This window comes from Dendrobates tinctorius, unplaced genomic scaffold, assembly GCF_039654945.1.
Source record: "Dendrobates tinctorius isolate UK_male_01 unplaced genomic scaffold, ASM3965494v1 ptg000104l, whole genome shotgun sequence".
NCBI classification, from domain to species: Eukaryota; Metazoa; Chordata; class Amphibia; order Anura; family Dendrobatidae; genus Dendrobates; species Dendrobates tinctorius.
The window spans coordinates 5861902-5933990 of record NW_027361772.1 but is presented as its reverse complement, the minus strand read 5'-3'; the positions used below and the strand labels follow the sequence as shown (position 1 = coordinate 5933990).

The following is a 72089-nucleotide window of genomic DNA, read 5'->3' as shown; positions in this document are numbered from 1 at the left end:
CAGATCCTGCTTGATGCAAGAACCCCCCCATACCCCATATGAGGTTTTTGAATTTCTGGAGAGGTGGCAGCTCTCACCACGAAATTTAATGCGCATAAGACCATCCACACAGATGCTTGCTCAAGCAGGGTCTGAACAGCCCCTAATACGTGGGCCAACACCTCAACCCCTTCCTCCCCCTACCCAACCTTCTATTCCGCAGCCCCAAATGTCTTCCTCAAGCCAACCCCACCAATATGGCCACTTGTACCCACCCAGTGTTGGAGGCTGGTCCCAACCTGGTTGGGGACGATCTGGCTATCTTGGTGGGTATGAGCCACGGGCCTACCAGACCCAACAAGAAGCCCCTCACCATCATCATTACTCTGGCCAGTATCCCCAACAGTCCCAGGAGGCTGGACAATTCCAGCATCATGGGCAACAGTATGGCCCCACACAGGGCGATGTTGGCCACAATGTCCAGCAGCACCCACAGGCTATTCTTCCACGTTCCCCTTCCCCAACCTATGAGAATTTATGATTCTGATGGGTGGAGATGTCCAGTGAGATGTAACTGGTGCTCCTAATATAAATGAAAAAACAGGTGTTCTCCTTCACCAACATTTAGAACATAATTTAACATTCACATTTTTAAACAATGTTTTCCAAACATATGAAACAATCCATCATGACAGGCAATGCTACCTCACGCCTTTCAGACAGATATTACATGTGTGTAGAAAAGAGAATATTTAAATGCGCTATACTGTAAAATGAAAGGATGAAAATACACTACTCACTTGCTAACGCCTAGGAAAGGCGTGCTCGCCTTAGTTAAGTAGTCACCTTTTTTGTTCGCAATCTCTAGTAAAAAAAATTCAAGGCGACCAGCATTCAGAATATCACTCTCTCTCTATGTCTTAACAAGTGAGTTTTGTATTTTCATCCTTTCCAGTATAGCATGCTTAAATATTGTCTGTTCTACAGACAGGTAATATCTGTGTGAAAGCTGTGAGGTAGCCTTGCCTGTCATGGTGGAATCTTTCTATGATTGGATAACATTATGAGGAAATGTGTGTTATCTTGTTGCCTTTATTTTGGTGATGGAGCTCACCTTTTGTTGGCAAATCTAGTTTAACTCCTTAACGACCGCCGATACGCCTTTTAACGGCGGTAATTAAGGGTACTAAAACCACAGCACCGTTAATTCACGGCGCTGTGATTTAAGTGAATAGCGCCCCCCAGTGTCGGATTTTCTCCGGGGTCTCGGCTGCCAGGGGTAGCCGAGACCCCAGAGAACATGAATCGGTCGGTTTTTACCGACCCCCGCTTTTGCGATCGCTGTTATTAACCCTATAACGGCGACCGCAAAAAAAAAAAAAAAAGCCGCGATTTTACATTTAATTTCTCTCTCCTCTGATGTGATCGCACATCAGTGGAGAGAGAAATAGGGTCCCCGATCCCCCCCCCGGTACCTCTCCGTGGCCCTCCGTCCCCTCCTGGTGGTCCCACGTCCCGCTGGCATCCTCCAATGGGCGCCGCCATCTTGAAAATGGCGGGCGCATGCGCAGTGCGCCCGCCGGGAACCTGCCGGCTCCGGCTGGCAGATTCCATTCATTATTTTGATCACTATGATAAACGATCATAGTGATCAAAATAAAAAAATAGTACATAACCCCCCCGTTTATCACTCCCTTATATAGGCCAATATAATGAAATAAAGAAAATATTTTTTTTTTTCAGTTTTCGGTTAGGGTTGTGCTAGGGCTAGGGTTAGGGCTCGGGTCACGACTAGCGTTAGAATTAGGGTTAGGGCGAACTAGAATTAGGGTTAGAATTAGGATTAGGGTTGGGGTTAGGGTTGGAGCAAGAATTGAGGGGTTTCCACTATTTGCCAACTTTGGGGGTCTAAAAATTGGGGTCTAAAAAAATCACTTTTGTGGAAATAAAAAAAGACTTTTTATTTTCACGGCTCTGCGTTTATAAACTTTTGTGAAGCGCTTGGGGGTTCAAAGTGCTCACCACACATCTAGATAAGTTCATTAGGGGGTCTAATTTCCAAAATGGGGTCACTTGTGGGGGGTTTCCACTGTTTAGGCCCATCAGGGGCTCTGCAAGCGCAACATGATGCCGCAGACCATTCCATCAAAGTCTGCATTCCAAAATGGCACTCCTTCCCTTCCGAGCTCTCCCATGCGCCTAAACAGTGGTTCCCCCCCACATATGGGGTATCGGCGTACTCAGGACAAATCGCATAACAACTGTGCGGGTATGATTTCTCCTGTTACCCTTGTAAAAAATAAAAATTTAGGGGCGAAAAGATCATCTTTGTGGAAAAAAATAGATTTCTTATTTTCACGGCTCTACGTTATAAACTTCTGTGAAGCCCTTGGGGGTTCAAAGTGCTCACCACACATCTAGATAAGTTCCTTAATGGGTCTAGTTTCCAAAATGGGGTCACTTGTTGGAGGTTTCCACTGTTTAGGCACATTAAGGGCTCTCCGAACGCAACATGGCATCCGATCTCAATTCCAGCCAATTCTGCGTTGAAAAAGTCAAATGGCGCTCCATCCCTTGCGAGCTCTGCCGTGTGCTGAAATAGTGGTTTACCCCCACATATAGGGTATCGGCGTATTCAGGAGAAATTGTACAACAAATTTTGTGGTTGATTTTCTCTTTTAACACTTGTGAAAATAAAAAAAATTGGTTCTGAAGTAAATTTTTTGCAAAAAAAAGTTAAATATTAATTTTTTCCTTCCACATTGCTTTAGTTCCTGTGAAGCACTTAAAGGGTTAATAAACTTCTTGAATGTGGTTTTGAGCACCTTGAGGGGTCTAGTGTTTAGAATGGTGCCACTTTTGGGTATTTTCTGTCATGTACACCCCTCAAAATGACTTTAAATATGATGTGGTCCCTAAAAAAAATGGTTTTGTAAATTTTGTTGTAAAAATGAGAAATCGCTGGTCAACTTTTAACCCTTATAACTTCCTAACAAAAAAAAAAAATTTTGCTTCCAAAATTGTGCTGATGTAAAGTAGACATGTGGGAAATGTTATCTATTAAGAAATTTGTGTGACACATCTCTGTGATTTGAGGGCATAAAAATTTAAAGTTTTAAAATTGCAAAATTTTCGCCATATTTCCATTTTTTTCATAAATAAACACAAGACTTATCGAAGAAATTTGACCACTAATATGAAGTACAATATGTCACGAAAAAACAGTCTTAGAATCAGCGGGATCCATTAAAGCGTTCCAGAGTTATAACCTCATAAAGGGACAGTGGTCAGAATTGTAAAAATTGGCCTGGTCATTAAGCTGCAAACTGGCTCTGTCGCTAAGGGGTTAATCTAGTCATGCAGCAATGTTGTTATTGCCTAATGTTTGTTGCTGTTTTGTTATGTAATGTTAATTTTACAACAAGTTAAAGAAGGCACAAAGGGTCATTTTGGCCATTGCCAAATTTGTCTTATGACAATATTATGTTTGCCTTTAAGCAAAAAAAAAAAAAAAAAAAAGGCAAAACTAAATATTTGTCTACTCTAGTTAACGTCTGTGTGATTTTTCACAATCCCTCACAACATACTAACAGACACCAACCAATGCAATGAAACACTCATAGAATCATAAAGGCTTGAGTAATATACAGTCATATGTTAAAGTTTGGGCACCCCTATTAATGTTAACCTTTTTTCTTTATAAGAATTTTGGTTTTTGCAACAGCTATTTCAGTTATATATATCTAATAACTGATGGACTCAGCTATATTTCTGGATTCAAATGAGGTTTATTGTACTAACAGAAAATGTGCAATCTGCATTTAAACAAAATTTGACCGGTGCAAAAGTATGGGCACCCTTATCATTTTCTTGAGTTGAACACTCCTAACTACTTTTTACTGACTTCCTGAAGCACTAAATTGGTTTTGTAACCTCATTGAGCTTTGAACTTCATAGTCAGGTGTATCAAATCATGAGAAAAGGTATTTAAGGTGGCCACTTGCAAGTAGTTCTCCTATTTGATACTCCTATAAAGAGTGGCATCATGGGCTCCTCAAAACAGCTCTCAAATGATCTGAAAACAAAGATTATTCAACATAGCTTTTCAGGGGAAGGATACAAAAAGTTGTCTCAGAGATTTAACCTGTCAGTTTCCACTGTGAGGAACATAGTAAGGAAATGGAAGAACACAGGTACAGTTCTTGTTAAGCCCAGAAGTGGCAGGCCAAGAAAAATATCAGAAAGGCAGAGAAGAAGAATGGTGAGAACAGTCAAGGACAATCCACAGACCACCTCCAAAGACCTGCAGCATCATCTTGCTGCAGATGGTGTCACTGTGCATCGGTCAACAATACAGCGCACTTTGCACAAGGAGAAGCTGTATGGAAGAGTGATGCGAAAGAAGCCGTTTCTGCAAGCACGCCACAAACAGAGTCGCCTGAGGTATGCAAAAGCACATTTGGACAAGCCAGTTACATTTTGGAAGAAGGTCCTGTGGACTGATGAAACAAAGATTGAGTTGTTTGGTCATACAAAAAGGCGTTATGCATGGAGGCTAAAAAACACAGCATTCCAAGAAAAACACTTGCTACCCACAGTAAAATTTGGTGGAGGTTCCATCATGCTTTGGGGCTGTGTGGCCAATGCTGGCACCGGGAATCTTGTTAAAGTTGAAGGTCGCATGGATTCAAATCAGTATCAGCAGATTCTTGACAATAATGTGCAAGAATCAGTGACGAAGTTGAAGTTACGCAGGGGATGGATATTTCAGCAAGACAATGATCCAAAACACTGCTCCAAATCTACTCAGGCATTCATGCAGAGGAACAATTGCAATGTTCTGGAATGGCCATCCCAGTCCCCAGACCTGAATATCATTGAACATCTGTGGGATGATTTGAAGCGGGCTGTCCATGCTCGGCGACCATCAAACTTAACTGAACTGGAATTGTTTTGTAAACAGGAATGGTCACAAATACCTTCATCCAGGATCCAGGAACTCATTAATAGCTACAGGAAGTGACTAGAGGCTGTTATTTTTGCAAAAGGAGGATCTACGAAATATTAATGTCACTTTTATGTTGAGGTGCCCATACTTTTGCAACGGTCAAATTTTGTTTAAATGCAGATTGCACATTTTCTGTTAGTACAATAAACCTCATTTGAATCCAGAAATATAACTGAGTCCATCAGTTATTAGATATATGAAACTGAAATAGCTATTGCATAAACCAAAATTGTTATAAAGAAAAAAGGTTAACATTAATAGGGGTGCCCAAACTTTAACATATGACTGTATATTTAGACACACTTAAAGAAACAAATTATAACAGACACAGCATGCTCTTGCCAAGAAGTTGCCCCCTCAGGTGAGATAAAGTAGTGAAAATATCACGCACTTTTAGGCCAGAGAGCAGTCTACGTTGAGGGTTGATAGGTGGTCTCACCCTGCGCACATTGTCCGGCCTTCGCACAACACCATCAGAGGAGGAACAATCTTGTATCCTGGTGAAGTTATGCAGAACAACACAGGCTTTCACAACTTCATTCACATTTTGCTCACTAAACTGAATGGCAGACTGGAGTACCCGCCATTTGGCACAAAGAATCCCAAAGGAACACTCCACCAGTCTCCCGTCCTTCCATAGGCCCCAATGTCAACAATTATAAACTTGTATTGAGGGTCTACCAGAGCCAACAATACAACAGAAAAGTATTGTTTATAATTGAAGAATTGGGAGCCTGAGTTCGGCAGCTTACGCACCCTGATACGTTTGCCATCCAGGGCCCCAATACAATTTGGAAACTGGCATTCCTCCTCAAAGTCCCTTGATATCCTTAACCAGTCTTCCATCCTGGGCTCGGGCATGACCACTTGATGGAGTCTTGTCCAGATTTGTGCACATGTAGACCTCACTATGCCTGAAATGGTTGACTTTCCAATGAGAAACTCATGGTGGAGGGCGGCATAAGACAGGCCAGTGGACAGGAAGCTGTAGAACAACAGAAATAGTAAAGTTTAGAATGGCTAAAGTTAAAAAAATATCAGTTACATGCCGACCAAACTTGGTAGGAAATGAGAGAGAAGAACACATATTTGGTGGCACAATGACTAAGTGATATGCAGGACATATTAGATGTAACATTCTGCTGTGTCAGGGGAAACATATTTGGAGTAAGATGAGGGCATTAAACTTTGTCCAAGAAGGCCAAAAAAACATAATTTAGCACACACATTAGGAACATAGAGAATGTGGTTGTGTAGTACATACCGTATTGTGAGTAGAAGTCGCTCCTCTGCAGATATGGCTTTGCGCATCCTTGTGTCCTGAAAGGTGATCCCAGGGCGCACTGTCTACAAGAGTCGATCAAATGTGGAAATGCTCATGCGACAGTACTGGTAAAATTTATCCGGATGCTCCCGCAGAGAAGAATAGAGGCGGTGAAAATGACCTCGTGAGTCGTTGCCTCAAAAGTGGATGGACCCACATGCGTCTCCTCCTCTGCGGATCCACTATCACAGGATATGGTTGCCCAAAGCGCCGTGACGAAAGCCAGGTAAAGAGAACCTGCTCAGTTGTATTGAATCACAGACCCTCTGCCATGCTGCACAAAGAACACCAACACACCTCGTGAAAAATGTACAGAATGTAGGCATCCACCTGTTTGAGTGTCTAAATAGGGTGCAGGCTAATGATTTAAATTGTTTGCAGGCCTCAAAACCGTTAAATGTCCATTTTGCAAGGCTGTGAGAAAATCTCGCCATACGGATGCCACACGGATTACATACGGATGCAGACATGCGCAAAATACGCAACCTCACCTTGCTTACGGATGACCTACGGAGCACTATTTAGTGGTCATTCATCCGTATTACGCAAGTAAACTACGGACCGTATTATGCGCAGGTTAGTGTGACTCCGGCCTTACACCGGTTGAAGATAGTCTTTTATGTGCTGCCCTCATTATCGCACACCATCCTCTTGGGCCTTCCCTGGTTGAGAACCCACGAGCCTATCTTGGACTGGCGCTCTGGTGATATCCTGCGTTGGAGACAATCGTGTCAAGACAAATGTCTGCTTTCCGTCCAGCTAAAGAACTCCTCGCCTCCCACTTCAGTCTCTACAGATTTACCTTCGGCCTATTGGGCTTTCTCAGACGTCTTTGACAAGAAGGAGGCTGAGGTCCTGCCCCCGCATCGGCCCTATGATTGCCCAATCGACCTTGTTCCTGGTTCTAGTCCACCCCGTGGTCGGATCTATCCACTATCCCCCTCCGAGACTCAGGCCATGACCGATTATATATTCAAGAAAACCTGGCCAGAGGCTTTATTCGCAAGTCATCTTCGCCTGCAGGAGCGGGTTTCTTTTTCGTCAAGAAGGATGGATCCCTCCGTCCCTGCATTGACTACAGGGGTCTCAATGATATCGCTATCAAAAACAAATATCTGCTACCTCTCATTCTGGAGCTGTTCGACCATCTACAGGGAGCACGGGTCTTCACGAAGTTGGATCTCCGAGGGGCCTATAATCTAATCTGCATTCGTTCCGGAGACGAGTGGAAAACCGCTTTCAATACCCGAGACGGCCACTATGAATATTTGGTCATGCCCTTTGGCCTGTGCAATGCTCCCGCAGTGTTCCAGGACTTCGTCAACGACGTGTTTCGGGATCTTCTCTACTCCTGTGTAGTGGTGTATTTGGACGACATCCTTGTGTTTTCCTCAGACCTGGCTACTAGTGTTGAGCATTCCGATACCGCAAGTATCGGGTATCGGCCGATACTTGCTGTATCGGAATTCCGATACCGACTTCCGATATTTTTTCAATATCGGAATTCGGCATCGGAATCGGAAGTTCAGTTGATTGACGGCCTGACGTCATCATGATGCGCGGTGTGTGCGCATCATGATGCGCCGTCATTTCGGGCCTTCCGGGGGTCTCTGCCGGCCTGCCGGGGGGCTGTGCCGGCCTGCCGGGGGGCTGTGCCGGCCTGCCGGGGGGCTGTGTGGACTGCCCGGGGGGCTGTGTGGACTGCCCGGGGTCTGTACCGGCCTGCCGGGGGGCTGTGCCGGCCTGCCGGGGGGCTGTGTGGACTGCCCGGGGGGCTGTGTGGACTGCCCGGGGGGCTGTGTGGACTGCCCGGGGGGCTGTACCGGCCTGCCGGGGGGCTGTGCCGGCCTGCCGGTGGTCTGTGCACCCTGTGGGGGTCTGTACCGGCCTGCCGGGGGGCTGTGCCGGCCTGCCGGGGGGCTGTGCTGATGTCCGGGGGTCTGTGCAAGCATCGTCCGATGGGACTACAAGTCCCATCGGGCGATGCCTGCTACCATGACAGTGATTGACACATTAGCCAATGATGGGACAGTAGTAGTCCCATCATCCGGCTAATGTGTTAAATGTTAAAAAAAAAAAAAAAAAAAATACTACATGCATGCTACATACATACTACATGCATGCTACATATATACTACATACATACTACATACATGCTACATACATACTGCATGCTACATACTACATACATACATACTACATACATACTACATACATACTACATACATGCTACATACATACTGCATGCTACATACATACTACATACATACTACATGCATGCTACATACATACTACATATATACTACATACATACTACATATATACTACATACATACTACATACATACTGCATGCTACATACATACTACATGCATACTACATGCATACTACATATATACTACATACATACTACATACATGCTGCATGCTACATACATACTACATACATACTACATGCATACTACATATATACTACATACATACTACATACATGCTGCATGCTACATACATACTACATACATACTACATACATGCTACATACATACTACATACATACTACATACATACTACATACATACTACATACATACTACATACATACTACATACATACTGCATGCTACATACATGCTACATACATGCTACATACATGCTACATACATGCTACATACATGCTACATACATGCTACATGCATGCTACATGCATGCTACATGCATGCTACATGCATGCTACATACATACCACATACATACCACATACATACTACATGCTACATGCATGCTACATACATACCACATACATACTACATGCTACATACATACCACATATATACTACATACATACAATACATTCATACAATACATACATAGACATACAGTACATATAACATAGAGTAACATACTTACCAATACTTGTCACATTGTTCCCCGAAGCCATTGTCTATTCCGGGATAAATATTAACATAACAAACCACAAAAATACTCACCCACGATCCGAAGCAGTCCACGAGTGTGTCCCACGACGATCTTGGGTAGAGAACTGCAGCATCAGATGATGCTGCCGTTCTCTACGGGCTGTAGGAATCCAATGACGGAAGGTAGGTATCCTTCCGCACTGTATTCCTCCGCCACTTAAAAAAAAAAAGTCCCTAGTCTCACTTTATGCCATTGCTGTGTGGGAATTTCCCACACAGCAATGGCATAAAGTGAGACTAGGGACTTTTTTTTTTTAAGTGGCGGAGGAATACAGTGCGGAAGGATACCTACCTTCCGTCATTGGATTCCTACAGCCCGTAGAGAACGGCAGCATCATCTGATGCTGCTGTTCTCTACCCAAGATCGTCGTGGGACACACTCGTGGACTGCTTCGGATCGTGGGTGAGTATTTTTGTGGTTTGTTATGTTAATATTTATCCCGGAATAGACAATGGCTTCGGGGAACAATGTGACAAGTATTGGTAAGTATGTTACTCTATGTTATATGTACTGTATGTCTATGTATGTATTGTATGAATGTATTGTATGTATGTAGTATATATGTGGTATGTATGTAGCATGTAGTATGTATGTAGTATGTATGTAGTATATATGTAGTATGTAGTATGAATGTAGTATATATGTAGTATGTATGTAGCATGTAGTATGTAGCATGCATGTAGTATATATGTAGTATGTATGTAGTATGTATGTAGCATGCATGTAGTATATATGTAGTATGTAGCATGTAGTATGTATGTAGCATGCATGTAGTATATATGTAGTATGTAGCATGTAGTATGTATGTAGCATGCATGTAGTATGTAGCATGTAGTATGTATGTAGCATGCATGTAGTATATATGTAGTATGTATGTAGTATGTATGTAGCATGCATGTAGTATGTATGTAGCATGTAGTATGTAGCATGCATGTAGTATATATGTAGTATGTAGCATGTAGTATGTATGTAGCATGCATGTAGTATATATGTGTTATGTATGTAGCATGTAGCATGCATGTAGCATGCATGTAGTATGTATGTAGTATATATGTGGTATGTATGTAGCATGCAGTATGTATGTAGCATGCATGTAGTATATATGTAGTATGTATGTTGCATGTAGTATTTATGTAGTATGAATGTAGCATGTATGTAGTATGTAGTATGAATGTAGCATGTATGTAGTATGCATGTTGTATGTATGTAGCATGTAATTTTTTTTTTTTTTTTTTTTTTTACATTTAACACATTAGCCGGATGATGGGACTACTACTGTCCCATCATTGGCTAATGTGTCAATCACTGTCATGGTAGCAGGCATCGCCCGATGGGACTTGTAGTCCCATCGGACGATGCCTGCACAGACCCCCGGAGCCTGCACAGACCACCGGCAGGCCGGCACAGCCCCCCGGCAGGCCGGCACAGCCCCCCGGAGCCTGCACAGCCCCCCGGCAGGCCGGCACAGCCCCCCGGCAGGCCGGCACAGCCCCCCGGAGCCTGCACAGACCACCGGCAGGCCGGCACAGACCACCGGCAGGCCGGCACAGACCACCGGAGCCTGCACAGACCCCCTGGCAGGCCGGCACAGCCCCCCGAAAGGCCCGTACAGACCCCAGAGAGGCTGTACAAGGGCAGGAAAGGGTTTTTCTTATTCCGATACCGGAAGTCCCATAGACTTGAATGGGACTTCCGGTATCGGAATCGGCGATACCGATACTTTTTTTAAAGATCGGCCGATACCATCCGATACGATACTTTGAAGTATCGGACGGTATCGCTCAACTCTACTGGCTACCCACAGAAAGGACATCCGCCAAGTCTTACTGCGCTTGAGAGAGCATCATCTCTATGCCAAACTTGAGAAGTGCGCCTTCGAGCAGTCCTCCCTGCTGTTCTTGGGTTATGTCATTTTTGACTCTGGCCTACGTATGGACCCTGGAAAAGTGTCCGCCGTGCTCAAGTGGCCGTGTCCCCAGGGAATCAAGGCTATCCAACGATTTCTTGGTTTTGCTAATTATTACCGGCAGTTTATCTCACACTTTTCTACTTTGACCGCTCCTATCTCCGCCTTAACCCGTAAGGGAGCTAACCCGCACATCTGGTCCCCGGAAGCCGAAAATGCCTTTCAAACCTTGAGAAAAGCTTTTGCTACAGCGCCCGTCCTCCATCGTCCTGAAGTTAACAAACCCTTTATCCTCGAGGTAGATGCATCTGCCATCGGAGCCGGGGTGGTTCTTTCCCAGAGATCTTCCTCCGGTCGACTGGTCACTTGCAGTTTCTTCTCCAAGATGTTCTCCACTGCAGAGAGAAACTACGCAATTGGTGACAGGGAGCTGCTCGCCATCAAATTGGCCTTGGAAGAGTGGCGGTATCTTCTGGAGGGAGCTGTGCATCCATTTAAAATCTACATTGACCACAAGAACTTGGCATACATCCAGTCAGCACAGAGACTTAATCCCAGGCAAGCCAGGTGGTCGCTATTCTTTGCTCGGTTCAATTTTGAGCTTCATTTCCGTCCCGGTGACAAGAATCTCAAAGCAGATGCTTTATCCAGGTCCTTTCTGGTCTCCGATAATGAGGAAGAGCCATCACACATTGTAGACCCCAGTAAAGTCAAAGTGGTCGCTCCCATCAGCTTGATTTCGTTACCGCCGGGTAAGACCTTTGTGCAAGAAAGCGAGAGGAAGCGAGTGTTACGCTGGGGTCATGCATCCAAGCTAGCCGGCCATGTGGGCCTCAAGAAAATGCTCCTACTCATCTCTCGTTTCTATTGGTGGCCATCTCTTCCTCAAGATGTCCGAAGTTTTATCGCCTCCTACCCATTGTCTGCCAGAAACAAAGTCCCTCGGCACCTACCCTCTGGTCTCTTGCACCCGCTTCCAGTTCCTTCGGCCCCCTGGCAGCATGTCGCAATGGACTTTATTATTGATCTACCTCGGTCTTCTGGCCACACCGTCATCTTCGTCGTGGTGGATCGATTTTCCAAGATGGCCCATTTTATTGCTCTGCCAGGTTTACCCTCTGCTCCTAAATTGGCGAGGATCTTCGTCACACATGTTTTCTGGATTCACGGCTTCCCCAAGCACATCGTTTCCGACAGAGGGGTTCAGTTCACCTCGCGGTTTTGGAGAGCCCTGTGCAGAATGATGGAAGTAACGTTGGACTTCTCTTCCTACCATCCCCAGACGAACGGTCAGGCAGAACGTACAAGTCAGATCCTTGTGACTTATCTCCGGCATTTTACCAACACCCACCAGAACGACTGGTCCAGCCTGCTCCCGTGGGCCGAATTCACCTACCATAACCACACCAGTGAATCCTCCTCCAAGTCACCCTTCTTTATTGTCTACGGGCAACATCCTGGTGTTCCTCTGCCGATACCTCCTGTCTCGGGTGTGCCGGCGGCCGATCTTCTGACCGAGTTCTCCAGGGTCTGGCAGGAGACAAAAGCCACGCTTGAACGAGCTCAAGGCAGGATCAAGAGACATGCCGATAAAAAACGCCTGGATTCTCCACTGTACCAACTGTACCACTGTACCGGTACCACTGTACCGGAGATAAAGTATGGCTGTCTTCAAAATTTGTCCGTCTGAAGCAACCCTCGTATAAAAAAGGTCCTCGGTACATAGGTCCGTTTGAGGTCTTAGCTCGTATCAATGATGTGGCCTTCAAGTTAAAACTTCCCGCCTCCCTACAAATTCCTAATTCCTTCCATGCTTCCCTCTTAAAACCTGTGATACTTAACCGCTTTCATCCTTCCACTGGTTGCTCGCCTCCGCCTGTGTCCGCACAGGATGTCTTTTAAGTTAAAAACATTCTCCCCATGAAAAGATCTAGAGGTGACTCTCTTCCTAATCGATTGGAAGGGTTTCGGTCCTGAGGAGAGATCTTAGGAGCCCCGGGAAAACATCCAGGCTCATCGTATTTTAGCCAAATTCCTTTCCGGTCTTAAGAAGAGGGGGCGTAAGGGGGGGTACTGTCACGCCTACCTCCCGTTCCATGGCTCCCGCACTCCCCGCGGCTTCTGCTCTGGCCACCTCTGCCACAGCTTCTCCTGTCACAGCGCCAGCGGCTCCTGCAGCCTCCCGTGTCTCTGCGCTGCCCAGGGCTTCCCAGCACTCCCGGCCCGCCCCCACTGCAGGCGCCTGTCAATCAGCCTCCTCCCTTCCTGTCCTGCGGCCGGTCTCTGCCCAGTCAGGTACACAAGCGCACATCTAGGCACGCCTCTCCCAGACTGAACCGCCCTATCCCTTGGCCTCCATGATGCTGGTGCACCGACCCAGAAGTCCTGCAGCGTGCTGTTATGAATAGGTCACCGAGGAAAAAAAACAACACAAGCTAAGTCTCAGAAAACCAGAGAGGTTGGTAACTATGCAGACTGCAGATCCCTGATTCTAACCACGCAACTAGCAGCAGTCGTGGAGCATTCCTACGTTGGTCCTAGACGCCTCGTCACAACCAGAGCTAAATAAGCCTAAAGCAGGAAAAAAGGAAAACTGCCCCAGAGCAGACCCCAAAGGAAAGACAGCTCCCCACATGTATTGACAGTGAAACAAGATGAAAACACATACAAAGGCAGGAAAATAGGCTGAGCAAACGATGGGGCCAAACTAACTAGAAAGGACAGGAAAGGAAAGACACTGTCTGCAATCTGCCAAACACCCTACCAAAAATAATGTCCAACACATCTGATAGCAAAATTAACCCTGAAGTCACTAGACTTCTCCCACTATATCAGCACTCTGGCCTCTTTTTGCTCTGTCTCAGAATATTTCAATCTAATAAGAGGACAAAAAAAAGCAAATTGGCAAATACAGATAAATAAGAGTGGAAATTCAGCACAGCCCAGCCGGGCTGGCTGACCACACAAAAAACTGAATTGACCAACAAGAGCAAGTGTGAACATTAGCAAAAACAAACTTAACTTGAGAAGACTGGAAAAGAGCTGAGTCCAAGACCTGAGAAGCAGACTGAATCACCAGCACCAGGATAGGGCGTCGGCTGTCTTATATCCAGTCTGATACTCCAGAGATCCAATCGTTATCCTCCTCACCAGGTGGCAGATCACTACGAATTAAACCAACCTCACTACCTCCTGTCACCACCAGAGGGAGAACGGAAGAACTCTCAACTGGTGGAGCAGAAAATGAGCTCATAACAGCGTGCCCTATATCAGGCAGTCTCACCCTATGCTCTGAGCCCGATTATCAATTGTGGTTCACGCTTGATCTCGGGTCCACGTTCTCCTGCGTTTCCTCTGTTCCTGCACTTTGCCCCCTCCTGGCCTCCGCTGGTCCTCCACCTGTGACCTCTCTGTGTTCCCTTCTAGGTCCAGACCGTTCCAGCGTCCTCCCCAGAGCCCGTTCCTGCCACCTCCCTTGCCGTCAACCTCCGTCCCCGTGGCTACAGCAGTCTCCCCTGTGGTCGTCGCCTTCTCCCCTCTGCCCGCCAGCACGTTCCCCGCCTGTTTGCCTCCGGCTGTTCCCAGGTATCAGCTTCCGCAGCGATAGTCTCCCCTGGGCCTGCCCCTAATGCTCCCTGTATAGGGGGTGGTACACCTGGCCAGCTCGCCTGAGGGAGGTTCGTCGTCGCGGTCCTGAGGGTTCAACTCCCAGAGCACTCCAGTCTCACATGACCAAAATGATGCAGGAGACTACGGCTCCATGGCCAGAGCTCCTACCCATTGTACTATACCACATTCGTACTACCCCTATTGCAAGACATGGCCTGTCCCCAAATGAGATAGTTTGGTACTAGGCCCCCAATTGCAAATTTCCAGCCTCAGCAGTTATCAGAAGAAACTGACCGTGCTGTTCAATATGTTATTCAGCTTAGTAAAAATCTTGCTAACACCCATGTTCTAGTTTCTTCTTTTCTTCCAGATTCAGCAGAAATCGACAACTGTCATAACCTGAAGCCTGGTGATTTGGTAGTCGTGAAAAGGCATGTCAGAAAGCACGGACTAGAACCCTTGTATGACGGTCCCTATCAAGCCCTTCTCATCACCCCTACATCAGTGAAACTAGAAGGAAGACTGACTTGGATTCACGCATCGCACTGCAAGCTGGTTAAACAAGTCAATAGCAAGTAAGGGAGCATAATGTTTTGGTCTTTCGCATTTTCCATATTATTGGTAACTGCATGGGACAGCATAGATTCCCCAACGTCCTTGAATAATAAGTTTATACAACATCATGAAAAATTACTGAGAGATTTGTTGGACAATTCACAGTCTCTGGCAGACTGTCGGATCTGCACGTATTCACCAGTGTCAGCCACAAGCATCCCCTTTTTGGCTATCCCTGTTCCACCTGAGGAGTTATTTGCTTGGACTAACTGTTCTGACACACTCACTAATAATGCCACAGATAAGTTATGGAATTTAACTGTTGGTATACCTATTGTGGGATGGGTGGGATACCCCTGGTGACAAGGTAACCTTTCAGGAAGCAAAACCCAACTTCAATATTTGGCCTACAAAGGAGGGGCTTGGGTCCCTAAGAATAAGACTAGTCTAACCAATCTAGGGCAAATTCCAACGTATGGTTTACAAGTCAGTTTCAATGTAACTTCACACTCTGATGCCTTCAAACCAATGGTGTTAGAAAGAAGGTTACATAATACGTCATGGGAATTTTCTAATTTGTTTCCACAGGGTTCTAACGAAACCTGTGCCAGTATTCCTGGCAATATATCTTGTAATGAGTCCTCTGAATATGTACCAGGAACCCCCACTTGCAGAAATCCCGATGTAGGTTTTTGTAGTCCTTTAGGACAATCTCCAGCTTGGTGTATGCTTCAGAATGCATCTGCATTCATAGATAGAGCTGAATGTTGCAGTACCAATGGGATTTACCTGATGACATGTTCTGGGTATGTGGACACAGTGCTTATAAATGGTTGCCAGTAGGGGTAAGAGGTAATTGTACAATTCACCCCGCCCTTCAGGGAGACCACATATAGTACAGATGAATGTGGCCAATAAAGTTGTTCTATTTTCATTTACCCTATGATTACACAAACGCGGGATAAATTGGTTAGGGCCACAGACTATCTAGATGATCAAATTTGGGATATACTGGACATACTTAATACTGTTGCTGTCCAAAATCAACTTATTATAGTCACTAATCAACATACTATAGTGCTGGACTACTTAACAGAAGCACAAGGCGGTATGTGTCAGGTCATTGGACCCGCTTGCTGTCATTATATAGATCCTAACAGTACTATGAAGTTAGGCTACTTTCACACTAGCGTCGGCCGACGTACGTCGCAATGCGTCGTTTTGGCGAAAAAAAAACACATCCTGCAAAGTTGCCCGCAGGATGCGTTTTTTCTCCATAGACTTGCATTAGCGTCGCATTGCGACGTATGGCCACACGTCGCATCCATCGTGCGACGGATGCGTTGTGTTTTGGCGGCCGCGACACACACAAAAACGTTACATGTAACTTTTTGTGCGTCGTGTCCGCCATTTTTGATCGCGCATGCGCGGCCGAAACTCCGCCCCCTCCTCCCTGGACATTAAAATGGGGCAGCGGATGCGTTGAAAAACTGCATCCGCTGCCCTCGTTGTGCAAAACTTTCACAACGTGCGATGGTACGTCGGGACAACGCAGTGCGACATCCGTCGGCCGACGCTAGTGTGAAAGTAGCCTAAGAGGAACAAATTAAGATTTCCCACAGAAATCTCAGACTTTTACTTACAGACATATTGGCTAAATAACATTTTAACATATAGAAACCTTTCTAATTTTAGAAAAGTGCATTTTTTTGGCATTGAAAACTTTTGCTTGCTTCATTTAATGCATTGTACAACTCTAATATGCTATAAATCAGATTTTTTTTATATGCCTATTGGTTGGTACTTCCAAAAGCAATGCAAAATTCCAAAAAAAACCAAGGACGTTTTTACCAAAAAAAAAATATTCAAATATTTTATTTCAATTTGTATAAAGCATTAGTGCAAGAAGGGTATAAATAGGGACAACAGTACAATTAAAAGTCGCATAAAAATTAATGATATAGTGTAAACATGGTACAAATGGGCATGAAAAAGGGATGTTCCAAATACTAAAAAAGTCAGATGCCAGTTAAAGATATAGAGAGCAACATAATCTATACATGTGCTAATGGAAGTACAGTGAGGTCCATATATATATTTGGACAGAGACATTTTTCTAATTTTGGTTCTAGACATTACCACAATGAATTTTAAGCAAAACAATTCAGATGCAGTTGAAGTTCAGACTTTCTGCTTTCATTTGAGGATATCCACATTAAAATTGGATGAAGGGTTTAGGAGTATCAGCTCCTTAACATGTGCCACCCTGTTTCTAAAGGGACCAAAAGTAATTGGACAATTGACTCCAAGGCCATTTCATGGACAGGTGTGGGCAATCCCTTTGTTATGTCATTCTCAATTAAGCAGATAAAAGGCCTGGAGTGGATTTGAGGTGTAGTGCTTGCATTTGAAAGTTTTTGCTGTGAAGGAAACATGCGGTCAAAGGAGCTCTCCATGCAGGTGAAACAGGCCATCCTTAAGCTGCAAAAACAGAAAAAACCCATCCGAGAAATTGCTACAACATTAGGAGTGGCAAAATCTAGTTTGGTAACATAGTAACAGTTTTGAAGGCTGAAGGAAGACCTTATGTCCATCTAGTTCAGCCTATTGTTAGTGCAGCTGTTCTGCATTGTTGATCCTGGGGAAGGCAAAAAACTCAGAGTAGAAGCCAATTTTCTCCATAGGGAAAAAAATTCCTTCCGCTAAGCTGGGTCAACCATCTACCTATAATATTCTGTTATTCGTAACCTTCTATACCGTTACTCACAAGAAAAGCATCCATTCCTTTCTTAAATTCATTCAGTGAGTTGGCCATCACCACTTCCTCAGGAAGAGAATGCCAGAGCCTCACTGCTCTTACCGTGAAGAACCCTCTTCTATGCTGGTGCAGAAATGATCTTTCCTCCAAACGAAGAGAATGCCCCCTTGTTCTTGTCACAGTCCTTGGTACAAACAGTTCATTGGAGATCTCTCTGTGTTGCCCTTTGATATACTTGTACATATATATTAGGTCTCCCCTAAGTCTCCTCTTTTCTAGAGTAAATAGGCCTAATTTTGATAACCTTTCTGGGTATTGTAGTGAACCAACTCCATTTATCATTTTAGTAGCCTGCCTTTGAACCCTTTCAAGTTCAGTAATGTCTTTCTTGAGCACCGGTGTCCAAAATTGCCCACAATACTCCAAGTGTGGTCTGACGAGTGATTTGTACAGAGGGAGAATTATGTTTTCATCTCGTGTCCCCAGACCTCTTCTAATGCATCCCATGACCCTATTTGCTTTGGTGGCAGCTGCCTGACACTGGGCACTCCAATTTAGCTTCTTATTGACTAAGATGCCTAAGTCTTTTTCCATGTCTGATTTCACCAGCAGTTTCCCATTTAGTAAGTAATTTTAGCATCTGTTTCTCCTTCCCATGTGCATAACCTTACACTAATCTGTGTTAAACCTCATTTGCCATTTTTCAGCCCAATTCTCCAATTTACTCAAATCTGTCTGTAGTTGCAAACTGTCCTCCTTTGTGTTAACTACCTTACATAGTTTTATATCATCTGCAAATACTGATATTTTACTGTGTAAGCCATCCACTAGATCATTAATAAATATATTAAATAGTAGGGGGCCCAATACAGAACCCTGTGGTACCCCACTAGTAACCCTGGCCCAATCTGAGTATGCCCCATTAATAACCACTCTTTGCTTTCTATCACTAAGCCAGCTACCTACCCATCTACACACATTTTCCCCTAGCCCAAGCTTTCTCATCTTACTTACCAATCTTTTATGTGGGACAGTGTCAAATGCTTTAGAGAAGTCGAGATAAATGACATCCAATGATTCTCCTTGGTCCATTTGAGAGCTTACATCCTCATAGAAGCTGATCAGGTTAGCTTGACAGGAACGATCCTTCATAAATCCATGTTGATATGGAGTTAAACATTTATTAACATTGAGATATTCCATAATGGTATCCCTTAGAAACCCTTCAAAAATTTTACCCACAACAGATGTTAAGCTTACCGGCCTATAGTTTCCAGGTTCCCTTTTACACCCCTTTTTGAATATTGGTACCACATTTGCTTGCCGCCAATCAAAAGGAACAGACCCTGTTTCTATAGAGTCTTTAAATATAAGGAATAGAGGCCCATCACATTACTTAACTCCCTTAATACCCGAGGGTGAATGCCATCAGGGCCTGGTGATTTGTCAATTTTAATCTTACTAAGGCCGGTTTCACATTTGCGTTTAGGGCCACAGCGCACGGTCGCCTCTAAGCCCCGCTCCCTGCCGCGCCTCCTCCAGTAGCTCTGCCTCCGGGCGCATAACGCTACATGCGTCCCCTATCTTTATCACTGACGCAGGCCGTGCGCAGTATGCGTATTAGCGGCGCCTGCGTCCTTTTGACGGTGCGCCGACCAGCGCCAAACGGAACCTGTTGTAATTTGGTTGCGCTCGCCGCACCGTCAAAAGGACGCAGGCGCCGCCAAACGAATACTGTGCACGGCCTGCGTCCTCCGTGATAAAGATAGGGGACGCATGATGCATGTAGCGTCATGCACCCGGAGGCAGAACTACCGGCGGAGGCGCGGCAGGGGGCGGAGCTTAGCGGCGTCCGTGCGCAGGCCGACGTTGCAGCCTTAAATGCAAATGTGAAACTAGCCTAAGGCGGTTCTGCACTTCTTCCTGGGTTAGGCAGGTAATACTTAATGGGGACTTTACATTATCACTCTGCATTTCCCCTGGTGGCAAATCCTTTTCCTGTGTAAACACTGTTGAGAAAAAAGTATTTAAAACATTTGCTGTTCCCACATCGCTCTCTATGATTTCACCCTCATTGTTCTTTAAAGGGCCGACACCATCAATTTTAATCTTTTTACTGTTTATATAATGAAAGAATAGTTTGGGGTTTGTTTTACTTTCCTTAGCAATGAGTCTCTCAGTTTCCACTTTTACTAAATGTGTTTTTTTTTTTTTTTTTTCACATTTTATTTTTTTCTCTAACTTTTTAATGCTTCTTCATTGCCTTCTTGTTTTAGCTTCTTAAATGCCTTGTTCTTGTTATTTATTGCCCTTTTTACATCCTTCTTTAGCCACATTGGTGTTCTCCTGTTCCTAGCCCTTTTATTTCTGTACAGTATGGCTAGCTCGCAGTGGGTGTGTAAAACTGATTTAAATATTTCCCATTTATTTTCCGTGCTCCTATTTTTGAGGACATTGTCCCAATCAATTCGGCGAAGGTCCTCTCTAAGCTGATCAAACTTTGCTTTCCTGAAATTCAGCGTTTTCGTAACCCCCTTACTGAAGGACAAGTGGAATTGTATTATATTGTGGTCACTGTTCCCTAGGTGCCCATCGACTCGGACTTCTGTTATTCTATCTGGCCTGGTGCTTAAAATTAAGTCCAGAAGGGCTGTCCCTCTAGTTGTGCCCTGCACAAGTTGTGACAGATAATTATCCTTGGTCACTGACAGAAATTGGTTTCCTTTCTGAGATACGCAGGTTTCAGTTTCCCAGTCTATGTCGGGGTAGTTGAAGTCCCCCATAATAATCACCGCATTGTGTACATACTGAGAAAGAAAGAAAGCACTGGTGAACTCATCAATGCAAAAAGACCTGGGCGCCCACGGAAGACAACAGTGGTGGATGATCGCAGAATAATCTCCATGGTGAAGAGAAACCCCTTCAGAACAGCCAACCAAGTGAACAACACTCTCCAGGAGGTAGGCGTATCAATATCCAAATCTACCATAAAGAGAAGACTGCATGAAAGTAAATACAGAGGGTTCACTGCACGGTGCAAGCCACTCATAAGCATCAAGAATCAAAAGGCTAGACTGAACTTTACTAAATAACATCTAAAAAAGCCAGCACAGTTCTGGAAGAACATTCTTTGGACAGATGAAACCAAGATCAACCTCTACCAGAATGATGGAAAGAGAAAAGTATGGTGACGGCGTGGTACAGCTCATGATCCAAAGCATACCACATCATCTGTAAAACACGGCGGAGGCAGTGTGATGGCTTGGGCATGCATGGCTGCCAGTGGCACTGGGTCACTAGTGTTTATTGACGATGTGACACAGGACAGAAGCAGCCGAATGAATTCTGAGGTATTCAGAGCCATACTGTGTGCTCAGATCCAGCCAAATGCAGCCAAACTGATTGTCCATCTGTAGTATGAAACGACGACCAATGACCCAAAACATAAAGCCAAAGCAACCCAGGAGTTTATTAAAGCAAAGAAGTGGAATATTCTTGAATAGCCAAGTCAGTCACCTGAGCTCTACCCAATTGAGCATGCATTTCACTTGTTAAAGACTAAACTTCAGACAGAAAGGCCCACAAACAAACCGCAACTGAAAACCACCGCAGTGAAGGCCTGGCAGAGCATCAAAAAGGAGGAAACAGCGTCTGGTGACGGCCATGAGTTCAAGACTTCAGGCAATCATTGCCAACAAAGGGTTTTCAACCAAGTACTAGAAATGAACATTTTATTTACAATTATTTAATCTATCCAATTACTTTTGCTCCCTTTAAAAACAGGGTGGCACATGGTAAGGAGCTGAAACTCCTAAACCCTTCTTCCAATTTTAATGTGGATACCCTCAAATGAAAGCTGAAAGTCTTAACTTCAACTGCATCTGAATTGTTTTGTTTAAAATTCATTGTGGTAATGTCTAGAACCAAAATTAGAAAAATGTTGTCTGTCCAAATATATATGGACCTAACTGTACCTGTCCTGAAGATTTCAAATCCTTTTTTGCAGAATGGATATGACGATGGGCATGGAATAACCTAAACACAGACTTTCGGGCGACTGGCAGTTAACGGATTGGTCTTCCCTCACTACTCTATCTGGCGAGAGGGTAGTGGATTAAATTAGTGGCAAGGACCGTCTGCCGGGAAACTCCAAACACTCTTGATGTGTTAGGGCCCTGCCTCGTAGACCACAGATGATGTGGTAGTGACACAATTCTAGGTGGGAGATCAGAGTGACAATTCCACTCTGTCGCCATCAAAAGCCATATCTGAAAGAAAAAGGGAAATCATTAATAAAAAAAAAAATCAAGACCTTAAGCAGAAACCAGCCTGGGCAGTCCGGACCCATGTCCGCCTACAACTGACACTAAGTTAAAACGGATTAGCTTCATGCCATTTGGTGGTGTACCCTCCTAGCATAAGCAGCATACAACCATAGTTTTTTTGAGTGCCCCAAAGAAGCATTGACCACCCCGCACACCAACCAGAGGGCGATACAGGGTAACCCCCCCCCCCTCTCCAATCATAAGCCTCTATCTCATACTAATCAGTGGACCCCACAGGATATACCCAACAAAGCCCAAATGCCCCCTCCCTCCCCAGCATAAACCCCCATCGGCCGGCCGCCCTCCCCCTCCCCAGCATAAACCCCCATCGGCCGGCCGCCCTCCCCCTCCCCAGCATAAACCCCCATCGGCCGGCCGCCCTCCCCCTCCCCAGCATAAACCCCCATCGGCCGGCCGCCCTCCCCCTCCCCAGCATAAACCCCCATCGGCCGTCCACCCCCCTTAAACATAAGCCCCTATCAGACGCCACTTCCAGCATAAAACCCTTACGGGACATCCACCCCCACCCCCAGCATAAAATCTCATCGGACGTCCACCCCCCTTAGGACTGTTTCACACTTCCGGTTTTTGTGTCAGTTAAAATCCGCCCAAAAGGCAGAAAAGCGGATCCGTTCGTAACTGATGCCACCGGATCCATTTTTTTGACGGATCCGCCGAATGAAGAAAAAACGGCGGATCCTTTTTTTTTTTGCAAAAACGGTGGATTTTGACTGATGGTCAAAAACGGAAGTGTGAAACAGGCCTTAAGCATAAACCCCATTGGACGTCCACCCCTCCCCAGCATAAACCCTCATCGAACGTCCACCCGACCCCTCTCCAGCATAAGCCCCATCAGACATCCACCCCCTCCCAGCATAAGCCCCATCGGATGTTCAGCACCCCACCAAATGACACCTCTCCCCCAAACAAAAAGCCCTACCAGTCGAGCGCCTACCCCAAAATCAATCCCCCCCTTTCAAGTCACAACAGATGCAGATAGTCCTGCCCTGAGCATAGGCCCCGTTGCCCAAGTATCAAGTCCCCAAGACACCACAATTGTGCATTAAATCTACCCCTCCACCCTGAGAGCCCAACCAGACCAGGGGGAGTAATTGCACACTTGTAGGATCTGGTTAGGCTTCAAGGGGGGAGATTAATGAACGTTTTGGGGTCTGGTAGGGCCCCGGGGGAGGGTTAATGCACGCTTGCGGGGTCTGGTAGGGTTAATGCACGCTTTTGGGGTCTGGCAGGGCACTGCATTAGACCCCCCCCAAGAGCCCACAAAAGCATGCATTAACCCCCTCCCCATGAGCCCAACCAGATACACAAGAATGCATTAACCCCCCCCCCCATGCTTGTGGGGTTTGGTCACTCTGGTGGGCTTCTGGGGGGGGGGGGTAATGCATGCGTGTGGGGTCTGGTTGGCTTCTGGGGTGGGTTAATGCAGGGTCCAACCAGACCCCGCAAGCGTGCATTACCCCCCCCCCCCCCCCCCAGGAGCCCAACCAGACAACAGAAACACGGGGGTTAATGCACGCTTGTGGAGTCCAGTTGGGCTTACAGAGAGAGGGGGGTAATGCATGCTTGAGGGGTCTGGTTGGCTCCTGGGGAGGGTTAATGCAGGGACCAACTAGACCCCAAAAGGATGCATTAACCCCCTTGGGAGCCCAACCAACCAGACCAAGCAAGAGTGCACCAACCCCCCCAGGAGCCCAACCAAACCATCCCCCCACAGTGAAAAGCCCATCCAGACCCCACAAGCGGGCATTAACCCCCCCGGGCCAGAAATGAACCAGCAGACATGCATTACCCCCCCGGGGACCCTACCAAACTCCCAAAACGTGCACTAATCCCCCCAGTGAGGAGCCCACCCAGACCCAACAAGCGTGCACTAACCCCCCCTCCGGGAGCCCAACAGCTCTCAGATGACCCAAACATTGAGCCCACTAGATGGCCGCAAGTATCAGTCCCCATCAACCTGTTAGTAAACGCTCCTCTGTCACTGACCGCGCTCCCTGCTGCTCACAGTCACCGGCACCAGCTGGAGCTTCTCTTCCTGCCTTGGCTGTCAGAACACGCCCCCTCCCGGTATGACACGCCCCCGGAAATGACGTCACACCTGGAAGGAGCCCATACAGTGTAGCCTTTACCCGGTTTCTACACGTGGGTATGGCTGCGGTTCGCTTCCACGAGCTGGGGCTGGATCACCGGCTGCTGAAGGTGAGTAGAGCGTTCGTGGCCTGATATCGGTGAAGGGGCGGAGCTCTCATATAACGCTGCACAGTCACGTGGGCTGCTGCTCCCCACTGGTGGGACTACTGGTCCCAGGATGCCCTGAGAGACGCATCTTCGTTGTCCTCAGGAGTATAACTCCTGTCATGTCACCCCTGCTTATGGAAAGAGATGGCATAGGGTATATACAGACCAGCTCAGGGCAGAGCCACATGAGGGACAGTGACTGGAGGCCGAACCAACAGGCTGAAAGGAATTCTGCTCAATATTAATATTAACATATTAATTGTATTACTTAATATTGCGCAGAATTAAAGGGGTTGTGCCGCCATAAAGGATCCGCTGAACTAAAAAAGTAACACCCGTTCGTCTCCCGGAATGGCCCCTGGGTTATTCTGTCCTCCGCTTTATCCGTCCATCCCAGTGGCCGCTCATTGTAGAGCCCGTCATAAAGAGCGTTCCTCCAGCGTGCGCAGTGTGTGAGAAGCTCCCCGCGCTCACCTGGGTCTGACAGTGTGCGCAGGATGCAGATTGCTGGGATTCTGCTCCATGCGCTCGCACAGGTCTGACATCTGGGTGAGAACATTCTGCTTCACATGAGAGTGCTTGCAGACAGATGCAGTCACACAGCCTGCCTATATAGTATATAAGCCCACACATAGCCTCCCATATTCAGTATGAGCCCCCACATAGCCTCCCATATTCAGTATGAGCCCCCACATAGCCTCCCACATTCTGTATGAGCCCCCACATAGCCTCCCGCATTCTGTATGAGCCCCCACATAGCCTTCCGCATTCAGTATGAGCCCCCACATAGCCTCCCGCATTCAGTATGAGCCCCCACATAGCCTCCCGCATTCAGTATGAGCCCCCACATAGCCTCCCGCATTCAGTATGAGCCCCCACATAGCCTCCCGCATTCAGTATGAGCCCCCACATAGCCTCCCGCATTCAGTATGAGCCCCCACATAGCCTCCCGCATTCTGTATGAGCCCCCACATAGCCTCCCGCATTCTGTATGAGCCCCCACATAGCCTCCCGCATTCTGTATGAGCCCCCACATAGCCTCCCGCATTCTGTATGAGCCCCCACATAGCCTCCCGCATTCTGTATGAGCCCCCACATAGCCTCCCGCATTCAGTATGAGCCCCCACATAGCCTCCCGCATTCAGTATGAGCCCCCACATAGCCTCCCGCATTCAGTATGAGCCCCCACATAGCCTCCCGCATTCAGTATGAGCCCCCACATAGCCTCCCGCATTCAGTATGAGCCCCCACATAGCCTCCCGCATTCAGTATGAGCCCCCACATAGCCTCCCGCATTCAGTATGAGCCCCCACATAGCCTCCCGCATTCAGTATGAGCCCCCACATAGCCTCCCGCATTCAGTATGAGCCCCCACATAGCCTCCCGCATTCAGTATGAGCCCCCACATAGCCTCCCGCATTCAGTATGAGCCCCCACATAGCCTCCCGCATTCAGTATGAGCCCCCACATAGCCTCCCGCATTCTGTATGAGCCCCCACATAGCCTCCCGCATTCAGTGTGAGCCCCCACATAGCCTCCCACATTCAGTGTGAGCCCCCACGTAGCCTCCCGCATTCAGTATGAGCCCCCACATAGCATCTTGTGTACATTATGAGCCCCCTCATATCCTCCTGTGTACTTCATGTGCCCCATATAACCTCTGATATACAGCATGTGCCTCACGATGTGGTCACTGTTTCAGCCCTTCTGCTCATTCAGTCTGCGGGCTGGACTGGAACAGCCAGAGGGCTGGATGTAGCTTTCAAGCCACACTTTGCCCAGGTCCGACTTAGAGGGTTGACGTGTCATCTTTGGCAGGAACACACTTCTCCCCTACCTCCTGGCTTCTTGATTGCTGGGGCACAGTGCACTACTGCTTGATTGACAGCTCAGACTGGGACATTGTTGCACCGCAAGCCTTAACTATGCTGATAATAGAGGCAGCTTTGACTTTGCAACGTCGGAGGTGCATCTGGTGAAAGAAACTGGCTGGAATTGGGAGTCCACACTGCGCTTTAGCTTGGACGGCCGCAGTGCAGCGCTTACAAGATCTATTAGAAGGAGTGCAAGCACTGTGCATGTTCGCCCACTGCTACTAGACAGTAGAGGTGGTCAGTAACTTGGGAGAGGAGCAGTAGACAAAAAAAAGTAAAGCTGTACTTATCAGGGTAGGGAGGGGAATCTTAATAAATAGTAAACTGGGAAGTTGCTCCTTTTCACCAGCTATTATCTTATACTTATCAATGAAGATGTTACCATGCATAGAAACTAAGGCTGTGTGCACACGATGCAGATTTGCAGCGGTTCCACAGCGGATTTTACCGCGCAGAAACGTTGCATATCCGCATTGTGATGTACAGTAGCCTTAAAATCAATGTAAAAAAAAACCCGCTGTGCAGACGCTGCGGATTTTTCCGCACGTTTTCCCGCGGTACAAAATCCGCAGCATGTTACTACTTTTGTGCGGTTTTCCATCTCCCCTGTCACCAAATCCGCAGGGGGAAAACCGCGATGGAAAACCGCATGAAAAATGGAAGAAATCCTCAGGAAAAATGCAGGTCATTTGACCTGCGGATTTCTTCCATTCTGCGCAGAAAAATCCGCAGGGCCAAAAAGTACGTCTGCACTCAGCCTAATTGTGCTGTATAAGCTTATACTTATGTTTCCATTTCTTCAAAGGCTGTTGCAGATTTAGGATGGGAAAAGCCAACTTTAATTCAAGAAAAGGCCATTCCTCTGGGCATGGAGGGCAAGGATCTACTGGCACGAGCAAGGACTGGGTCGGGTAAAACTGCAGCCTACACCATCCCCATAATACAGAACCTTCTGCAGGCAAAAATGGTAGGTGCATACCTTGTCTTTTTTTTTTCTTCTGTATTGGGCGCTATAAATTTGCGAAAACAGTGCAAATGGTGTATGGCACATAATCGAAAAGTACAATGAACATGTCTATGTAAGTGACTGATTGGTACATAGGGAGAGAGGGCCCTGTCCGTGATGGCCGACAATCTACAAGTGAAGGGGCGAGGAGACGGTAGGTGAGGTTAGAAGCTGCACATATAGCAAGATGGTGGCAGCAGCAGGGTTATTGTGGGTTGTCATTTTTGTTGAGCTTCTGAAGGTCAGGAAGGTGCTGAATAGTTGGGGTAGTGCATTCCAGCGTCAGGGGGAAGCACAAGAGAAATCTTGAAGATGAATATGTGAGGAGCAGAGAAAGTTATTAGCGGGAAATTAAGCCACAGAAGTCTGGAGAGGACAAGTTAGGGATAAATTAATATAATAATCGACTGTGAATATATGAAAAAACATTGACATAATCCAAACTTCTCCATTCAGACTGTCTCCGAGCAGGCCGTGCAGGTTTTGATCCTTGTACCCACAAAGGAACTTGGCCACCAGGTTCAACAAATGGTCCGACAGCTGACAACCTACTGCGCGCGAGATATTAGAGTTGCAGACATCTCCGGCCAGGCAGATATTTCTGCTCAGAGGTAAGAATCAGACTTGGAACAATAATTTGCCAGTGCCAAGCTTGGTCTTCTTATTTTTCTAAAGAGGCTATCTGTTCCGCTTAGACCTATTCTGATGGAGAAGCCGGACATCGTGGTTGGCACGCCCTCTCGAATATTGATCCACATGAATCAGAAGACCCTGTGCTTACGAGAGAGCCTTCAAGTTTTGGTGATTGATGAGGCTGACCTGATCTTCTCATTTGGCTTTGAAGAAGATTTGAAAAGCCTCTTATGGTGAGTGGAATGGGTCTGGACCAGACGTGGCACGGTAATGGGTCTAATATGTGCGCCATTAGTACTAGATTGATGTAGATGCTCCGGTGTGTTGAATGTATCATTAATTATGTTTTTCCTATGTCTTTAGCCAACTGCCAAATATCTACCAGTCCTACCTAATGTCTGCCACATTCAACGAGGATGTCCAGGCCTTAAAGGAACTTGTGCTGCACAATCCGGTGAGGCTTTTGCACTGTGTAAGGGTTTTTCTGGGGTGATTTTATCAGAAGGGCCCCCCTGATAAGTGGATCACTAATTTTAAAAATCATTTTGTCTTACCCTGGAATGATCCCTATGTTGACCTAGCTCCTGGGTGTCTCCCTTCTGTATAATTTGATGTCCACTGCCTGTTGTCAAGTGTAATCCATATATCAGCAGAAATCCCTGAGATGGAAGTGGTGCCTGTGAAACTGCTTATAGGCAGAACAAAGAAGCAGGCTTTCAGGTCAGGCTAGTTATTGGACAGTGTCAAACACCGTATGTTGGGAAGTGAGGGAAGAAAGGTCTGACACCCATAGTGCTGGCAGAATAGCGGTGAAGAAATACTCATTCTAGAATAGTGGATGGAAAGTTAATGAGTGTGAGAATTGGGGCAAATTACACTGGTATATGCACCAAAAGTAGTTTTGATTTGTTATGGGGGTATATTGGCAGTAAGACCATGGTTTTCGGATGAGCATGATGTCCGCTCTGGCATATAGATATGAGTCCAGAATGTGGGACAAATCAGTAAAAAAAAACAAAACTGCTTTTTATGATTTATTCCTGGCGTTGCGGCTCGTTCCTATCCATGTAGTGACCTCACTTGCTCCTTCTTGCTTAGGTGACCCTGAAGCTGGAGGAGTCCCAGCTGCCGGACAGCTCCCAGCTCACGCAGTATCACATCCAGTGCGAGGAGGAGGACAAGTTTCTTTTGCTTTATACTCTCCTTAAACTCTCCCTCATCCGCGGGAAAACCATTATCTTTGTTAACGACGTGGAGCGGAGTTACCGGCTCAAACTCTTCTTAGAGCAGTTCAGTATCCCGTCCTGTGTGCTGAACTCTGAGCTGCCGGTGCAGTCGCGGTAAGTCCTCGGCGCCTCCTGTTTGCTACAGGTATTGTCCGGTATTGCAGTCATATCGCATTCATTGAATAGGACTTAGTATAATGGAATGCAGCCGATGGATTGGAGTGATTAGTGTTATTCACTACAACTATCAGAGATTTTAAAGGGGTGGTCTACTACTGGACAAACCCTTCCTTAATTCTTAAGTGTCAAAACAAAGCCTAACATATACTCACCTCCCCGGCCAGCCCTGTTGAGGACATGTCGGCGCTGACTCTGGGGTGGTCACGTGACCTGATTACGTCATGTGACCGCTGCCGCCAATTGGCAGGCACTGATCACCTGCAGCCTTTACTTCTTATGTTTCTTCTGACAGAATACTGAAAGGCTGCAGACGCTTAAATGTCAACTCATTTTTTTTTTTTACATTATACAATGGAACACTTTAGCCTTTAAGCAGGGGTTGTCTAGTAGTAGACAACCCCCCTTAATGTTATGGCTGATCGGCATATGCATATGGTACCAAAATACATGGCGCACTCACTTCTGTAAACAAATGAAGTCTGTCATGTAGTCCTTCTGTCCTTTTCCGATTTATGAGTTTTATCAAGTTACAACAGCCAGCAAGATCATCAGGCTGTTGTAACTTTTTTATAGGAAAAGGAAGAGGAGACTAGATTTGATTTGTTGGGCTTTTGGATCAACATGTTAGGGCAAGTTAGGATAGGATATGGGTTGAACTAGATGGACTTAGTCTCCCTTCAACCTTAATAACTATGTTACTATGTAATTAAATGAAGCAATGCCTGGAGGCTTTTTATTATAGTCAGCAGGCTCTACAGAAGGCCAGAATTTGGAGGACTGGGTCTCCTCTGTCTGTCCTCTGTCCGACACTGAGCTGTAATAAGGGCGGCAATTCAGGCTCAGTGGTGAACAAATATTGCACAGTCCCTTGGATTTGTGATGATACGACATTACCTTCCTTTCTGCAGGTGTCACATCATCGGACAGTTTAATCGAGGCTTCTATGATTATATAATTGCATCGGATGAACAAGCGTTATCAGACGCGAGTGTGAAAGGAAGGAGACAAGCCGGCAAGAAAAAGGGCAGCCGAGCGGAGAAGTAAGACGTAACTCCTATGTTCTCAGAGATTGATAGCAGCGCTTAACAAGTTAAATCGGCCATCATCTGCTGGGAAAGATCAGAAAGTCAGGAACACGCCTTTTGATATTACTGTATGTCATGAAAGGGTTAAAGGGGTTGTTCAAGGCATTTTTTTTTTTTTAAATTGCCGCTAAGTACCGTAGGTATCACCATAATCGCACATAACAGACCATTTTCCCTCCTTGTCAACTGCGGCATTTGTCTTTCAGAGGCCAGGACAGTGAGTATGGGGTCTCTCGGGGCATCGACTTTAAGAATGTTTCCACAGTGGTAAACTTTGACTTCCCCTTGTCTGTCGACTCCTATATTCACCGGGCTGGGAGGTATGTATACTGGTGTGACGGTGTTCTGTTATTTCTTCCGGTGCGCTGATTTCGTATTTAATGAGTCTCCTATTAATCTCGTGATTGCAGGACGGCTCGTGCCAATAACCCCGGCGTGGTCCTTACGTTTGTGGCAAATACCGAACTTTCCTTACTAAAAGAGATTGAAGAGGCCTTAGGGGGAGGTATGCGGCTCTGTTCACATTACGCTCTTGTGTGCACCACTGTGCGAGGTGCTGGCTGATAACACAATATGGCTGACTTACCAATATTGTCTATAGGGCTATGTAATGGCTTTCTTCAGACTGATCAAACATTGCATGGATTAAAGGGGTTGCACGCTTAAAGAAAAAAATATTTGGAATAAATATACCTAAAACTTACGAATAATTTACTTTTATTTCCAAGGGTGGCCCAACCTTCTGCTATCGTATGCGTGACACAGGGCAGAGAGTTCTGTGCTGGCACATCATCATCGGTGTGTGTGAAGGAGGCTGGCTGACTGGCTCATTTTATTAGCTAAACCCATCCCCTTTTTTTGTCAGGGCATCTCCAGCTTAGACCTAGCCAATAAAGTGAGCGGTTAGCCAGCCTCCTTTTATAGCACTGGTTACTTATCACACTTTTGGCGATAAAAGTATAGTAGAAACTTCTCTATGTATATGTGTGTGTGTATATAATCCACATGTGTAAACAAACAAACAAAAAAAACTATCACTTCATTGGGGGCCACAGGACACCATGGGTGTATGCTGCTGCCACCAGGAGGCTGACGTTAGGCAGAAAAAAATGAACTCCTTCCAGCAGGCTACACCCACCAACCGGAACCTGATCCATATTGTATGGCCTCGTGACTACAAGGCAGACTCTTATCCCCCCCAACCCCAACACATCGAGAGTGTTTGGGCCAACCGCACAGAGGTACAGGCGGGTGGGTTTTCTTCGCTCTCATTCTCTATGGTCCATCTTCAGTGCAGCCGCCTGTCTCCGGTGCTCTTCTTCCCCACCTCTGATCAGGCTTTCTGTGAGAGTCTACAGTTTACTCTCGACACTCTTTCCCTTCTCTGCCGTATCATCAACAGATTGAAGAAGTCTTTAATCCCAGCCCAGCACATAGTTTTCCTAGGTATGGAATTTGACACTGTTTGCCCAAAGAAAATATCTCGTCCTTCCTACACGGGATTAAGCCTCTCAGTCAGCCACCATCTTATCCTCTTCGGCTTTGCATGAGCGTGTTTAGCAAAATGGTGTTGGCAGTGGAAGCCGTTCCATTCGCTCAGTTCCACACTCGCCCTCATCAACTGGCTCTGTGTTCACGGTGGGAGAGGACGGTCGCTTCCCTGGATCAGCTTGTAGCCCTGATCCTCGGGTACAAGATCTCTGACTTGGTGGAGCTCATCTCTCCTCATCCGTCACTGGAAATTTTTTGTGCCGATTCGGTGGAAGGACGTGACAACGGACTCCTTTCTCCTGGTTTGTGGACAGGGTTGTGGAGTCGGTAAGCCAAACCTCCGACTCCTCAATTTCCATGACACAGGTTCCGACTCCACAGCCCTGGTTGTGGAGCTGTCATCCAGAATCTCACGGAACAGAGCTGACTAAAGGACCATGAATTCTCTCTTCCCATCAACTTTCTGGGGATTAGAGCCATTTATTTGGCTCTAAATCATTGGTAGGCTCTCCTGACCCGCTGTCCTGTCTTCAACCAGTGCGAAAACGCCACTGCTGTGGTATAGCTCAATCACCAGGGCAGAACTTGAAGCTGATGAGTCATGTCAGAGGTATTCTGTATCCTGGTTTGGGCGGACAGGGTGGACAACTGGATCGCCGGCTTTCTCAGCCTTGAGGGTCCCTCCTTGGGTGAGTGGTCTCTGAATCCAATGGTCTTCTCCCAGATCGTCCATACCTGCTTTCCCAAGGCCCCCTCTTTCACCAGAATTCAGTCTCTGAGTTTAACGGCGTGCCTATTGAAGCCTCAGTCTTGAAGGCTGCAGGTCAAGGCGAGGAAACAGTCTTCCTCCCACATATGCCATCGCACTTGGAAGGCACTTTTTGATGGAGTAAGAAGAATCCAGTTGTTCCCTTGTCTTTTTCTCTTACCTTTCTCCTGGATTTTTTACAGTAAGGCCTATATTTCAGTCTCTTGACTCCTTAAGCCCTGGAGTTATTTTCGTTTTTACTTTTTCGTTTTTCACTCCCCTTCTTCCCAGAGTCATAACTTATTTATTTTTCCATCAATATGGCCATGTGAGGGCTTGTTTTTTGTGAGACGAGTTGTACATTTGAACAACACCATTGTTTTTACCATGTCGTGTACTTAAAAACGGGAAAAAAATTCCAAGTGCGGTGAAATTGCAAACAAAAAGTGCAATCCCATACTTGTTTTTTGTTTGGCTTTTTTGCTAGGTTCACTAAATGCTAAAACTGACCTGCCATTATGATTCTCCAGGTCATTGCGAGTTCATAGACACCCAACATGTCTAGGTTCTTATTTTTATCTAATTGGTGAAAAAAAATTTCAAAGTTTGCTAAAATAAAAAAAAAAAATTGCGCTCTATTCTGATACCCGTGGCGTCTCCATTTTTCGTCACTTGGGGTTGGATGAGGGCTTATTTTTTGTGCGCTGAGCTGACGTTTTTAAGGATACCATTTATGTGCAGATACGATCTTTTGATCGCCTGTTATTGCATTTGAATGCAATGTCGTGGCGACCAAAAAAACGTAATTCTGGCGTTTTTCGATTCTTGCCCCCCGCTATGCTGTTAAGCGATTGGCTTAATCCTTTTTTTATTGATTGGGCGATTCCGAACGTGTCGATACCTAATATGTGTATCACACTCATTTTCAAGCTAATTATAGCTGAAAAAAAACACTGAGTATTTTTAGGAAAATATAAACAAATTTATTGAAATATATTAAAATTACATCAATAAACAGAGTTTCCCACTAAGCAGGCATATAACACTGGGTAAACCCAGAAATAAATAATCCAACAGATGTCACAATTTTATACGGCTATAGAAAATTACTACCATCTTGCAAGTGTCCCAATAGAATATATTGCATTATAATGCTAACCTATAGATTGCAGATATTTCATTTCATAACTTAGGCTCACTGCAACCCAACGTACTAAGTGCTTGTAGTGCAAAAGTGCTAGATAATATAAATTAGGCTCATTATTAACTACAAAAATACAACCTGTGTGTCCATATCAGAATCCAGTGCTAGCAATACATGCAATACTACCTGGATACTATGTATGTAAAAAACACCGCATATAAAGTTTTTGTGTTACACTATTTGTGCATGACGAGAACCTAAACTAAATCCTATGAAAGGAGCATGGCACCGTACTTACATCTAGCCGTGTACACAAGGATTCCCCTGGCCTGCCGCCTCGACACGCGTTTCACCGCTTCTTCCTCAGGAGGCGTGGCCTTCATCAGCTCCGGTGTCAGTATTGATAGAAAATGATGTCCAATTGCATATAAGCAATCAGAAACCTGGTCACTTAACGCCGCATGCGTAGACTCAGGACCGTCATCAATCTGGGCTTTTTCCCTTGCGCTCGTGGAACGCAAGCGGCCCGGTGCTGCTAGGCAACCGAAGTCGCTCACTATTCCCGTCGAGCGCTCAGAAGAATCCTTGACAGGGCCAGTTCTGGGTATGCGCACCTGACCTTTATTCACTAAAAATAATAAAATTAAAATGCTACTACACAAGGTGCTGCTCTTTCTTCAAAAACCTATCAAATGTGCTAATATAAATATGAATATAAAGTGAAGTGTGAAGAAAATAAAAAATAATTAAGGATTACGCCAAATATATAGCGCCGCCCTATATCTAATATCTTATAATAATGTGAAATTGTATATTCCATACAGTGAAAACTAAAATTAAGTAAATGTGCACCATGAAATAAATTATAAACCATCATATACTATATATAATATTATATAAATAAAATATATTGATATAGTGATATATTATATACACAGTATTACACACTTCCCACTAATAATGTAATTAGTTATAAATGTGCCAAGAATGCAATTATATTTGCACAGACAAATCCCAAATACAATACATATACAGACATTTTAGTTTGTGATTGGTTTCTCTTTCTCCAATATTTTTATTAATTAGATTCTTTCGTCTTTGTTCTTCCTTTCCACTTCTAATAGCAGAGTTCTCAATAGCATTTGTCAGGTGTATGGCTTTTTCTGGTCTTTTGCTTCCCTTCCCATGTTGTTCTAGTTTAAAGCTCTCCTTACAAGTGTAGCAAGCTCTCCTTGCTGTTATTTAGATACCATGCAACAGCCCTAAGACCCTGTGTATGGCGGATGGAGGTGTACAGAGCCTCAACATCCGCCGTAACTAAAATCATATTTTTACTCTTCGCCACGACAGCACCCACTGGAGGTATCGGATCCGCCCATTTGGAACAGGAAACCCTACAGGAAAGATAAAAGGGGCGGTCCGCCTTTCCTCCTCAGTTTTGGTTTCCTGTTCCAAATGGAGCAGGATCCTGCAGGATCTTACCTGGGCCATGCATCCGCCTGTGCGGTCTCTTCGGGAACGGCAGGGGCTGCGGTCCGGAGGCAGCGTCGGGGGAGACTCCGTTTGACGGCTCCCCCCTCGTCTGGTGGCATAGTGGTAATGGCCGGGTCCGGGGAGGGCCGCCCGGTCTTACCAGGGAGCGCGCCGGTCTGGCATCCGGGAGATTTCCCCCCCCCCCCCCCATTCCCATCGGTGGGGGTATAGCGTGGATGGTGAGGCCATGTGCGCGCGAGCCGCGTGTGTTAATAGCGGTGGCGCGGGAGCAGGCCGGCGCCCGACGCTCCCATACCCCGGAAGTAATGGTTGAACTTCCGGGGTAAGATGGCGATGAAGCGGCGCATGCGCCCTGTGACAGGGCGACTTCCGGGGCAACGATACAGATAAAACAGCGCTGCAGCGCTGCAACATTGGAACATGTCGTCCCCCGCAGAGTCGCAAACCCCAGCAGGGGATTCAGCTGGGGGCAACTCCACCAGGGACCGCAGCGCCAGGACGGAGACTGCCCGCAGGAGCGAGGCAGCAGAAACCCGATCCAAACCGTCTCAGCCATCTGAACCGGTATTAAGCTTCACTGGGTGAGTGTGCAAAGCATATGCTCTACCTATTAAGCTAACCTCCTCTCCTCCCCCCCCCCCCCCTCCCCCCTCTCTTTACCTTTGACCTCCCGTTTCAGTCAAAGAAAAAAGGAAAAACAAAACATAAAGAATGTGCATTATGTTCAGAGCCTCTCCCTGACTCCTACCCCAAAAAACTCTGCAAACAATGCATGAAAGAGACCAGGCAGGGGCCGACGATATCTTCTCAGGATATCCGAGCCATAATTAGGGAGGAAATACAAGCCATCAACCGCGCCAGCACTCCCGCAGAGTCCAGGCATAGAAAACAGGTTATTGTCAGTTCAGAGTCAGAGGAAGAACAGGGGTTAAACTCAGGCTCCGCATCCACGTCCTCATCATCATCCTCGGAGGCGGAAGGACGCGCATGTTTTCCTCTGGACAGCGTAGATAACCTGGTAAAAGCGGTTAGGAATACTATGGGGTGTGAAGAGGAAAGGGGAGCCCAGACCGCGCAGGACATTATGTTTGCGGGATTGGCAGAAAAAAAGAGGAGATCATTTCCAGTAATACCGGCAATTAAAGATCTCATCAAAAGGGAATGGGAAAAACACGACCAGAGGGGTTTTCTCCCATCCGCTTCAAAACGGAAGTACCCGTTCACTGATGAAGATCTATTAAAATGGTCTAAAATACCAAAGGTGGACGCTGTCATATCCTCCACTTCCAAACAAACCTCGATCCCGGTCGAGGACGCAGGATTGTTAGCAGACCCATTGGACCGAAAGGCTGAATCCTCGCTCAAAAGGTCCTGGGAGTCCACCACCGGGGTATTCAAACCCGCAATAGCCAGCACATGTACTGCTAGGTCAATGCTGGTATGGCTAGATCAATTAGACCAGCAGATTGAGCAAAGAGTGTCAAGGGAGAAACTGCGTGCAGCCATCCCGTTGATAAGAGGGGCAGCTGCCTTTATGGCAGACGCTTCAGCGGACACCCTAAGACTTGCAGCAAGGTCGGCAGCCCTGGTGAATAACGCCAGACGCGCGCTTTGGATAAAAAGCTGGAAAGGGGATGCACAATCAAAATCCAAAATTAGTGCAACCCCATGCGAGGGTGAGTTCCTCTTCGGAAAAGCCTTAGACGAAATTCTCGCCAAGGCAAAAGAAAGGAAAAAGGCCTTCAGTGATTCTCCCATTCCGTTTTATAGGAAAACCTTTAAAAGACGGCCATTCGGGAGAAGAAGACAATCGGACAGAACGAGATGGGCCACGAAAGACGAAAAGCAGAAGGGTACCATCTTCAGAGGGCCAACATATAGGAGAGAAAAAAATTAAAAGTTTAGACCCACCGGTTGGGGGCAGATTAAAATTTTTTTTTACCAAATGGGAACAAATTACGTTAAACCCATGGATTTTGAATATAATCAAGGAAGGAATAAAGATTGAATTCCTTCGAATCCCCTATGAGTTCTTTGTTATAACTCGCCTTAATTCCTCACTTCAGCAAAAGGCTCTCGAAGACGAGATTCGAGTCCTGCTAGCTAAAAAAGTTTTAGTTGACGTCCCTGAGGAACAACAGGGTAGAGGCTTTTACTCTCCCCTGTTTTTGGTGTCTAAACCAGACGGTACATTTAGAACCATTATTAATTTAAAGAAGCTAAATTCATTTATAAAAAATTATAAGTTCAAAATGGAATCGATTAGATCCACTATAAAGCTTCTTTTCCCAAATTGCGTAATGGCAGGGATTGATTTAAAAGATGCTTATTATCATCTCCCTATACACAACAGATTCCAGAAATACCTAAGAGTCGCAGTGGAAGTCGAGGGCAGGATTCGTCATTTCCAATACGCGGCCATGCCCTTCGGGCTTTCCACGGCACCAAGAATATTTACCAAGGTGATGGCAGAAGTGATGGCCTACCTTCGCCAAAAGGACACACTAATTGTACCATATCTAGACGACTTCCTAGTAATTGGGAATTCAGTCAAACAATGTACTGAACGCGTGACTGACGCAGTCTCCTCTTTTCAGAGCCTTGGCTGGATCATCAATATCCAAAAGTCCAGACTCGATCCGCAATCTCTCCAGACATTTCTAGGATTTCAACTAGATTCCTTGACCCAGAGATGTCTACTACCCCAGGTAAAAATCATCCTCACAAAACAAAAAATACAAGCAGCTATAGATAAACCACGTGTATCCTTAAGAGGAGCAATGTCACTATTAGGATCACTAAATTCTTGCACCCCGGCAGTCCGGTGGGCCCAGTACCATGTCCATACGCTACAACACCAGATCCTCCAAGAGGATAAGCGACATAGTGGTCATTTACAGAACAAAATAACCCTGTCACAAGAAGTCTTGACTTCCCTAGAGTGGTGGTTAGACGATGACCATTTATGTTCAGGAGTCCCATGGGTTATAGTTCCATCCTGTATTGTAACCACCGATGCCAGTCCCCAGGGCTGGGGAGCCCACATGGAGAATGGGTTTTATCAGGGAAGGTGGAGTAAAGAGGAATGTGATTACTCATCTAATTTAAAAGAACTGACTGCAGTGTTCTATGCTCTATACAACTTCCTTCCGCAGCTCCAACAGAAGCATGTAAGGAACCTGTCGGACAATACCACCACAGTGGCATATATAAACAGACAAGGAGGAACTCGATCAGAGACTCTGATGTCTTCAGCGGCAAAAATTTTAAACTTAGCACAAAACTATTTTTTGTCCCTCTCGGCCCTTCATATAAGAGGCGAGAGCAATCAAAAGGCAGACTTCCTAAGCCGTCACACTCTACGACAAGGAGAGTGGTGCCTCAATCGGAAGGTCTTCAGGGACATAGTAGCCGCATGGGGACAACCCGAGGTGGATCTTTTTGCCACAAGGGAGAACAGGCAGATAAAAACCTTTGCCTCCCTATCTCCGTCAGATCACCCAAACATACTGGACGCCTTTCTAGTTCCATGGAATTTCAACCTAGCGTATGCGTTCCCTCCATTGATCCTCCTACCTCAAGTAATTCGGAAGATCAGAGACGACAAAGCAAGAATAATCTTAATAGCACCGTTCTGGCCAAAAAGACCGTGGTTTTCGTGGCTGCAGATTATGTCGATAACAGATCCTTGGGTCCTTCCGACTGCCAATCTACTCTCCCAAGGCCCCTTTTTCCACCCTCAAGTGCTCAGCTTGCACTTGACGGCGTGGAATTTGAGAGGCAGTTATTGAGGACAAGAGGATTCTCAGAGTCCTTAATTGCTACACTACTACAAAGTAGAAAACAGTCCACGACCCAGATTTACATTAGAATATGGAAAAAATTTCTTCAATTCCATACAGTACCTCATACAACAGAAGTTCCGATAATCCCAATCTTGGAATTTCTGCAGAAGGGGAAAGACTTAGGCTTAGCAGTAAATACACTGAAAGTACAAATATCGGCATTAGGAGCACTATATGGCCATAATATAGCAGGCAACAAATGGATAACTCGTTTTATTACAGCATGTGAACGAATAACTCCAATCCACATACCCTCCGTCCCTACATGGGATCTAAATCTGGTCTTAGACGCCCTAACGGTAGACCCCTTTGAGCCGATCGACACAATACCCTTCAAATACTTAGCACTTAAAATGGCCCTCTTAGTATCACTAACCTCAGCTAGAAGAGTGGGTGATATCCAGGCCTTGTCAATAGATCCACCTTTTTTTCAAGAATACCAAGACAGATTGGTATTAAAACCAGACCCTGCCTACCTGCCAAAAGTGGCAACAAAATACCATAGATCTCAGGAGATACTCCTCCCAACCTTCTATAAAAATCCCTCTACTCCGGAAGAGCAGAGGTTCCATACTCTGGACGTCAAAAGAACTGTCCTAAAATGTATTGAGAGGTCCAACAGTTGGAGGCAGAGTAGGGCCCTATTTGTTTCATTTCAGGGCTGTAAGAAGGGGTATGGAGTCACGAAGAGCACCATTTCCCGGTGGATCAGAGAGGCCATTCGTTTAGCCTACTCCGCAAAAAACGAAGATCCTCCAGGGAACATCAGGGCGCATTCCACCAGGGCAATGGCAACCTCTTGGGCGGAAAAGGGAGATGTTCCGATTGAAACTATATGTAAGGCGGCAGTTTGGTCATCCCCTTCTACCTTCTATAACCACTACAGACTTGATCTTTCATCAACCTCTGACTTAAGCTTTGGCAGGACTATCCTTGGCACGGTGGTCCCACCCAGGTGATGGTCTCTGGAATCTCTCCAGTGGGTGCTGTCGTGGCGAAGAGTAAAAAGCCGGATTACTTACCGGTAATGCTCTTTTAATGAGTCCACGACAGCACCCGTTCACTTCCCCCCCTAAAGATATCAATAGTTAAAGTATTACCAAATAATGGATAAGAAAGATGTTAAAATAAGAGAACATTGCCTAATCCTTGGCGGTCCTTCTGGTACTCTGAAACGTAAAACTGAGGAGGAAAGGCGGACCGCCCCTTTTATCTTTCCTGTAGGGTTTCCTGTTCCAAATGGGCGGATCCGATACCTCCAGTGGGTGCTGTCGTGGACTCATTAAAAGAGCATTACCGGTAAGTAATCCGGCTTATCCCCCAGGTTCAATTGATCTAATCTCCTTAAAGCCGCAGTAGTGTCAAGGATATGAGAGGGTAATGAAGTCACTATAGGTTTTAAATAGTGATCAATGATCTGACACACCAATTCATTTAAACCCTCATTCCCCGAAACAATAGGGCGACCCGGGGGATCTATAGGATTTTTGTGCACCTTGGGGGATAAGGTAGAATGCAGGCAACTTTGGCTTTAGATTTTCTATAGTTTCCAACAATTTTTTTGGGATTATCCCATCCTCCCACGCTTCCAACATAATATCCACTAACTCTTTTTGATATTGCATGAGTGGGATATGCGTCAGTTTCTTGTAACAATTTGAGTCCATAAGCAACTTATTAGCCTGCTGGACATGCATATCGAGGGGCCAGATAACCAAGTTGCCCCCCTTATCAGCCTTTTTAAATATCACATCTTCCCAACTCTGCATTTCTTTTATAATTTCTCTTTCTTTTTTACAATATGGACTAGGATGGAAATCATTTTTAATTTTTTCAATGTCCTTTGTGACCAATTTCACAAAAACATCAACAGACGGACAGGTAATAATGCTGGGATCTTTTTTGGACTTATTGAATAAATGTAAAGGAAATGAACTCACCACTTCAGATTCTTGATTTTCCTCAGCCAAGGACTCAAGAATTGCTATAGCCTCCTTCTCTTGCTCAGTTTCCAGCGGTAACCCCATATTATTTTTTTCATGAAATCTCTAGAGAATTAATTTTCTTGCAAAGAGATGAACGTCCTTTATGGCCGTGAATGTGTCTAAAGGTTGAGGAGGAGAAAAGGTTAAACCCTTATCCAATAATTCAACCTGCTCATTAGATAACACATGAGAGGAAAGATTGATTACCTTAGGGTGATCATTCCTCCTCCTTGAATTCTGCCAAGAAGAACGTCTATCTCTTGCTCCAAATCTAGTTCTCATACGTTTAGAATTAGAACGTTCATTCTCATGTGCTGAGGCAGCTGCGCTGGAGACTGAAGATGCAGAAGATACCGAAGGGCTCCGGGATATTGAATGTTTTTTATTTTTACCTAAAATCCTGGTTTGCCAACGGTATACTCTTTTCTGATCATAATTTTGTAGATCTCTCTGCAATTTCTTTATTGTAGCTGTACTAATTTGTTGCTCCCATTTTTGTAAATCCTGGTTCACATTCTGATAAAACTTGTCAAGTTGTTCCCCATTCATTTTAGCAGATAAGTCATTCTGAACCTGATTCAATTCCCTATCAATCTCATCTAATACAGTCGTATTTTTCATATTAATTATTTCTGCTTCCCATCTCGTCATGAGATCTACATCATTAAGATCAAAAGTGGGGTATAACTGTACCCTTAGGCCCCGAGGTACTATTTTTTGTTTAATATAATTCTCCAACGAAGCCTTGGTCCACCATAAACTGTTTTTTTTATGTGAAAGATTTTTATATTTCAACATTAGGTCCTTTGAATCATCATGGGTATGATTAAAATTAGTGGAACCACTCTGTTTGAAAAGATCTGATGCTTTATCCTGCCAAGCCTTTTCCCTGTTTTTAAAATCCATATCCAGGAATCAGTAACTGTTACAAAAACAGAATATACAAATTTATCACAAATATTTTATTTTGAATCGGGCAAAAGGGGGGGTGATTTAAACATTTATTTTTTTTCATATTTTTTTAACCCCTTCACCCCCAAGGGTGGTTTGCACGTTCATGACCGGGCCAATTTTTACAATTCTGACCACTGTACCTTTTATGAGGTCATAACTCTGGAACGCTTCCATGGATCCCGGTGATTCTGACATTGTTTTCTCGTGACATATTGTACTTCATGTTAGTGGTAAAATTTCATTCAAATAACTTGCGTTTATTTGTGAGAAAAACGGAAATTTGGCGAAAATTTTGAAAATTTCGCAATTTTCCAACTTTGAATTTTTATGCCCTTAAATCACAGAGATATGGCACACAAAAAAACTTGATAACTAACATTTCCCACATGTTTACTTTACATCAGCACAATTTTGGAACCAACATTTTTTTTTGTTAGGAAGTTATAAGGGTTAAAAGTTGACCAGCGATTTCTCATTTTTACAACACCATTTTATTTTTAGGACCACATCACATTTGAAGCCACTTTGAGGGGTCTATATGATAGAAAATACCCAAAAGTGACACCATTCTAAAAACTGCACCCCTTAAGGTGCTCAAAACCACATTCAAGAAGTTTATTAACCCTTTAGGTGCGTCACAGGAATTTTTTTGAATATTTAAAAAAAATGAACATCTAACTTTTTTTCATAAAAAAAATAATTCAGGTTCAATTTTTTTTATTTTACCAAGGGTAACAGGAGAAATTGGACTGCAAAAGTTATTGTGCAATTTGTCCTGAGTACGCAGATACCTGATATGTGGGGGGGGAACGACTGTTTCGGCGCATGGCAGAGCTCAGAATGGAAGGAGCGCCGTTTGACTTTTTCAATGCAAAATTGGCTGGAATTCAGATTGGACGCCATGTCACGTTTGGAGAGTCCCTGATGTACCTAAACAGTGGAAACCCCCTACAAGTGACCACATTTTGGAAACTAGACCCCCCAAGGAACTTATCTAGATATGTGGTGAGAACTTTGAACCCACAAGGGCTTTACAAAAGTTTATAACGTACAGCGGTACAATTAAAAAATCATATTTTTTCCACAAAAATGATCTTTTCACCCCAATTTTTATTTTCCCAAGGGCAACAGGACCCTAAAAGTTATTGTGCAATTTGTCCTGAGTACGCTGATACCCCACATGTGGGGGTAAACCACTATTTGGGCGCATGGCAGAGCTCGGAAGGGAAGCAGCGCCATTTGACGTTTTTGGCTGGAATTGAGATCGGACACCATGTCGCGTTTGGAAAACTCCTGATGTACCAAAACAGTGGAAACCCCCCACAAATGACACCATTTTGGAAACTAGACCCCCTAAGGAACTTATCTAGATGTGTGGTGAGCACTTTGACCCCCCCAGTGCTTCACAGAAGTTTATAACGCCCGGGCGTGAAAATAAAAAATTCGTATTTTTTCCACAAACATGATCTTTTAGTCACCATTTTTTTATTTTCCCAAGGGTACCAGGAGAAATTGGACCCCAAAAGTTGTTGTCCAATTTGTCCTGAGTATGCTGATACCCCATATGTGGGAGAAAACTACTGTATGGGCACACGTCGGGGCTCGGAAGGGAAGTAGTGACGTTTTGGAATGCAGACTTTGATGGAATGGTCTGCGGGTGTCATGTTGCCTTTGGAGAGCCCCTAATGTACCTAAACAGTGGAAACCCCCCACAAATGACACCATTTTGTAAACTAGACCCCCCAAGGAACTTATCTAGATGTGTGGTGAGCACTTTGAACCCCCCAGTGCTTCACAGAAGTTTATAACGCCCGGGCGTGAAAATAAAAAATTCGTATTTTTTCCACAAACATGATCTTTTAGTCACCATTTTTTTATTTTCCCAAGGGTACCAGGAGAAATTGGACCTTAAAAGTTGTTGTCCAATTTGTCCTGAGTATGCTGATACCCCATATGTGGGAGAAAACTACTGTATGGGCACACGTCGGGGCTCGGAAGGGAAGTAGTGACGTTTTGGAATGCAGACTTTGATGGAATGGTCTGCGGGTGTCATGTGCGTTTGGAGAGCCCCTGATGTACCTAAACTATTGAAACTCCCCACAAGTGACCCCATTTTGGACACTAGACCCCCCACGGAACTTATCTAGATGTGTGGTGAGCACTTTGAACCCCCAAGTGCTTCACAGAAGTTTATAACACTCGGACGTGAAAATAAAAATATCATTTTTTTCCACAAAAATGATATTTTTGCCCCCAATTTTTTATTTTCCTAAGGGTAACAGGAGAAATTGGACCCCAAAAATTGTTTTGCAATTTGTCCTGAGTAGGCTGATACCCTACATGTGGGGGTAAAACACTGTTTGGGCGCATGGCAGAGCTTGGAAGGGAAGGAGCACCATTTGACTTTTTCAACTCAGAATTGGCTGGAATTGAGATCAGACGCCATGTTGCATTTGGAGAGCCCCTGATGTGCCCAAACAGTGGAAACCCCCAATTCTAACTCCAACCCGAACCCCAACATGCCCCTAGCCCTAACCCTAACCCTACCCCAACACACCCCTAGCCCTAACCCTAATGGAAAAATGGAAATAAATACATTTTTTTTATTTTATTATTTTTCCCTAACTAAGGGGGTGATAACGGGGGGTTTGATTTACTATTTATGGCGGTTTTTATTTTTGGCAGCTGTCGCACGCTAAAAGACGCTTTTTATTGTAAAAATAGTTTTTGCATCACCACATATTGAGAGCTATAATTTTTCCGTATTTTGACACACCGGGTCATGTGAGGTCTTATTTTTTGCGGGACGAGTTGACGTTTTTATTGGTACCATTTTTGGGCACGTGAAATTTTTTGATCGCTTTTTATTCCGATTTTTGGGACGCAGAATGAAGAAAAAACAGCGTTTCATGAATTTCTTTTGGGGGGGTGCGTTTACACCGTTCCGCGTGCGGTAAAATTGATAAAGCGGTTTTATTCTTCGGGTCAGTACGGTTACATCGATGCCTCATTTAGGTCGTTTTTTTATGTTTTTGTCGGTTTTATGCAATGAAAACTATTTTATATAAAAAATAATTATTTTTGCATCGCTTTATTCTGCGAGCTATAACTTTTTATTTTTTCGCTGATGATGCTGTGTGGCGGCTCGTTTTTTGCGGGACAAGATGACGTTTTCAGCGGTACCATGGATATTTATATGCGTCTTTTTGATCGCGCGTTATTACACTTTTTGTTTGGCAGTATGATAATAAATCATTATTTTTTGCTTCGTTTTTTATTTTTATTTTTTAAGGGGTTCGCTAAAGGGGTTAAGTAATGGGACAGTTTTATAGGGCGGGTCGTTACGGACGCGGCGATACCTAACATGTGTACTTTTATTGTTTTTTTTTTTTTTTATTATTTCCAATAAATGGATTTATTGGGGGAATATTTTTTTTTTTTTTTCTAATTTATTTGGCGATTTTTTTATTTTTTTTTTTTAATTATTTTTACACTTTTTTTTATTTTTTTTTTTTTACTTTATTAAATAGTCCCAGGTGGGACATCACTGTCCTGTGACAGATCGCTGATCTGTCACATCACAGATCACTGTGACAGATCAGCGATCTGACACAGGCACTGCAGAAGGCTTCCTCATGCCTGCGCTTTGCAGGCACTGAGGAAGCCAGCTTCCGAAGGCCCCCGTCGCCATCTTGGATTCGGGGGCCTGGAGTAAAGGAGTCCCCCGCAGCAGCGCTGCACATTGCGCTGCCGTGGGGGGCTCAGGGAAGCACGGAGGGAGCCCCCTCCCTGCCGATGCTTCCCTTTAACTCCCGGTACACCGCGATCATGTTTGATCGCGGTGTGCAAGGGGTTAACGTGTCGGGGGCGGTCCGTGACCGCCCCTGACACATTGTGCCGGGTGTCAGCTGTGATAATCAGCTGACACCCGGCCGCGATCAGCGGCGCTCACCACGTGGGCGCCGCTGATCGCGCCCGACGTACTATCCCGTCCATGGGCATAGGGGCCCAGGTCCCATGGACGGGATATACCGTCGGATGTCAGGAAGGGGTTAAACTTTTTTTTATTTTAATTTTGGCATGCTTAAATAGCCTCCATTGGAGGCTAGAAGCATCCATTACTTGATCGGCTCTGCTACATGTAGGCGATGAGCAGATTGCCTACATGTAGCAGAATTACAGCATTGCTATGAGCGCCGATCACCAGGTGGCGCTCATAGCAATGCCTCATCAACAACCATAGAGGTCTCTATGAGACCTCAGGTTGTTATAGCAACGCATCACTGAACCTCGATCACGTGACGGGGGTCGGCGATGCGCGTATTTCCGGCCCGGCGCCGGTTGAATCCCACTGTCAGCGTTTGACAGCTGGATTTAACTAGTTAATAGGCGCGGGTGGATCGCGATTCCACCTGCAAGTATTGCGGTTACATGTCAGCTGTTGAAAACAGCTGACATGTCCTGGATTTGATGCGGGCTCACCGCTGGAGCCCTCATCAAAACGGGGGTACAGCCATTGGACATACTATTGCGTCCAATAGCAGTAAGGGGTTAAAGGTTCAGGTCGCTGCCATTTCTATACTTTCCAGAAGAGCTTGGCTTCTCACTCTCAAATCAAAACTTTTCCAGGGAGTTGCTCACTTTGTCCCTAACAATTGACCTCTCTTGGAGCCGTGGGATCTCAGTTTGGTCTTGTCCGTACCTTAGGGTTCACCATTTAAATCCATTCAGGACATTTACCCTTCTCTACTTTCCTGGAAGGTTTCCGTCCTTGTAGAGATCACCACAATCAGTTGTGTCTCTGAACTTGCAGATCTTTCCTGTCACTCGCCTTTCCTTGTGTTCCACAAGGATAACGTGGTGTTATGTCCAGTCCCATCCGTCCTTTCAAGGGTGGTTTCTTTTTTTCATCTCAATTAGGAAATTGTCCTTTCCTTCTGTCTGTAGCAGCCTCTACACAGACTGGATCTTGTCAGAGCCCTAAGGCTCTATATTTCCAGGACAGCATCTTTCAGACATTCAGATTCTCTTTCCTTGATTCCTGATGGTCATCGTAGAGATCTTCCAAGGCCACCATTGCCTGGTGAATCCATTCTGCCATCCTGGAAGAAAAGGCCACTCTACACATATTGTTTGAGCCTCCTGGGCTTCATGCTTCTCCATCATTGCTCTGTAAGGCCGCCACCTGTTCTTCGGTTCATACTTCCTCCAAGTTCTACTGATTCTACACCTATGCTTCTCAGTGGACCAGTCTTAGATGTGTGAGTAGCTATTTTGTCCCACCTGAGGAACTGTCTTAGGACATCTAATGGTTCTTGGTGTCTCCCAACGAAGCAATAAAGAATAAAAGATTTTGTGGACTCGCTGTAAAATCTTTCTCGGAGTCTTCATTAGGGGGGACACAGCTCCTGCCATTGTTGGTTCATTTTTTGTATTAGCTCTTGATCGCCTTTCCTACTGCTTTCCCACTTAGGCTGTGTGCACACGTTGCATTTTTTTTAGCGTTTTCGCGGCGTTTTTCTGCTGCGAAAACGCATCCCATGCACTCCTATGGGATTCCACATTGCTGTGCTAATTCTGCGGATTTTATCACTGCGGAAGCATAGCGGAAAAATCTCCAGCATGTTCATTCTTTGTGCGGAATCGTGGCAATTCCGCCGCCATAGGATTGCATTGAAACGCTCACTTTACGCATGTGGCTATGCCCACCATGCATAAAGTGAGCGCTTCATGTGCGGATGGGTACCAGGGTCTGGAGTACCATATTCCTGTAAAAAATTGAATTAAAATTAAAAAAGTGATATTTTCACCTGCCGCCGGAGCCTACCCGCCTCTCACTACGCTACCGGCATATTCCGGTCCCAGTGATGCTTTGCGCGAATGACCGCTGATGACGTCACGCTCTCTCGCGTGCGTGACGTCATCTCAGGTCCTTCGCGCAAAGCATCACTGGGACCAGGAGATCGGGGGCCGTCGGAAGGTGAGAATAACCATTTTTTTAATTATTTTTAACATTCTATCTTTTACTATTGATGCCGCATAGGCAGCATCAATAGTAAAAAGTTGGTCTCACTTGTCAAGCACTATACCGGACAAGTGTGACCAACCTGTCAATCACCTTTCCAAGCGATGCTTCAAATCGCTTGTAAAGCGCAAGCATTCTGCAAGCTAAAAACGCTTGCAAAACGCTTGTGTTTAGCGGGAAAACGCATGCGAATTCCGCATGTGTTTTACCTGCGGCGGGAGTTGCGGAAATGTTTCGTAAATTTCCGCAGCATTTCCGAACGTGTGCACATAGCCTAACTGATTAACTCTGTTCAATTTGGTGGGTGGAGTTAGCCTTTTTCTTTGTCTAGTGTCAGCCTCCTAGAGGCAACATAATACACCCACGGTTTCCCGTGTCCCACAGTGAAAGCTCCAAAAAAGAGATTTTATGGTTCTTTTTTTAAGTTGATAACCCCTTTTAGACAAAATATTATGTGGCACTATAAGCCACGGTCCTTCCCCATGCCTTTCCTAAAATATCTTGAGTGTGATGTCTCGGCACAGTGGCGTGACTACAAGTGGGTTCGAGACTTGCCGTTTCACCCAGGTCCTGATGCTTATGCAAGAGGAAAGACTCTAGTGGCAGAAAGGAGAATGGCGCTGATATAAAAGGGAAGTGCAGAGACGTGATTGGGCGTCATGCTGATATATAGTACAGTAGACAAAGCAGTCTTCAGTGGATACTTCCCTTTATTATGTATATTGATTTTACACGGTGTATGTCATTGTTTTATAAGGATAGGTCATAAAGTTGGCAGACCTGGAAAACCCCGTTAACTGTGTTTCTTTGAATTTTTTTCCATGTTCTGTTACTGTAATATCCTGTCCTATGTTTCTCTTACAGGAAGCTCGGAGGAGTGTGTGCTGCATCCTTACAGGTTCCGAATGGAAGAAGTGGAAGGTTTTCGGTATCGCTGTAGGGTAAGTTGAGTATGGACATAGGGCAGACACAGACCTCCTGAGAAAGTGGAGGCCATACTTTAAGTTAGAAATATCAGATCTTTCATATTGCTCATTGCACCAAGTTTTATTCTCGCAGCAAAAAGAAATTAGTATCTCGCAGGAAAACTCGGCTGTAAAAGGGTTGTATGGGTTTGGGTCTTGTGGACCTACTTTGGTTTTCTGTTACGAGATCAAGCAGTCTATCAATCTGCATAAAGGTGTCTGATTCTCCTCCTACAGCAGATGTTAAGGGAAGAAGGGTTAAGCATATTGGACTTCAGCATGCCCAATCCCTTGTTTTCACAGGAGATTAGTTCCCACTTGTTTCCCTCACACTAATGTGAACACGTATCTAGCTGAAACCAGCGAACATGTTAATGAGACGGCGAGATGAATAGGTGGCCATACACACTGGTCAAAGTTTTGGGAATGCCCAAGTAATATAAGCTATGGAGTTTGTGTTGGTGGCTTTTATTATATGTGATGTGGCTTCTGCCCACAGGATGCAATGAGATCCGTAACTAAACACGCCATTAAAGAAGCTCGTCTAAAGGAGATAAAGGAAGAACTGCTCAACTCCGAGAAACTGAAGGTGAGAACTAGTAATAATACTGATGTTACATCTTATATGCTCTTCTCAGCTTCTGTACAACTCCACTATAGCAGTATAAGGCTGCATTCACACATCTTGTTTTCTCAGACAGCACATAGACTCATAGTTTCATTGACCCATACACATATCAGTTTTAAAAATGTGTCCGGTCCGTGAGGCTCGGCGCACGTCCAATACTCATCCGCATTGCTGCTCAGACTCCACTATCAAAGTTTATGGGGATCCGTGTAAAACAAGCGGAACACAGACTTTGTACTCTGCGTCCACACACCCCCCCCCCATGCTTCGCTAAGAGTTAATAGATTAAAAAAAGCTCAGGCTGTCTATATGTAAAACTAGAAAATCACATTGTAGGATTTTTACATAATTAATTTGCATTTTATTGCAGGAAATAAGTATTTGATACAATAGAAAAACAGAACTTAATATTTGGTACAGAAACCTTTGTTTGCAATTACAGAGGTCAGACGTTTCCTGTGGTTCTTGGCCAAGTTTGCACACAATGCAGCAGGGATTTTGGCCCACTCCTCCATACAGATCATCTCCTGATCTTTCAGGTTTTGGGGCTGTTGCTGGGTAACATTGAGTTTCTGCTCCATCCAAAGATTTTCTATTGGGTTCAGGTCTGGAGACTGGCTAGGCCACTCCAGGACCTTGAAATGCTTCTTATGGAGACACTCCTTAGTTTTCCTGGCTGTGTGTTTTTGGTCTTTGTCATGCTGGAAGACCCATTTTCAATGCTCTTACTGAGGGAAGTAGGTTGTTATCCAAAATCTTGTGATACATTACCCCATCCATCCTCCCTTCAATACAGTCCAGTCGTTCTGACCCCTTTGCAGAAAAGCACCCCCAAACTATGAGGTTTCCCCCACTATGCGTCACGGTTGGGATGTTGTTCTTGGGGTTGTACTCGTCCTTCTTCTTACTCCAAACACGGCTAGTGGAGTTGATACCGAAAAGTTCTATTTTGCTGTCCTCTGACCACACGACCTTCTCTCATGCCTCCTCTGGATCGTCCAGATGGTCATTGGTGAACTTCAATCGGGCCTGGACATGTGCTGGTGTGAGCAGGGAGACCTTGCTTGTCCTGCAGGATTTTAATCCATAACTGCGTAGTGAGTGTCTAACGGTAATGTTTGAGACTGTGGTCCCAGCTCTCTTCAGGTCATTGACCAGATCCTCCCATGTAATTCTTGGCTGATTCCTGACCTTTCTCAGAATTATTCTTGCCCCACGAGGCGAGACCTTGCATGGAGAATTGCTTCTGCCCTTGCGCACGTTGCCTGGCTGCCCTTGGCGCACGTCGCCCAGCTGTTCTTGCAGGGTGCATCCGAGGCTCCTTGGTGAGTCACAGCTCTTTGTCCTGTCTGAGTCACTTCCTGACCTTACGCAGGTCATTGCCTCAGTTGACCTGACTTCTGTGCCTCCTGCTGTAATGTTCTGCAGCGTCTGGCACCGCACGTGCCTCTTATCAGCAGGTTTCATTTCACGGAGTCTGAGGTTTTCATTTTTGTAGACTTTAATTATGTGATACCCTGCAGATTTTGCTGAATGCCCTCCCTTGTGCTGTGTGGGTCTATCTTGACTTTATACCTTTATTTTTTCTTTGTAGTCTCCAATTCACTGCAGTAATGGCCGTATTAATTGTCCCCCAGCTTTGACGAAAAGTGATAAAGTGACTTTTTAAAATGGCTTTTAATTTCTATCTAAATCAGTAACACAAGACAAATAAACTGACTCCACACTTACATAGTGGACATACATAGTGGACTTACATAGTGTGACGTTTTGATCTGTGGTCGTCCGGGTGCTTCTGCGCTTCGCTGTTTCTAAACTTAGTCTCTAGTATTTTCCTGTCTCCTCTTGAGGCAATTCAACCAAAGTTATGCAGTGCTATAGCCGAAATATGTCATTTGTACAGACATAGGGTCAGGGGTAGGGTTAAGGTTAGGGTTAGGTTTATCTAAAACTGATGGTTGTGATTAGTTTCCAATTAGATCGCTTCTGTTATTTCCTTCTCCACAGTGAACCTTTTAAGATCTGAAATCTGATTGGTTAATATGGGCAATTCTCGCCCGTTGTACGTAGAAGTGTTGCCGATAACTGTTTCCATCCTGTGACCTATATTCTTATTTCTGACACTGCTGACATTTGCCATATTTTACTTTCCTAATCTCTCGTTATTTTCCTCTTCTCCCCGCAGACGTATTTTGATGATAACCCAAGGGATTTCAATCTCCTTCGACATGACAAACCCTTGCACCCCGCAATTGTGAAGCCTCATCTGAAAAATGTTCCTGAGTACCTAAGTATGTGTGAGATAAAATACCCGCAGGGGAATAAATGAAGAATGGGTTCCTGTGTAAATTGGGTGGTGTTATCCCACGGGAAAATCTGATCATTTCCATGTACCCTGTAAGGGAAATCACAGAGAGAAAGCCCCTATCCCCTTCCTGTTGAGGACCCTCACCTCAGGAAAAGCCAAGAGCAAATCCAATTACAATTGCTGAGTGTTTTAATAAATGGGGGCACAAGAATAACCGCACAATGTATCCCATTGTATGTGGTCACAGTCATTTGTTTCGGTGTCTCTGCCATTTATTTGTGCTTTTACATTGTGATGCCAGAATTTAAGGATTTTTGGGAATAAAGCACAAGAACGTAGTATAAACCTCAGGGCACATCCACTATGACTCTCAGACCGATAGTAATCTATGACTCTCAGCCCGAAAGTAATACGAATTCCACGTGATCTTATCACGCAAATCTGTATTATTGTTATTGTGCATTTATTTCTAAACTTAAAATTTTTACGTCACATCATTAAATATTTTATTCCCCTCTTTTCTTATAATACAGTATCTGCGTACTAAACAGTTTTGAGACTGTTCAGTGATTTGGCAAAAATGGAAAAAAAATTCCTTTGGGCACAGTAATGGGGTCTATACGCTGTGTTGGGCCATGTTCGCATGTAGTGTAAACCTTGCATTCTTTTATTTTTTCTCTGCAGAGGTTTTTGAGTGCAGAAAATCTGCATTTTTACAGTGCAAGTACAATGGATGTGATTTCATAAACCCATTGTGTGTTGAAAAACATATTTTTTTAGTGCATTTTCTTCCCATTTGACTTCAATGGGGAGCCTGAAAAATGTATGTAAATGATAAAACAACTGGGCTTTTAAGTGCAGAATCCCAGTTTTTCTGCACTGAGGAAAAACACTGCATCAATTATGCACCAGAAATGAATAAAAAAGGAAAACATTAAAAAATGTAATCAGAGTAGATTTCTATTAGCTTATTTTGGTGCAGACACATACAGACACTTTTACGCACATGGTGGGTAGTGACTATCTATCTTGATCTTTCACATAGCACAGCAAGCAGATAGGGATTCCTGCTCTCAATTCCTGAAAGACATAGATGAGCAGCAGGGGCATGCAGGAAGGTACACATCAGTACTGAGCAGAGTAGATATGAATCCAGCTCTGGAGTGATGTAAAAGACTTGTTAGAAAGCTCAATACTATTGTTCTGTTTCTCCCTCTGCCTGCTTCCTCTCCGTGCTCCCTGTACTATTGACTTCATCAAAATTTGTTTAAAGTATAATCCCCATTGAAGCAAAGCCGACTGATTTTTTTTTTTTTTTTTGCTTCTGTGTTACCGCTGTGGATAATATTCCTCTTCTCATTTGTTCTTTTTCACTCTCTTCTCTCATTGCAGTTCCACCTTCCCTGCGATCTGTTGCAAATCCTCTGCTACATAAAAGAAAGAAGAGAAGAGTTCACCCAGGCCCCTCCAAAGCACCACCCAAAAAGGTGAGCGCACCTCAAGGGAGACGTCAGACACATGAAATGTGCATTTTCTGTCTGTTGTACTCCAGTGTGACCTTGGAAAAAAGCTGAGCAGAGATTGCAAAATCTAAAAAGCTCAATGCTCTTCTCTTCTCTGTTCCAGTGATCCACAGTGGTCACTTTACCCCCCGGCTCAGTCTGCTGCACATTATTACCGGCAGTGCGAAGTTAGTTTCAAATGCTGTAAAGTGTCCGGCGCAGTGATGGTGGGGAAAACAGGTGCTGCCCCCGTAACATCTGTATATTGAAAATGATATTCTGCTGTAGTGGTTCAGATCAGAGATCATTCTAGTCCTGGCCTGTTAACCCCTTTAGATGTCACGGTTTAAACTGACTGCATCATCTATACGGTTAGATACAGGGAGTAAGCTGCCTTTTCACCCCCCTCCATTATTTTCAGTGATTTTTAAATGGGTCTCCATAGCATGCCATAGACTCAGTGGAGATTTGTGAGGTTCAACCACTAGATGGCGCTGCCAACCTCTTAGAATGTTCTATCAAGTTACTGTACATTGACTGCGATAGGCCTCAATTTCCTTTTTTATTTTATTTAGAAGGGTTCCATTTGGGGATGTGTTAAGGCAAAACCAGACCCGATAAACATTGTTACAGACACCTCTGATCCACAAATACCAAACTGTATTCCTTCAGTTTTGTGTTGATTTTTTTAATTTTTTTTTATACACTGCCTGTAAAGTAAGGTGTCAGCTCGGTGTGACGACAAAAAAGTTTAGCAAATTTAGCTGCATGATCCTTACAGACTTGTTGAGGTAGTATGTGTTTAAAAGTAATGTACGGAAAACAATTATTCACTTATCTCCACTCTGTAGCCATCGCCGCTGCTTGCCTGGGAGGATGGAGGTGCTGCCTGTGGCCCTGGGGCCGGTGTTGGGGAGGAACCTCATTACATGAATCCTCTCTATAGATTCATCCTTGTATCGATCTAGATCTAATTTAAAGGATAGCATGAATGTGTATATGTGTGTATAAATATATATATATATATATATATATATATATATATATATATATATATACACACACACACACACATCAATACTGAGATGGCAGTTGGTGCCGATAAGACTCTATGTAGCTAGGTAGAGGAGCTCTGCTTCTGGCTCCTCCCTCCTCTCATCTACATAGAGTCTTATCAGCACCAACTGTCATCTATGTCAGTAATTTAACAATCTGTCTTTACTGAATACAGATTTTGCCTGAGAATTTTGAAAATGAAAGAAGCAGATTTCTTTTGTAAATATCTTATTTTCTCGTGTATTATTGATTTTAAGTGTCATTTAACTTATATTATATTAAACTTTAAGGACTCCTTCCTCTATCCTGACTCCTATGACTTGTATTGTTCACGATCTAGAAAATAAAGCGAATTCTCTTCTCCCCCCATCCAGATGAGGAAGACCCAGAACCCACTACGGACATTCAAATACAGCAAAGGGAGAAAGAGAACCGCCACCAAGAAAAGAGCGGAGTCGTGAGCAATCCCTCACTCCGGACGTGCTCCATAGGACTTATGTAATGATCCTACAATGGGACCCTGCGCTTTTCCCATTATGGGAGCTGGACTGGAATGAGCTGGCACAGCAGGGGGTATTCCTTACAGTCTGGACAAAGAGGATTTCAATCGTCACTTTTGTAAATAAATCTATCTGTTGTACGAGCCTCATTTTGTGCTGACACTGTCGGCATCACGTGACGAATGTTTTGTGTATACAGGGTGTCTCCATGGTTACTGACCATAAACAAGGCCTTGTGTGGTCTGATCCGGGTTTTACTTCTCATATTTTGCTTCCTCTTCCAAAATCTCTGAGAGTAAAATAGACCTTGGATTAATAACGTATGGCAGGGTCTGACCACCCAAGGGTGGGCTTGCAGTCTCTAACCAGTGATATATGTAATTACCCAGTGCGTACAGTAGGGGACATTGCTAGAGGCCTTGGGGTGGTATCCCTGTATATCATGCTGCTGCAGACCTACAACTGCCAGCTGTGTAATTAGGATTATAGCAGAATGTCCAGACGGCTTTTTCGCTCCTTGGATGGTGCACTCACTGATCTGACACACTTTGCCCCTTTCTAGGGCTGGAAACGTGGTATCTCCTTGAGTCGTGTTGATAAGATGGGCCATACCTCTTATCTGCCCATGTCCTATCTTCCAAGATCATCTTCGTCCCCTGGCTGCATGTCTTGTTTTCTCACCTTGTACTAACCCGCTGGCAATGAGGATGATTTCCAAGAGATAAGATAATATTCCGCTGTCCTTGCCCTGCCGTGCCAAATGCCTCAGTCCTTTCTCGATAAAGTCCGCAGTCAAGGTGTGCTAATCACTAATGTATTCTGTTGGCTGCAGTCCAAGATGTCCTTAAACCGCACAGATCTTTCCTTGAGAAAACCCTGAGGATTTATCTTCAAAGCTGAGTTAGCACACGTTCACACACACACTGAAAATAAGTGCCACATATTTGAATTGCTGACATCAACCCCAACTATCATTACCCCAATTTCCGGCGCACCAGTCTAATGTGATGCGCCAACTTATGGCGGATGTGGGCTGGTATTTTTAGGCTGTGAAGGCCACAATAACCAGGGACCTTACCAGCCTGATAATATCAGCTCACAGCTGTCTGCTTTACCTTTGCTGGTTATCAACAAAAGGGTGGGGCTCCACATCATATTTTTTTTGTAATTTGTTAGATTAAACAAGGCTAAAACCTTTTAGGTTAGTTAGCATAGAAAAAAAACTAAAAATTATATTTATTGGATACCCATTAAATGGATGAGAACATCCAAAAATCAGACATGCATACGATAAAGATTAAATAGAATATATTGCGATATAGATACAAATATAGGGACTTGCTACCACTGCCCTATACAAATACCTATTCTGTTGTCTGCCTACCAGCGGAGGTAGGCACCCTAGGAGGTATGACAGTGGCACCTCCGTTACTCGACGGCTGTCCCTATATGACCCTACATATGGAGAGGGACATGTGAGTATATACAGACATAAGTAAAAAAGTAGCTTACCAGTCTGTGATGAAATCCCCAAACCTGCCAACGCCCAGCACGGATCGGGGTGAGCACCCACATCAGATGAGAAAAATAGGAGAGTTGATCCAGCTCGAGACGGATGCAGCTACAACTCTGTAAAGCTTTATTGGACAACTTTAAAAATGCATAATGTTCTTCAAAAAATATGCATAGCAAACACCGGGCACACCAGTGAGGACGATATACAGACATAGGTAGAGAATGGACCGCACAATTGTCACCTGGACCACTAGTCTGATAGTAGTATGGCGCTAATGCGTCCAAGGACAAAGAAAGTGTGATGCAGTTACTGGCCGGGACTAACTGGGAAGAATAGGAAGCATTTAAGGAAACCAGGATGGATGAACACAGAACTTAAGCACATGCTAAAAAGGAAGAAAGAAATGTTTATAAAATGGACAGAGGGAGGCATATCTAAAGAAGAATATTGTCTGCAGAACTTGCAGGGCACAAATCAGATTATCTAAAGCTGACAATGAATTGAAGCTTGCAAGAGATGTCAAAAGCTATAATAAAGGATTTTGGGCATATGTCAAAAGTAAAAGAAAAGTCACAGACACTATAGGATTTTTACAGAATGAAAATGATGAAATATTAAGCCAGGATGTTGAGGCGGCTGAACTATTAAATTCCTATTTTGCATCTGTTTTCTCTCAGGAAATGTAACATCAACTGTTCTTCACTGTCCTATTAAGGGAATAGAAGAATTCAGGATATCTATAAACAGAAAGATAGTGAGGAAACACTTAGCTAACCTAAATGAATTCAAGTCTCCAGGTCCAGATGAATTACACCCCAGAGTACTGAAGGAGATAACAGAAGAAATTTTTGAACCCCTCTCCATAATCTTTGAAAATTCCTCGAGAACAGGAGAAGTCCCAGAAGACTGGAGAAGAGCAAATGTTCCTATCTTCAAAAAGGGGAAGAAGGTGGACCCAGGCAACTATAGGCTGGTGAGTCTGACTTCTATACCAGGAAAGATCTCTGAACAAATTATTAAACATGTATGTAAGTACCTAGATAAGAATGAAGTAATTAAACAGCTTGGGTTTGTAACTAATAAGTCATGTCAGACTAACTTAATTTCCTTCTATGACAGAATCACTGATTGGGTGGATCAGGGAAATGCTGTAGATATCAGTATATCTTGACTTCAGTAAAGCATTTGACAAAGTATCTGACACAATCCTTATTGAAAAAATGACTAAGTATGGAATGGACAAGGCAACGGTTATGTGGATTCATAACTGGCTTACTGATCGGACCCAAAGAGTAGTCGTAAATTGCTGCACATCCAGTTGGAAGAATGTCTCAAGTGGGGTACCACAGGGCTCTGTCCTGGGCCCTGTATTGTTCAACGATTTAGATGAAGGAATTGAGGGTAAACTGATTAAATTTCCTGTTGACACAAAGCTAGGAGGGATAGCTAATACTAGAGAAGAGAGAGAGGATTCAAAAAGATATAAATAAACTGGAGCCGTGGGCGGCAACTAACAATTGGTTTTTAACAGGGAAAAATGCAAAATACTACATCTGGGCAATAAAAATGAAAAAAGCATTTACAGAATGGGAGGAATAGGGCTAATCAACAGCACATGTGAAAAAGACTTGGGTATACTAATAGATCACAGAACGAATATGAGTCAACAGTGTGATGCAGCAACAAAAAAGGCAAATGCAATTCTAGGATATATTAACAGAAGCATACAGTCTAGATCACGTGAAGTCATTATTGCCCTCTACTCCTCTTTGGTCAGACCTCATCTGGAATATTGTGTCCAGTTTTGGGCACCACATTTTAAAAAAGACATCAACAAACTGGAGCAAGATCAGAAAAGAGCGACCAGTATGGTAACCGGTCTGCAAACCTTGTCTTATGAGGAAAGATTGCAGGATTTGGGAATGTTTAGCTTGCAAAAGAGAAGACTGAGAGGAGACTTAATAGCTGCCTACAAATATCTCAAGGGCTGTCACATTGTAGAAGGATCATCTTTATTCTCATTTGCACAAGGAAAGACTAGAAGCAATGGGATGAAACTGAATGGGAGGAGACACAGATTAGATATTAGAAAAAACTTTTTGAGTGATCAATGAGTGGAAGAGGCTGCCACGAGAGGTGGTGAGTTCTCCTTCAATAGAAGTCTTCAAACAGAGGCTGGACAGACATCTGTCTGAGATGATTTAGCGAATCCTGCTTTGAGCAGGGGGTTGGACCAGATGGCCCAGGAGGTCCCTTCCAACTCTACCATTCTATGATGCAAATGGATCAATGGGATGGTAGAGATGCAAGGAGCAACACCACAATCAATATAATAATAAAAAGGAACCAAACTGCCCTCATAGTCACCTATAGGACCATCAGCTGTTTAATAGCGGGGTTTGGCACCTTGGATGCACAATTCAGTGAGCTTGCTCAAAAATGGCCTGTCTATGGATACCTCACAGCAGAGTGAAAGATGGGGGACAGCAAAGAGTGGTCTGAAATAGAATAAGGGACCTTTTTAAATGCTTAGGATACCTTTGCAGGTGTTTTTTGTTGTTCTAATTTACTGAGATAATGGCTTCTGGGTTTTTATTGGCTGTTAGCCATAATCATCAATATTAACAGAAATAAACACGTGAAATAGATCACTCTGTGTGTAATGACTCTATATAATATATGAGCTTCACTTTTTCTATTGAAGAACTGAAATAAATTAACTTTTTGATGATATTCTAATTTTGTGAGAAGCACCTGAGAGGATTGGCATTAGGTTCTGGCAACGAGAATCACCTTATCGTGGCTACCAGGTACACATGGCTGGGCCAATTTATGCGCTAAGCATTCTCAATTTTTCATATTTCTAGTGCAGTAATGCAATTCAGTTTTCATATTTCATGTTTGCATGCTATAGCGCTACAGAGTGCTACTTTTTGTTTTATTGTATACCAGCTGAAGAGCCCGGCGCTGCCCGGGCATAGTAACTAACTAGTTATAGCAAATTATAATTATCCTCCATCCATTATGTTTTTGTCTCCATGGGATATTAATTTTGATTTACATTGATAATTTTTATGTTTTTATTGTGCTCAACGCATTCCACTATGTAATAAATAAAGATTTGGACCTGGAATATATCATTCAGTAACATCTAGGATGCGGTATTTTAGTGTTCCCTTTATTTTTTTGAGCAGTGTATATATAATGTGTGAAGGTCTGCGATTGTGAGTTGAAATAATCACCTAAGCAGGTTAACAATGCAACTAATTTTATTCCTTACATCCACCCTCTCACCAGGGCTGGTAGTTACTGTCCCCATACCAGGTGATACCCACTGTCTCCCAACTTTTCGTTGGCCCACAGCTTTGTATCTCTTGCTGGCATAATCTGCAGTCACAGCCCATGCTCCTAGACGTGACGGATACCATTACTGTAGCGCATATATCCAGCTCCAGCCATCAACAACATATAGTACAGTACCAACCAGATTTCTCCAAATGTCTTTGTGGGTTCAATGATGAGCAATGGAGCAGATCAGTATTCCACTAGCTGGAGCCATGGTTCCTTGGGCAGATTCTGTAGAGTCCCTCTGGAAAGGGAGACAGACTCCTTTTATATCTACAGCTCCCATTAAGGGCATTGTCCCTCAGGATTGGGGGAAAATGGGGGTGGTAATTATCCGTAATTTCTCCTGGGATCAATAAGTGTATCGTATCGTAATCCGTCATCGTTCAAATGTTCAATTAACCAACATGTTGGTCCTAAATTGTGTAGACTTAAAACGCAGGGGGCTAATACAATTCACAATCAGCAGGCATTCCACTAATTAACATAAAACAAGGCACAACAGTCAGACTCATATGAAACAATTTATCACATCCCTGGACCAACTGAACGAAGGAACAATACATGTTGCATAATTAAGAATAATTCTTCCCCTCAACAGTGGCTACAATTATGCTGTGTGGTAACATTCTTCTCCTTTCTTAATTAGCATCGGAGACTGCTGGATCCTGTTGCGGGTTGCTGTTGACAGTGCCGCCAGACATAATAGCCTTCCAATCATCCTTCTCCACTTGTCGGGCTCAGTTCATTGGCATTTCTTTCACCACAGACATGGATGTAAGTGGTTTCACTTTCATGAAACTTTGTATCCTCTAGTTTCCTTGAAGCATATTCTATGTCTTCATTGCGAATAAACTCCATAATTCACATTCCATCCTTGTGTACATCAGCATAGCAGATATCTCCAGATTCTTTCATATGATCTTTCAGATCCTGCCAACTCCTCGATGAGGGAAGCCCTGAGACGAGGACTCTATATTCAGTTCGCTGGGATAGGGGACCGTTCCTCCTCCGACGTCCTCCATATCCACCCCTGATCTCCGTTTCGACCTGGGAAATTCCACACGTACTATTATGCTTTGTGGTCAAAATCCTCCACATGGCATGGATACTGGAAGCTGATGAAGGTGAACGATTTGGATCTCTCCCTCCCCCACTATTCTTCAGCTCGATAGTATGCATTCTCCCTTACCAATGGTACAACTCTTCCAGCTCCTTCTCCTGTACATCGGCAGGTAAATTGCTCCCATAAATGTGCTCATCACCAAAGCGCTGAACCCCCCAGCTAGGTAGATGGAAAGTGGCAGCCTGGTAAATCGTGTTCTGGGGGAACAATATGTGGGCTGACCAACGTGATGGAAGACCCAGTGTCCCGAAGTCCCTGTGCTTGGATATCACCGACCTTGACCTGATGGATGTGGCGATGAAGGTTGGCTGGTGTAGGGTGACCAACCAGTCATATAGTGTGGAAAGAGCATATCCCTTTGTTCACTGCTGGTTGCTCAGACCCTTCTTTAGCCGCTACACTCCTCAACCCACCTAACATTGGATCTCCCTGTACCTCCTCCCTAATGTCATTTACCTCCCCCCAAGTCACATTAATTCACTGTATCAGGCATTGTATCTTGTTCCTTATTCAACACTGGCGTTTGGTAATTGGTTTGTTGACATCGCTCTGCTTACTCTTGGCTGATGCAGTGGAAGCTGGTCCTTGGCTTTTTGTTAATACATTGGCCCAGTGGCACACCAACCCTGCTCCTAGGCTGTTTCCCAGCATCACATCTACCCATAGGTGCTGCACTACTGCTACATCCACCTTTCCATGACTATGACGCCAGACTAGACTGGTGTCAAAATGCCTCCAAATGTTCGGACACCTCCGAACGTTCAGACCTTGGTCTCCGGCTACGTTGACTAACATATGACTGGTGGGAACAATACATTGGTCCCGTGCTAGTTGGTCCTTGATCAATGTGACTGAGGATCCGGAGTCACGGAGCCCCACAGCCTCTACGCCCTCTACCCAGGCAGTCTGCAGATGCTTATTCATGGTCGCTAAGGTGTTCCTACAGTCAAATATGGTTGAGGTTCAAATATGTTTTGGGGTTGTCTTGCTGCCTTTGGCAAGTCTTGACTGGGTGCCATGACTGTGAGCAAAGCATCATTAAATCTGAAGATTTCCAAAGGATTTTGGGTCGCAATGTAGTGCCCAGAGTCAGAAAGCTGGGTTTCCGTCCTATATCATGGTGTGAACTACAGTATTCAGTTTTACAGGACATCTTGTTCTCCGGGATCCATTTTTGTGCTTGCGACGCCATTTTGTTGTTTACGAGTTACATTTTGTAACTTAACTAGATGAAAGTTCACGGCTGTTATGAAACCAGACTGTTCCAGCTTGTACAAGATATGAGATATGAGATGAGACCCTAAAAGAATGTGCTATTCTATTCTCTACGTCACGTAACTAGGGACATATTCCGATTTTCTTGCAATACTATTGGCTTAAATGTATTACGATTCTATTGGTAGTTGAGAACCTTGCATAATTAAGCAAAAGATTATAAAAGATGTGACTAAAATAAAGGGGCTTAGTGGTCTGCTTTGATCCTCCCATACAGAGACAAATCTCCGTGTGGTTATTCTCAGTTGCTAGCAACATCCTGTGAATTAATTTGGAAATCACTGGATCAACTGTAAAGGGTTAATTTAGCCCTCCCTAAATAGCTACCCCGACAATGGGTCTTCCAGCAGGACAAAGACTCCAAACATAATTCAAGAAGGACCCAGAAATGGATGGAAACAAAGAGCTGGAGAGTTCTGAGGGGTCAGCAATGAGTCCGGATCTAAATTCCATTGAACACCTGTGGAGAGATCTTAAAATTTCTGTGTTGTTTGTTTGTGTTGTTTCAGTACAATAAACGTGTATAACAAAACTTTTCTGAGAGAAATGCTTCATTTTCTGTAACAATTTCAAGGGTGCCATGACCACGCAGTATCGTACATTATTATTATTATTGTGCATTTATATAGCGCCATTTATTCCATGGCGCTTTACATGTGAAAAGGGGAAATATAGACAAGTATAATAAACATGTGTAAGACAAGGGACACACAAGTACATAAGGAGAGGGGACCCTGCCCGTGAGGGCTCACAGTCTACAGGGATGGGTGAGGATACACTAGGAGAGGGTAGAGCAGGTCGTGCTGTGGTTCAGTAGACCGAGGATCATAGCAGGCTGTAGGCTTGTCGGAACAGGTGGGTCTTCAGGTTCTTCTTGAAGGTTTCCATTGATGGTGAGAGTCTGATGTGTTGCGGCAGAGAGTTCCAGCGTATGGGGGAAGCACGGGAGAAGTCTTGAATGCGGTTGTGGGAAGAAGAGACAAGGGGAGAGTAGAGAAGGAGATTTTGAGATGATCGAAGGTTGCGTGCGGGTAGGTACCTGGAGACCATGTCACGGATGTATGGAGGAGACAGGTTGTGGATGGCTTTGTATGTCATGGTTAGGGTTTTGAATTGGAGCCTCTGTGCAATAGGAAGCCAGTGAAGGGCCTGGCATAGGGGGGAGGCTTTGGAGTAGCGGGGAGACAGGTGGATTAGTCGGGCAGCAGAGTGTAGGATGGACTGGAGTGGTGCCAGACTGCTAGAGGGGAGGCCAGAGAGGAGGAGGTTGCAGTAGTCGATGCGGGAGATGATAAGAGCATGCACTAGTGTTTTTGTGGTTTCGTGGTTGAGGAATGAGCAGATCCGGGAGAAATTTTTGAGTCTGAGGCGGCAGGAGGAGGCGAGGGCTTGGATATGTGGTTCTTATTGCACACTACAGCTTCTGCACTGCTGCGCTCAGCTACAGGAGCCCAACTGAAATACACAGCCGGGTTCCTGGTGGAAATGCTAGGATTAGCAGTCAAAGGGTATGTGCACATGTTGCAGATTCGTCTGCGGATTTTTCCGCACGGAATCTGCAGAATCCTCAGGTCAAAATGCCTGCGTTTTACCTGCTGATTTACAGCGGATTTACTGTGGATTTAGTGCGGACAGTGTCGGACTGGGGTGCCAAGGGCCCACCAGTATCTCTTACTTTGGGGGCCCACCTGCATACAAATATTACACTACCCTCGTTCACAAATTTACCTATGTCTCTATATAATAATAAACTGGGTAGTTTGAGTAATGAATGACGACTTGTTGCCTTTTTCTATACAAAAACAGTTGAATTATGCCAAGTACTTCTCATACAGTGGTGTTGAGGGCCCAGATCTGCACAGGGGCCCACCAGGGGATTCCCCTGTTACCCTATGGGCCAGTCCAAGCCTGAGTGCGGATTTCACCTGCGTTTTTACACCTGCAGAGTCCTATAATGGAGTAGGTGTAAAAACACTGTGGTATCCGCACAAAGAATTTACATGCTGCGGAAAATAAACTGCTGCGTTTCCGCTCGGAATTTTCCACAGCATGTGCACAGCGGTTTTTGTTTTCCATAGGATAACATGGTACTGTACATCCCATGGAAAACTGCTGCGGATCCTCAAGGCCAAATCCGCTATGGATCCGCAGATGAATCCGCAACCTGTGCACATACCCTAACTGATCCTTGCTGTTTGACCCTTCATATGTTAACTTCAGTAGAGAAAATGGCCCATAAGGAATTTGACAAACGGACAGCGCTCCCTCTGTCAACCCATTGGCACCCACACAGTGCAACTGCGGGTGCTGATGGGTTGCTATGGCAACTGAAGGACCTCAGGTTCTACAATACATTACAACATAGCAGATCCTGCCAGAGATACATACTAATAGGATATTGTGGTACACAGCATTACTTCAGAAGTACTGTGTATTACTAATGTGATCCTAAATCCCATGTACAAGTTCCCTTGTGGGACCAATAAATGTTGTAAAAAAAAAAAAAAAATAAAAACACCTTCCCCAAAATTCCAGCTTTCCCAATAAAAAAAAATTGTAATTTGGAAAAAAAATAAATGTAGTTTAAAAACATCACATAATTATGTTTGCCGAATCCATAAGTACTGTATGTGTACTATAAAACTGAATAATTATTTATCCCGTACGGTGAATTCTGCAAAAAAATCATGCCGGATTTGCCTTTTTTAATCATCCTGACCCTCACAGCAGAAAAGACTAAATAAAAAGTGATCAAAAAGTTGTACAGTATATATTCCAAAGTGGTACCAATAAATACTACATCTCGTTGCACAAAAAAACAATAAAGCCCTCATGCAGTGCTATCAATAAAAAAAGTGAAAAAGTTATGGCTCTCAGAACATGATGCAAAAAAAAAATATTACAAAGTGATTTTCTAATGCAAAAGTAGAAAAATGTTAAAATAAATTATATAAATTGGAAACCAGGGCAATTGTATTGACCTTTACTATAAAACTATAAAAATATATATCCTGTACGGTGAAAAAATTAACAAAAGATAACAGCAGAATTGCTGGTTTTGCAAATTTTGACTATATAAATAAATAAACTGGAGCAGTGGACAGCAACTAACAGAATGTTTTTTTAACAGGGAAAAATGCAAAGTACTACATCTGGGCAATAAAAATGAAAAAAGCATATACAGAATGGGAGAAATAGGGCTAAGGAATAGCACATGTGAAAAAGACTTGGGTATACTAATAGATCATAAACTAAACATGAGTCAACAGTGTGATGCAGCAGCAAAAAAGGCAAATACAATTCTGGATGTCTAGATCATATGAAGTCATTATTGCCCTCTACTCCTCTTTGGTCAGAGCTCATCTGGAATATTGTGTCCAGTTTTGGGCACCACATTTTAAAAAAGACATCTACAAACTGGAGCAAGTTTAGAGAAGAGCGACCAGAATGGTGACCGGTCTGCAAACCATGTCCTATTAGGAACAGTTTCAGGATTTGGGAATGTTTAGCTTGCACAAAAGAAGACTGAGAGGAGAATTAATAGCTGTCTACAAATATCTGAAGGGCTGTCACATTGTAGAAGGATCATCTTTATTTTCATTTGCACAAGGAAAGACTAGAAGCAATGGGATGAAACTGAATGGGAGGAGACACAGGCTAGATATTAGAAAAAACTTCTTGAAAGTTAGGGTGATCAATGAGTGGAAGAGGCTGCCACTAGAGGTGGTGAGTTCTCCTTCTATGAAAGTCTTCAAACAGAGGCTGGACAGACATCTGTCTGAGATGGTTTAGTGAATCCTGAATTGAGCAGAGGGTTGGACACAATGACCTTGGAGGTCCCTTCCAACTCTACGATTCTATGATTCTATGACTCATGAAAAATGAAATAAAAAGTGATCAAAGTTGTTTGTGCACCAGTGAAAACTACAGTTTATCTAAAAAAAAGTAAACTTCATACAACTCTGTCTAGGGGAAAATAAACACGTAATGGGTCTTGGAATATAGTGCCCCTACCCCCAACTTTAAAAAAAATAAAGATTTATCTTTAAAAATTCAATTTTGGGTGTGAGAAGAGTAAGGCTACGTTCCCACTTTGAGCTTTTGGTGTATTGTTGATGCGGCGTATTTTTTGCTACATCAAAAACGCAGCATCTTACAGCTCCAGCAAAGTGGATGAGATTTATAGAAATCTCCTACCCACTGTTGTTTTTTTACAACTGCGTAAACTAACCTGCGGTGCGGGTTTCCTATCCGCAGCATGTTAATTTCTCTTGCGGGTATGCAGAGTTTTCTGTGCAGAATTTCCTTATAGACTTACATTAGATGCGGAAAATCAGCAGAAAAAAAAATGCGTTTTTAATGTGCTTGTGCATCGAAAACGCATAAAAAACGCATGTAATCCGCACCTAAGTATGTCAATAAAGTTTTGTTAAAGCAAAAAAGCAGGAAGTATAAAAAACAAAGCTTTATTTAACCCCTTAACGACCACCGATACGGCGGCAATTAAGGGTATTTATGCCTCAGCACCACTTTTTAACGGTGTTGAGAAATAACTGTATAGCGCTCCCCAGTGTCGGAATTACTCCAGGGTCTCAGCTACCGGGGAGTAGCTGAGACCCCAGAGAACATGATTCGGGTTGTTTTTTTACATACCCCAGTGTTGCGATACTGTTATTAACAGAATAATGGCAACCGCAAAAAAAAAGTCTGAATTCCAATTTAATTTCTATCTCCTCTGATGTGATCGCACATCAGAGGAGAGAGAAATGGGGTTCCTCGATCCCCCCCCCGGTACCTCTGGTGTCCCTACATCCCTTACATCTCCCCCCCCGTGAAATCTCCCTGCCGGCGGCATCTTCTTCGGGGAAGAAAGTGGGGGCCGCATGCGCAGTGCGCCCGCCGAGATCTGCTGGATGGTGGGTTATGTTTGCCGTTCTTTCTGTGTTCACTGTCATTGATCTAGGCTGCTATGCACACACACAGCAGCCCTGCCCTGCCCCAGGCTCTGTTTGGTTGTGCACCTGTGTCTGGGCCTGTATCACCCTTCATCTGTGGTTGCTGGTCAGGCAGTGTGGGGGTTAAACTTGAAATGTCTATGTCCGGAACTGATCAACCTTTATCTGCACTTGCCTTTTCTGGCTCCATGGGAGTGATTCAGAAACGTACAGTTTGCATTTAATATGGTCTTGCTTTTAATACATTTATGAGGCCGTAATGGCACAGCAAATATAAAAAACGTTGAGTAGGACTGCCCCATATGAGAATGCCTTGGCGTGGCGGGGTAGCTCAAATGATTGATACATTTTTTGCTAAATGTCTCATTTTGAAATACAGTTAGAAATTAATATGTGCATATGCACTTTATGTATTGCGTTCTGACCACAAGCAGCGCTGGCTTCTCCCCTTTTTATTTAACAAATTTTGTGGTCCATTTTTTCCTGATACCCTTATGAAAATAAAAAAAATTGGTTCCAAAGTAAATTTTTTTGTGAAAAAGTAACATGTTCATTTTTTCCTTCACATTGCTTTAGTTCTCGTGAAGCACCTGAAGGGTTAATAAACTTCTTGAATGTGGTTTTGCGCACCTTGAGGGGTGCAGTTTTTAGAATGGTGTCACTTTTTTGTATTTTCTGTTATATTTACCCCCCAAACTCACTTCAAATGTGATGTGGTTCCTAAAAAAATGGTTTTGTAAGTTTTGTTGGAAAACTAAGAAATCGCTGGTCAACTTTTAACCCTTATAATGTCCTGACTCCTAACAAGAAAAAATTATGTTTCCAAAATTGTGCTGATGCAAAGTAGACATGTGGGAAATGTTATTTATTAACTATTTTGTGTAACAACACTCTCTGATTTAAGGGTATAAAAGTTTGAAAATTGCAGAATATTCAAAATTTTTGCCAAATTTCTTTTTTTCATGAATAAAAGCAAGTTATATCGAAGAAATTTTACCACTAACATGAAGTACAATATGTCATGAAAAAACATTCTCAGAATCACAATGATATGTTGAAGTGTTCTAGAGCTACAACTTCATAAAGGGACAGTGGTTAGAACTGTAAAAATTGGCTCTGTTGCTAAGGGGTTAAAGCATGACACACCAACAAGAGACAAACCGAAGCATCAAAAACATAATAAAAATACATGATTAAAAAAACACATAAAAGTGCAATAAAGAAGCCCAAGAAACCGGATTTAAATAATAGGTGCAGAAATCGTGCAACATCAAAAATGCACCTAAAGATCATCGTGGGAAGGTAGCCTAAAACATAAAATAAATAGTATAAATTGTATATTGTCATTATTGTGTCGACCTGCGGTATAAAGTTAATTTGTTAATTAAACTGAATAGTGAACAGTGTTATTTAGGTTTTTGTTGATTCCAAAAATGTTTAAAAAAAAGTCATCAACAATTGGCATGTGTCAGAAAATGATTACACAAAAAATAAGGCTTCATAAATAGGAAACTGTGAAACATATGGCGACAAAAACAAATGATTTTTTTAAAGAGTATTTATTGTTCAATAGTAGTAAAACATAAATGTAACAGTATAAGTTTGGTATCATCATAATTGTGCTGACCGACCATATTGAATAGTGAAAAATGTAAAACATCCAAAAACAAAAATAGCACTGCAGATGTTTTTTCTTTTTTTATTTCTCCCCATACAGAGTTAACAAAAATTAGATCAGTTACATGTACCCCAAAATGCCGCGACTGACAAATACCATTCATCCTGAAAAAAAAAACTAAAACAACCTAAAAAAAAGGCCCCTGGGAAAAAAAAGGAAATAAAAGAAAATTACTTTTTGATGCAACACGTAAAAAACGAAAACACATTTTTAAACACAGAATCCCAGAGTTTCTACATCAAAAACAGCATAATTACATGCTGCAGCAAAGAAAAAAAGCTGAAAATGCAGCAAAACTGCAATAATCAAAACCGATGGCTTCTATGCACACCTGAATAAAAATGCAAAGGAAAAAAAAACGTTTCTGTACGTAGGAACATGACCTTAGGCCATTTTTTATTGCAGTGAAAACTACAACTGGGGAACTCTACTTACAACCAAGTTTTGAAATAGTTCCCTACAGAATAGAAATAACTTGTCAGGTAAAGAGCAGATCCTCTGCAGTATTATGGCAGTAGTATGGCTATAGTACGGCAGTAGTATGGCAGTAGTATGGCTGTAGTATGGCAGTAGCATGGCAGTAGTACAACAGTAGTATGGTTGTAGTACGGCAGTAGTATAGCTGTAGAATGGCAGTAGTATGGCAGTAGTACGGCAGTAGTATAGCTGTAGTACAGCAGTATTATGGCAGTAGTACGGCAGTAGTACGACAGTAGTAGGGTTGTAGTACGGCAGTAGTATAGCTGTAGTATGGCAGTAGTATGGCTGTAGTACGGATGTAGTACAGCAATAGTATGACAGTATATTTGCAGCACGTCCTCTAACCTGCACACATCTCTTCACTACGTGACTTGTACGATCCTTACATGACACCGGTTCAAATGGAAGAGACTATAAAGTAAATGATTACTGACTCACAGGTTCTGACACCAAGCTCTCCAAGACTCCTGAATGGCGGATGTCCCCAAGCCGTGATATCGCCTTTTATTGTTAAACTCACTCTTGTGTTTTATTATTGCATTGATAGGACATGTAAAAGAGCCATAAAATCATGCAGCAGTAGGGGCCATATCAGATCCACTAAGTTTTCCAACTCAGCAAGACAAAAAGACAAGACATGATATTTTATTTTTTAATGTCAGCCTGACATTATATTTGCATGTACTGGACCTTGACTGCTCTACAGATCTTGATTATTTGCGCTCACATTCTAATAACTGCGTTGTATAAAATCACACCACGTTTATGGTCTAATAAGGACGTTATCTTGATGGCCACTGGGTATTTTTTTACTGGCGTTATCATAGCGTTGTTTCTTAAAGGGATCATACTTGGTGCATTATAAGGTTGATGTATTGTTACACAAAGTTCAAGGAGTGTGAGGGGCCCACCAGGGGATTCATCTGTTCTTCTGAGGGCCAGTCCGAGTTTGTGCATTATGTGTAAATACAGGTGATTCTCACAAAATTATATCATCAAAGTTAATTTATTTCAGTTCTTCAATATGTAACAAGGTGGAACAGGGTGATAGTCGTGGGCGAGTCCATTAAGCAACAGTCAATGAGCACCCTGGCACCTTGTACATGAAAAAATAAAGTCCTGGTACTGCTATACAGTTGGTTACCTCTGTTACTCCAGCTTCTGGCTCCCAGGTTCCTTGAAACACCACAAAGTCACAGTTATTTTCCAACAATTGAACTTTACTACACAGCAAGGCATCCATCACATCAGCAACACAGTTCACACAAGGCAACATTTTCTGTGCTTTCCCTTCCTCTGCCATCCGGGTAGTCCCTTTAGACAGTCCATGTCTCATCTGTACCTTCAGCGTCACCAGCTCCATGTCGGCCCCTTGTCCGGTTCCAATAGGGAAATGTGCCTGAAATGCTATCTCAGCTGCTCCCGCCCCGGTCTTAGACCCCGAATCCTTCATAGGGATGATCCTGTTGAGCTGGTGCCTGTTTACACTGTTCTTCAGCCTGGGGCCCCTTACTGCCATTCACAGACTTATCCCCCACAGCCTGTAACTGTCTCACTGCATGTGTTCTGTCCTTGGGCAGACTGCACAGGAGTCTGACTCTAATCAGGAAGTGCCTTTCCTATACCTCCCTGCTCTGTGCTGCTCTGCTGTGTGACTCCTCCCATCTTCTTAACCCCTATGCTGCCTGTATCTAACTAACACTATTATCTATCCTATTCTCTATTTCTAATGTGCCCCCTCTATTCTAATCCCCTTATGGTCCTGCACTACTTCTTAATCTATTCCTAATTCTATGCAGAACACACATTAAAGACACCCACATTACAGTACATAACAATGCATCACATTGCAGTATAAAACAATACATCTATAAACGCTGAGGTGCCGCATGTTGTCTTGTGAACAGCATTCAGGAGAGGGAAGGTATGTGAGGTTCCCCGCCACCTCTTTACACTCCCTCCTAAAATATGGTTGTCCCCGACCATGGCGGCACCTTTCCAAGTTTAAACTGTTAGAAAACATTTTTAAAAAAATAACATTTACAATATAAGACAGTCTCTATCTGATAACGTGACCTTGGCCCAACTCGGTTGGAGCCCTGGAACAAAACATTCAAGTTCCTTTAACATGGGTCTGACTGACCCCGGTTCCGTGGCTCCTGGGACCTGTACACATAAATAATCCAGATCCGGCTCGCTCATCGGGTCCTCCTGCACAGATTCTTCCCCCTCCCTCCTTTTAGCAGATCATGGGCCCTTAAACACACGTGGGCAGCTTTATCAAGGAACAGATTAAGACAGGTAAAATTCGAGGCAAATGCAGGTAAAATGTAGGGTTAAAATAACACAGTCCTTAAAGCAACTGCACACA

The 72089-nt window shown here is 44.2% G+C and overlaps 1 protein-coding gene and 1 long non-coding RNA gene across 2 annotated transcripts; one reads left to right on the top strand and one right to left on the bottom strand.

Annotated features, from left to right (window-relative positions):
* Window positions 1-20311: 20311 nt before the first annotated feature.
* Window positions 20312-24504, bottom strand: LOC141100286 (uncharacterized). Its single transcript, XR_012234666.1, has 2 exons — window positions 24414-24504; window positions 20312-22378 (listed from the first exon to the last, which is right to left on the bottom strand). It is a non-coding gene; the product is annotated as an uncharacterized lncRNA (long non-coding RNA).
* Window positions 24501-55488, top strand: DDX56 (DEAD-box helicase 56). Its single transcript, XM_073588636.1, has 14 exons — window positions 24501-24655; window positions 27374-27535; window positions 28031-28185; window positions 28270-28440; window positions 28571-28661; window positions 29306-29547; window positions 30522-30653; window positions 30905-31018; window positions 31109-31203; window positions 49249-49325; window positions 49849-49938; window positions 52163-52268; window positions 53678-53772; window positions 55218-55488. Exons 1-14 carry the CDS (start codon window positions 24605-24607, stop codon window positions 55302-55304), a joined length of 1668 nt encoding a protein of 555 aa, XP_073444737.1. The 5' UTR covers window positions 24501-24604; the 3' UTR covers window positions 55305-55488.
* Window positions 55489-72089: the final 16601 nt, after the last annotated feature.

Excerpts from the sequence above, each read along its gene's own strand:
- DDX56 (XM_073588636.1), top strand. The coding sequence starts at position 24,605 with ATGGCTGCGGTTCGCTTCCACGAGCTGGGGCTGGATCACCGGCTGCTG. Across the intron at positions 28,186-28,269 it reads GCAGATATTTCTGCTCAGAG|ACCTATTCTGATGGAGAAGC; the intron begins GTAAGAATCAGA and ends TGTTCCGCTTAG. Across the intron at positions 28,441-28,570 it reads GATTTGAAAAGCCTCTTATG|CCAACTGCCAAATATCTACC; the intron begins GTGAGTGGAATG and ends CTATGTCTTTAG.